The sequence below is a fragment of the Salvelinus fontinalis genome, chromosome 37 (assembly GCF_029448725.1).
Source record: "Salvelinus fontinalis isolate EN_2023a chromosome 37, ASM2944872v1, whole genome shotgun sequence".
Lineage (NCBI taxonomy): Eukaryota > Metazoa > Chordata > Actinopteri > Salmoniformes > Salmonidae > Salvelinus > Salvelinus fontinalis.
The window spans coordinates 6,798,973-6,871,061 of record NC_074701.1 but is presented as its reverse complement, the minus strand read 5'-3'; the positions used below and the strand labels follow the sequence as shown (position 1 = coordinate 6,871,061).

Genomic DNA, 72,089 nt, shown 5'->3' with positions numbered 1-72,089 from the left:
CCACACACCTAGGCCTAGGCAATTGATTTATTCAAGATAAGGTCGTTTTTAATGATCTCACATTCTCAGTTTGTCAGTGTCAAAGTAGCCTGACATTTCAATCATTTGTGCTGTATTAAACAAGGTTCTGCAAAAGTCTCCAGTCATTAAAATTACATAGAATTGCATTAAATGCATTTATAAAAGGTACAATTTTCCCCGGACCCTAGGCTACAAAGAAAATTCAACAAGGGCCTCTATTCTAGTGCTCTAGTCTAGACCAGGAACGTGCAAATGCAATGATATGCATGCAATGCTTTGTTATAAAGGTGATTTTCTGGTACCTCAGAGCTCCCCTGGTCACCTCCCAAAATCAAGCGCTGGCCACAAGAGCATTAGTGAGGTCGGGCACTGATGTTGGGCGATTAGGCCTGGCTTTCAGTCGGCGTTCCAATTAATCCCAAAGGTGTTCGATTGGGTTGAGGTCAGGGCTCTGTGCAGGCCATTCAAGTTCTTCAACATCGATCTCAACAAACCATTTCTGTATGGACCTCGCTTTGTGCATTGGGGCATTGTCATGCTGAAACAGGAAAGGGCCTTCCCCAAACTGTTGCCACAAAGTTGAAAGCACAGAATTGTCTAGAATATAACTGTATGCTGTAGCGTAAACATCACTGGAACTAAGGGGCCTAGCCCGAACCATGAAAAACAGCCCCAGACAATTATTCTCCAGACCCACAAAACTTTACAGTTGGCACTATGCATTGGGGCAGGTAGCGTTCTCCTGGCATCCGCCAAACCCAAATTTGTCCGTCAGGACTGCCAGATGGTGAAAAGTGATTCATCACTCCAGAAAACGTATTTCTACTGCTCCAGAATCCAATGGCTGCTAGCTTTACACTACACTGCGCGTGGGGATCTTAGACTTGTGTGCAGCTGCTCGGCCATGGAAACCCATTTCATGAAGCTCACAACGAACAGCTAGAAAGAAAAGTGTCTCTAACCACATCATCATGATGCAAAATTAATCATCATGATGGTGTGGCTGGAGACACTTTTCTTCTTAAATGTCCAATATCTCGACAACTTGACTGCTGACATGCAGTGTCGGTTTGGCCGTGGGGAGCACAGGGACATTTCCCGGTGGCTGAGGGTTGTTTTGGCCTGCCGTGAATAGTCAACTTGACCAGCGATAATATAGCAAGCAGGAATGAGTTGACGGAGAATCCACACATCAGGCGCAACTCTCTCTCGCTGCAGTGTCCCCGCGCCAAAAATAACGTCAGGTCGCTCCGCGATGCACATAGCAACCGTCTACCTGCTTCTCTACCGATAACATTTTAGACTAGGCACACAGCGAAATGGATGGTCAGAAAAGGAAAGGTGGAGCAGAGAGGGAGAGAATAAAAAAGAGAAAAGCCCTGGCCACAGACGCAGCTAAATGCTGCAAAAAAAGCGTTCGCCAGTAAGGGACCAGGTCAGTCAAAAACACTCGCTAAAACACACACTGACACACACCACACCGAGCATGGCTAGCTGAGTAGCCTAGCTAATAACAGCGACACAGCGGCCGGTAGGCTAAACAGTTTTCACATCTTACGTCTTCGTGGAGGAATTATATCATAGCAATGAGTGCAACATAGCGATCATAATATGACATTGAAGGCAATGTGTTTCAACTAGTAAAAAATAGTAAACCTAGATTATGGACTTGCCAGCATTCGGTCATGACTCATGCCACATAAGCTGGGGAAACAGGCTACAGTAACGTAACTTAATACATTCATGAATGTAACACAGTAGGCTATGTGACACAGCACAGGCAATGACAATGATCATTAGCGCGATTAGTACAAGCATTACAAGTTACTACAATAATATACAGCTCTGGGGAAAATTAAGAGACCACTCTTAATTTTTTTCAGAGCTGTATTAATGTAGCCTACTGATACACTAATCATAGTGAGTGAGTATAATAAAAGAGTATTTTCTTTGTAAAGGTGGAGAAGGAAGCAGCAGCAGCACTAGAGCTTCAGGTGCTCCTGCAGAACTGGAGATGGTGGTCAGTTCAGAGACAGAGTCAGAGCAGGAACCTTCAGGTGCTCCTGCAGAACTGGAGATGGTGGTCAGTTCAGAGTCAGACTCAGAGCAGGAACCATCAGGTGCTCCTGCAGAACTGGAGATGGTGGTCGGTTCAGAGTCAGACTCAGAGTAGTAACCATCAGGTGCTCCTGCAGAACTGGAGATGGTGGTCAGTTCAGAGTCAGACTCAGAGCAGTAACCATCAGGTGCTCCTGCAGAACTGGAGATGGTGGTCAGTTCAGAGTCAGACTCAGAGCAGTAACCATCAGGTGCTCCTGCAGAACTGGAGATGGTGGTCAGTTCAGAGTCAGACTCAGAGCAGTAACCATCAGGTGCTCCTGCAGAACTGGAGATGGTGGTCAGTTCAGAGTCAGACTCAGAGCAGTAACCATCAGGTACAACTTAAGAGCACAAACCTAAACATGTAGGCCATGATTTCAGATTAATATGTGCTTTATTTATGATATTATCAGTAGGACTGTAATCGGGGGGCATACAATCGATGACTGCTCAAGTAATGCAAGTTTAAGTTTAGGTTATTTACTATGTTAATCTCATTCTGCAGAGCAACCAGATGTGCAGAGAGAGAGAGCGAGAGAGTTTCAGAGCCCAGTACAGGGAAATAGAAAGGGACAGCGAAAGCACTGAAAATCCATTTGATTATTTTGCCCATCCTCAGTCCAAGGATTTTGCCTTATTTTTTCATTACCACCCAAAACAAACCCCTCAGAGTTATTCCCAATGTATCCCACTCCAAATATGGAACGAACAGAAAATGGCTGACCTACAATGAAGTGACTTTTTCCTTGTTCTGCTCAGTATGTCTTGCATTTGCAACACATTCAGCGACTGAGTGCATTTGTCAAAGGAGGAATGTAGGCCAGGAAACATGCCCATCAGAGAGTACAGGAACATGAGAGAAGCAAGACCCATAGAGAAAGTGCAGAAGCCTTTTTCCTCAGAGCCAGCAAAGCAGACATTCGTACCCTTTTGGGTGATAAGTAAATGTCAGTTCAACGAGACCAGGTCAGAAAGAGGAGGCAGGTCATGGAACGTGTGATTGATGTAGTTGAAGTTATTGGTAAATGTGGGCTTAGCTACAGAGGACACAGACACAAAGCTGCATATAACTTGGAAAACATGGCTGTCAATCATGGCAAGTTTCTTAAGCTCATATTGTTGCTAAGTAAATATGATGTCTGCCTACAATAGTATGTTAGTGATTGCATTGAGAAGAGCAAGAAGCAGATGGGAAATAAAGGGTCCTTGGTAACTATGATGTCCAAAACAATAGCAAATAAAGTAATTGAAGTCATCAGAATGTTGATTCAGCAGACAATTGCTGTTGAAGTGGGAAAGGTAGGGATGTTCTCAATACAAATGGACACAACACAGGATTTAACATCCAAAGACCAGTGTGCAGTAGTTCTGCGATATGTCACTGATGTTGTCCACCAGAGACTCATTGAGGTCAGTGACTGTGAGTCATCGACTGGACAGTACTTTGTGGACCTTGTGAAACAGACCATTGAGAAGATGGACATAGACATCAAACGATGTGTTGGTAATGCAACAGACGGAGCAGCTAATATGCAGGGACAATACAGGGGCTTCTCTGCATTGCTCACAGGAGAGTCTCCTAACCAAGTACACATATGGTGTTACTCACATGTCCCCAACCTTGTGCTAACTGACACCAGTTGTTGTGGCAAGTGAATCCCTTTTCTCACTACTGAATGACATTGCAGTGTTCGTCCGAGTTTCCTACAAGCGCATGAAGCTAAGATAGGAAACCAGTGAGGACAGGAGACACAGACTTGCTTGATGTAATTGGTGAAACACGCTGGTGGGCCAAAGACGAGGCCTTGAGGAAAGTACTTGGAAGCTTTGCAAAGCCTGACGGTGCACTTTACACGGATGTGGTCATCACTATGGAAAGAATTGAAAAGGATGTGACCATAAAACCTGCCATCTGAAGCAAGGCTCAAGGGTACAAGGATACTCTCCTAAAGTATGAAACCATACCTACAGCTGAGATTTTTCTCAGCATTTTTGAGCAGACGTCCCCTCTCTCTAAATACTTGCAAACAAGTGGCATGGATATCGTAACAGCACAGCACTTGGTGAAGGTGTGCCCGAGACTTTGAGGGTATGAAGAAGGCAGCAGACGACAGTGTCAATGGTATTCTGGAGGAGCAGCAGGACTGTGATGCCGAAGCTCAGACTGCACTCCCAGAGAAGAGAACAAAAAAAAGAAGAGAACCAGGTGAGTTGGCAGAAGACGAGCCCATTGCTAATGCAGACATGGATTTCAAAATCAAGATCCACAATGTGTTACTGGACACTGTTGTTGAAAGTATTCACCGTCGTTATGCAGCAAATGCAGTGCTGTGTGCAGATGTCTCCTGCATGAATCCAAAGCATTTTCCTGAGACCAGCGAAAAGGGCCTTCCAAAGACAGCCATGAAGGAGCTCAGTAAATGCTTACTGGAATTTGATGAACATGCCACTGTTGAGGCATTGCAGGCTGAACTGATCAGCCTTGCACAACAGTGGAAAAGACTGAAACAGTCAGCATTGGAGGAGTACAACACCAGTGCCACCGCCACCAGTGATGAATCAGGAGAAGGCTTTGAGGATCCTAATGAAAGTGTGGAGTTGGTGATCAGAAGTTGTTCCACATGTAAAAACTGCTCGATATGCTGCTTCTGTCTCAGTACAATCTACTAACGGATGCGTATCACATCATTGGTCTGGGCTACAAGTTCCTCCTCACCCTATCCGTCACTCAGGTGGCTTGTGAGAGGACCTTCTCCACCCTGAAATTCGTGAAGAACTGCCTAAGAACCTCCCTCACTCAAGAGAACCTTGAAGCGCTCCTTTTGAATGCAACATAGAAGGAGATTCTTTTGGGACTTGACAAAGATGACATCATTGACAAGATGGCGGAGAGCAGTGAGTTACTGCGCCGTCTACTGGTTTACTAGTGGTAATTACTTCCTGGTTACTCTGAAGTAGCTATGCTATGACTCTTCCTTAACAGGCTGACAAGGGTGAAAGAACATTTGCTGTGAGTTAAAGCTTTTGTACAGAGGCATGTTTTTTGGACTTTCGTATTATACTTGCAGTTATGTAGCCAATGTTCAATTTCATTGACTCAGTGTGTAGATGTGTTTATTGTTGTGCCGTTTGCTTTATGGACACCAGTGAGTGAACATTGTAATCTACATTTTTATGTAGAGGAGTGCTTTTTTGACTTTTGTATTATACTTACTTACATTGTTGTAGCTTATGTTCACGTTCAGTGAATGTGTGAAGTTTTTTAATACTTTTGATATGCTTGATGCTTGAATATAAAGATAATCATTTGAAAATGTGAGCTAACTCTGTGTATCTAATTCTCTTTTTAAACAGTGTAGGCTAATTGTTTTGTGTGTCGAGCCGTGTACATTTGTATGTGCTATGATTGGTGTATTCCTAGTGAGTTTGAGGGTGCACCCATGGCCATAGCATACCTTGAAAACTCAGTGTTCAGATAGGCTACATGTTTGTCAGTCCCAAATGTTTGTATTTTGTAATGTGGATAATTTTCTTCCCAGATGAACATAGTGGCCAAATGTATAACTAGTTTGCTACCCATTACAACAACAAATAGGGTTAACCTACAAAATTAGCTGTCTGGTGGTTTGCGTGAACAGGCTGCCATGGAATAGAGTCCAATTCCCAGCCTGAATTATTGTTTCAGTCCGCCCCTGCTGACTTGCAAAACATTTTGGGACTGTATCAACAGTAAACTAATGAAAAAAATACCAAAGTTCGCTTTTGAGTGATATTTCCCTTCAACACAGTGTCCAAAGAAGGGCCAGATGTATACAGAATGGTGTCGTCTGCGTAGAGGTGGATCAGGGAATCACCCGCAGCAAGAGCGACATCGTTGATTGACAGATGACGGTGATTGACAGAGTCGAAAGCCTTGGCCAGGTCGATGAAGACGGCTGCACAGTTCAGTCTTATATCGATGGCGGCTATGATATCGTTTAGTACCTTGAGCGTTGCTGAGGTGCACCCGTGACCAGCTCGGAAACCGGATTGCAAAGCAGAGAAGGTACGATGGGATTCTAAATGGTCAGTGATCTGTTTATTAACCTGTCTAGGATCAGCGTGCCGCTAGCGGCACACCCCCCCCCCCCCCCACTGAAAAACCAGTGCCGCGAAATTCAAAAAAAATATTTTTTTTAAATATTTAACTTTCACACATTAAAGTCCAATACAGCTAATGAAAGACACAGATCTTGTGAATCCAGTCAACATGTCCGATTTTTAAAATGTTTTACAGGGAAGACACAATATGTAAAGATGTACATCTATTACCTAAAAACACATTAGCATAATCCACCATCTTTTATTTGTCCACCAACACCAGTAGCCATCACCAATTCGGCTAAACTAAGATATTTATAGCCCCTAACCAACAAAAAAACTCATCAGATGACAGTCTGATAACATATTTATGGTATGGGATAGGTTTTGTTAGAAAAAAGTGCATATTTCAGGTAGATGGCATAGGTTACAATTGCACCCACCGTCACAAATGGAATAGAAAAACTACTTAGAGCAACGTGTTTACCTACTTACTAATCATCAAACATTTCGTAAAAATACACAGCATACACGAATCGAAAGACACAGATCCTGTGAATACAGACAATATTTCAGATTTTCTAAGTGTCTTACAGCGAAAACACAATAAATCGTTATATTAGCATAGCACATAGCACATAGCAGCCCAGCATTGATTCTAGCCAAAGTGAGCGATAACGTCAACATCGCCAAAAATATATTAATTTTTTCACTAACCTTCTCAGAATTCTTCAGATGACACTCCTGTAACATCATATTACACAATCCATATAGAGTTTGATCGAAAACGTTTATATTTAGCCACCAAAATCATGGTTAGACAATGTGAAATGTAGCTCAGCTGGTCAGAAAAATGTCCTTGCGCCACTTAGACAGTGATCTACTCTTATACATAAATACTCATAAACGTGACTAAAAAATATAGGGTGGACAGGGATTGATAGACAATTTAATTCTTAATACAATTGCGGAATTACATTTTTTAATTTATCCTTACTTTTCAATACAGTTTGCGCCAAGCGAAGCTACGTCAAAAAACATGGCGTCCTAAGCCACTAAAATGTTTCGACAGAAACACGATTTATCATAATAAAAATGTCCTACTATGAGCTGTTCTTCCATCAGTATCTTGGGCAAAGGATCCTTTCTTGGGAGTAATCGTCTTTTGGTGGAAAGCTGTCCTCTTGCCATGTGGAAATGCCAACTGCGTTCGGGATGAACTGAAAAGCGTGCCCAGCTATTCACATCGTTTCAAAAATAAATGTCCCAAAATCGCACTAAACGGATATAAATTGCTATAAAACGCTTTAAATTAACTACCTTATGATGTTTTTAACTCCTATAACGAGTGAAAAGATGACCGGAGAAATATAACAGGCTAAACTAACGCTTGGAACAGGAGCGGGTCGGTGTCTTCCACGCGCGTTACGCACCAAGAAAAGACTTGCTAGCTACAGGGTTTTTTCATTTGTAGTGCCTGTGAACGCGCAATCGACCCCATTGGAATCGTCATCACGTAAAGGCATCCAGGGGAAGACGCAAGAAGTGTCCGTATAGTCATAGCAATAACAGTGCCCTTTTAACTGACTTCAGAACAGTGACCAACATTTCTGAAATCTGACTCCATGTCAGGGAAATTGCTGTAGAATGGGCTCTGTTCCACTTAGAGACAAAATTTCAACTCCTATAGAAACTATAGACTGTTTTCTATCCAATAATAATAATAATATGCATATTGTACGATCAAGGATTTTGTGGGAAGCCGTTTCAAAAATTACCCAATTAGCATAAATAGTCTCAACAGCGCCCCCATCCTCAACAGGTTAACTTGGCTTTCAAAGACTTTAGAAAGGCAGGGCAGGATGGATATAGGTCTGTAACAGTTTGGGTCTAGAGTGTCACCCCCTTTGAAGCGGGGGATGACCGTGGCAGCTTTCCAATCTTTAGGGATCTCGGACGATACGAAAGAGAGGTTGAACAGACTGGTAATAGGGGTTGCAACAATGGCGGCGGATAATTTTAGAAAGAGAGGGTCCAGATTGTCTAGCCCAGCTGATTTGTACGGGTCCAGGTTTTGCAGCTCTTTCAGAACATCTGCGATCTGAATTTGGGTGAAGGAGAAGCTGGGGAAGCTAGGGCAAGTAGCTGCGAGGGGTGCGGAGCTTTTGGCCGGGGTTGGGGTAGCCAGAAGGAAAGCATGGCCAGCCGTAGAGAAATGCTTATTGAAATGTTCGATTATCATGGATTTATCGGTGGTGACCGTGTTGTCTAGCCTCAGTGCAGTGGGCAGCTGGGAGGAGGTGCTCTTGTTCTCCATGGACTTTACAGTGTCCCAAAACTTTTGGGAGTTAGAGCTACAGGATGCAAATTTCTGTTTGAAAAAGCTAGCCTTTGCTTTCCTGACTGAGTGTATGTATTGGTTCCTGACTTCCCTGAACAGTTGCAAATCTCCTAACGCATTCGATGCTATTGCAGTATGTTTTTGTGCAGGTCAAGGGCGGTCAGGTGTCAGGTCTGGAGTGAACCAAGAGCGATATCTTTTCTTAGTTCTACAGTTACTGTGGTAAAGTCTGCAAAAACACTTAAATATTTGTAGCACATTTTAAGTAAATACCTCCAGTCAACATGTGCAATGCGTTAGGAGATAAAGCAAATTGCGTTCTTCATTTCACCATTTCACCTGTCACATTATTTACATTATGACGCTTACATAGTTCCCCAGAACAGTTGCGCCAGTCAACTGTTTGTTTGTGTGTATTGACAGGGGTCGCATTTTATATTGAAAGTCAACAGTGTATTTTCACGTCAATAGAGTGATCAGGAATATACAGTTTTCCTTCACTGAAAATACATTAGTGCAACACATTCGGCAGAAAATAGCTTCATTTTCATCAGGTGACAACAGAAGGGCAACAGAATTTTTCTAGCAGCCACACACGTAAAAAGGCTTACAATGAAAAAGCACAGCACAAAGTATTTATTTCCAAAAACGATGCATGTATGGTCATCATATATCTAATGATTAGGCCAATAATAGAAACAATGTAGCCAGCTGCATTATCTAATGTTTAGCTTAAAGGTAGTCTTGCATTTTACCTGAGAGAAGTAGGCTGGCAACACCAAGAAAAGTAAAAAGTAGCTACACATCAGTCAGAGCCAAGTATAGAGTCTGATGCCAAGCAGAAATTACAATAATAACCATTTAAGATCTGCGTTTACAAAACGCAACAAGATATTTCTTATGCATAAAAAAAATGCAGAATTCTGCATTAACACAAGCCGTAAGATTAACTTGCTATCTATGTAAGTGGCTGAATGAATAAGGTGGCAGGGCATCATACTGTATTATCTTCCTGCTTTGTTTGAGAAGTCAAAGCCCTTTGGATGAATTAGTTTTTAGTACAGCTCCCACTGCTACCTTGATTTCGTTGCGTTTTTTCACCTCTCCTCCTTTCCTTTCTTGGCCAGTCTGCTCCTCCCCCCTCTTCTCCAAGCAGAGGAGGTAGGCCAGTTACAGACACAGCATGTAGACATGCTGCTGGAGCGCCAGTACTGTTCTTCCTTCAGACAAGAATGTTCAAAACTTAGTTCATTTGCACAATCTCTCTCGTTCACATTCACTTGTAAAATGTCCAAACTCACCAAAAAAATGACATTAGGTACTGTTGAAGTCGGAAGTTTACATACACTTAGCCAAATACATTTAAACTCAGTTTTTCACAATTCCTGACATTTTATCCTAGTAAAAATTATCTGTCTTCCCAGTTAGGATCACCACTTTATTTTAAGAATGTGAAATGTCCAATTTACCAATTAAATGGTCTGACGGTGATGTGGACATACTCGGTATACAAATCCCAAAAGAAAGAAATGATCTCACTCCAATAAATTTTTATAGAAAGTTAGCAAAAATAGATAAGATCTTGCTACCATGGAAAGGAAAATACCTGTCTATTTGTGGGAAAATCACCCTGATTAACTCTTTAATCATATCACAGTTTACCTATTTGCTTATGGTTTTGCCTACACCTAGTGACCTGCTTTTTAAATTATATGAACAAAAAATATTAAATTTTATTTGGAACGGCAAGCCAGATAAAATTAAAAGGGCCTATTTATATAACGAATATGAATTCGGAGGGCAGAAATTATTAAATATTAAAGCATTAGACCTCTCACTAAAGGCATCAGTCATACAAAAGTTATACTTAAATCCAAACTGGTTCTCTAGTAGATTGGTACGAATGTCTCATCCTATGTTCAAGAAGGGCCTTTTTCCCTTTATTCAGATTACACCTGCTCAGTTTCGGTTGCTTGAAAAGGAAATAATCTCCAAAATATCTTCATTTTTAAACAAGCCTTAGAAAGTTGGTTGCAATTTCAGTTTAATCCACCTGAAAGGACGGAACAAATAGTACAACAAATCTTGTGGTTAAATTCAAATATAGTAATTGATAAAAAAACTGTATTTATCGAAGAAATGTTTAAAAAAGGTATAATTTTTGTGAATGATATCATAAATAGGACTGGTGGAGTAATGTCACACATGCAGCTAACACAGACATATGGAAATGTCTGCTCTACCCAAAATTACAACCAATTAATTGCAGCATTACCACAAAAATGGAAGAGGCAGGTGGAAGGGGATAAAAGTAAGGAACTTGTATGTCAGCCTAATATTAAAGAACATAAATGGTTAAAGAAAAGTGTGATAAATAAAAACATATACCAATTTCATTTAAGGACCAAAAAACTTACAGCTGTGCCATATAAATTGCAAAATAGTTGGGAAGAGATTTTCGATGTACCCATTCCATGGCACATGGTTTATGAATTGATATGCAAAACAACGCCGGATTCAAAACTTCGAATTTTTCAATTTAAATTATCGTACAAAATTCTTACAACTAATAGAATGTTATATATATGGGGGATACAGTCTTCCCAGCTCTGTAGATTCTGCTGTAAGGAGGCAGAGTCATTAGACCATTTATTTTGGTATTGTCCGCATGTAGCTCGTTTTTGGTCACAGGTCCAGGAATGGTTGAAGAATTGCAACATTTGCGTAGAACTAACGCTACAGATAGCAATACTGGGGGATTTGAAAAGCCATAGTCAATCAATCAATAATATAATAATTATTTTAGCAAAAATGTTTATTTTTAATTTACAATCCGTGGAAGCTATGAGAATAGGAAGATTCAAATCTTTTGTGAAGCATCACAGCACAGTTGAAAAATATATGGCAAATAAAAATCCGAAATGGATGATGTTGGAAGATAGATGGGAAAGGTTGAGTGGAGCTGAAGGGTGGGACTAATAACAAGATAAACAATGTAGGGCATGCGGGATCTGTGAAATGTGTATAGGTGCGGAGCTATTGTGAAATAGCACAGTTACAAGTGGAAATCAAACTGGATGGACAACAGAAATAGAGGAAGGACTAAGAACAAATAAGAGAGAACTATTATAAAGTAGACTGTGTCTGTAAAATGTGTATAAGATGTATAAATTGAAGGTAAAAACAGAAATGTTTATCAGTTTACTCCAATTGGGGGATCGGTGGTAGGGTTTGCGGGGAATAATAATAAAGGTATACTCTTTAAAAAAAGTATGTATGTCTATGTAGGTATGTGTATGTATATATGTGTATATGTATGCATACGTGAATGGATATATATATTTACCCAAAAAAATATGGGGGATTGGAAATGATGCAGACAATTACATTGGAAGCAACATTCTTTCCGCAATATTAAGCTTATCCACCCCCCCCCCCAAAAAAATATTAAAAAAAAAATAAAAAAATAAGTGAAATGTCAGAATAATAGTAGAGAGAATTATTTATTTCAGCTTTTATTTATTTCATCACATTCCCAGTGGGTCAGAAGTTTACATACACTCAATTAGTATTTGGTTGCATTGCCTTTAAATTGTTTAACTTGGGTCAAACGTTTGGGGTAGCCTTCCACAAGCTTCCCACAATAAGTTGGGTGAATGTTGGCCCATTCCTCCTGACAGAGCTGGTGTAACTGAGTCAGATTTGTAGGCCTCCTTGCTCGCACATGCTTTTTCAGTTCTGCCCACAAATGTTCTATACGATTGAGGTCAGGGCTTTGTGATGGCCACTCCAATACCTTGACTTCGTTGTCCTTAAGCCATTTTGCCACAACTTTGGAAGTATGCTTCTGGTCATCGTACATTTGGAAGACCCATTTGCGACCAAGCTTCAACTTCCTGACTGATGTCTTGAGATGTTGCTTCAATATATGCACATACTTTTCCTACCTCATGATGCCATCTAGTTTGTGAAGTGCACCAGTCCCTCCTGCAGCAAAGCACCCCCACAACATGATGCTGCCACCTCCGTGCTTCATGGTTGGGATGGTGTTCTTCAGCTTGCAAGCCACCCCCTTTTTCCTCCAAACATAACGATGGTCATTATGGCCAAACAGTTATTTTTCTGTTTCTCCAAAAGTACGATCTTTGTCCCCATCTGCAGTTGCAAACCGTAGTCTGGCTTTTATATGGCGTTTTGGAGCAGTGGCTTCTTCCTTGCTGAGCGGCCTTTCACGTTATGTCGATATAGGACTCGTTTTACTGTGGATATAGATACTTTTGTACCTGTTTCCTCCAGCATCTTCACAAGGTCCTTTGCTGTTGTTCAGGGATTGATTTGGACTTTTTGCGCTAAAGTACATTCATCTCTAGGAGACAGAACGTGTTTCCTTCCTGAGCGGTATGACGGCTGCGTGGTCCCATGGTGTTTATACTTGCGTACTATTCTTTGTACAGATGAACGTGGTACCTTCAGGTGTTTGGAAATTGCTTCCAAGGATGAACCAGACTTGTGGAGGTCTACAATTGTTTTCTGAGGTCTTGGCTGATTTCTTTTGATTTTCCCATGATGTCAAGCAAAGAGGCACTGAGTTTGAAGGTAGGCCTTGAAATACATCCACAAGTACACCTCTAATTGACTCAAATGATGTCAATTAGCCGACCAGAAGCTTCTACAGCCATGACATCATTTTCTGGAATTTCCCAAGCTGTTTAACCTGTTTTGGCTGCAGGGGCAGTATTGAGTAGCCAGATCAAAGGTGCCCATTTCAAACGGCCTCGTACTCAATTCTTACTCGTACAATATGCATATTATTATTACTATTGGATAGAAAACACTCTCTAGTTTCTAAAACCGTTTGAATTATATCTGTGAGTAAAACAGAACTCATTTTGCAGCAAACTTCCTGACAGGAGGTGGAAAGTCTGAAATTGAGGCTTAGTTCTAGGGGCTGCCTATTAAAGTCCTTGTTATTTATTAGTTTAGATGCACTTCATACGTCTTCCACTAGATGTCGACAAGGAGTGAGAGAAGAAATGGAGTATGTAACTTGATCTGGACTCGAATTACAGCTCTTGGAATGACGTGTCCCCCATTTCCTGTTTTCAGGAAGGCGCGAAGAGGGACCTGGATTTGCCTTTTGAAAAGCTGTCGTTATAGGCGACTACTATCTCCGGCTTTGATTTTATTTGATACATGTGACCATATCATCGTAAAGTATGTTTTTTCAATATAGTTTAATCAGATTATTGAAATTTTTTCGGGAGTTTTGCCGCGTTCCGTTCTCTTTCGTTTGTTGACATGCAGAGATTCGTGCCACTTGGCTAGTGTGCTTGCTAAATCGAGAGGGAAAGAGGCCGTTCTAAATCCAAACAACGATTGTTCTCTACAAAGGACACCTTGTACAACATTCTGTTGGAAGATCAGCAATAGTAGGAAACATTTTATGATGCTATTTCATATATCTGTCGTACATGTGAACTAGTCGTCGGCGCCCAGCTTTTGGGTACTCTAGCTATACCGAAGCTGTATGTCGAAATGAAGTTATTTTTAGAATTCTAACACGGCGATTGCATTAAGAACTAGTGGATCTATCATTTCCTATACAACATGTATTTTTTAGTTATGTTTATGAATAGCTATTTGGTCAGAATATGTGTGTCAGAAAAAGTGTCAGAAAAAAATCCGGACGTTGTGGGAAAAAGTAGCTAAGTTAGCACAATGTATAACCATTGATTTCAGCTCTAAATATGCACATTTTCGAACAAAACATAAGTGTATGTATAAACTGATGTTATAGGTGTAACGTCAGGTGAATGATGGGTGCAGAGTCAGGCGCAGAGAGAGCAAAAATATTACGGGGACAAAACGCTTTAATGTCCACAGCATGAAACAGGAACAGGTACAAAAGGGTGACGCCAAAACACAGGCGCAAAACAATCCACAGACCACTGTTTAAATAAAGCTGGATAGCGAAAATCCCACAGTCAAATAATCCACTCACGACGTAAAACATGAACACACAAAATAAGCCCGCACAGACACTAGCGGGCGAAACTAACCTAAATAGTACCCCTCCTAAAACCCAAACAAGAAACAGGTGAAAACAATTAGACAGACATAAACGAAAAGGAAAAAGGGATCGGTAGCAGCTAGTAGACCGGCGACGACGACCGCCGAGTGCCACCCGAACGGGAAGGGGAGTCACCTTCGGTAATATTCGTGACAGTACCCCCTTCCTGACGCGTGGCCCCCGCAGAGCGCCGACGCCGGCCTCGGGGACGACCCCGGGGACGAGGCGCAGGGCGATCCGGATGGAGGCGATGGAATTCCCTTAGTAGATTTGGATCCAATATATCCCCCACCGGGACCCAGCACCTCTCCTCCGGCCCGTACCCCTCCCAGTCCACGAGGTACTGCAGGCCCCTCACCAGGCGTCTGGAGTCCAGTATGGACCTTATCGTGTACGCCGGGGACCCCTCTATATCCAGAGGGGGCGGAGGGACCTCCGGAACCTCACCTTCCTGCATGGGACCAGCTACCACCGGCCTGAGGAGAGACACATGAAACGAGGGGTTAATACGATAATACGAAGGAAGTAACAATCGATAACACACCTCGTTTATTCTCCTCAGGACTTTAAATGGCCTTACACACTGCGGACCCAGCTTCCGGCAGGGCAGGCGGAGGGGCAGGTTTCGGGTCGAGAGCCAGACCCTGTCCCCCGGTGCAAACACGGGGGCCTCACTGCGGTGACGGTCAGCGCTCTTCTTCTGCCGTCCACTCGCCTGACGCAAAGACTCCTGGACGGCTCTCCAGGTCTCCTTAGAGCGCTGCACCCACTCCTCCATCGCAGGAGCTTCGGTCTGGCTCTGATGCCATGGTTCCAGAACCGGCTGGTACCCCAACACACACTCAAATGGTGACATGTTGGTAGAGGAGTGACTTAGTGAGTTCTGGGCAATCTCTGCCCAGGGGATGTATCTTGACCACTCCCCTGGCCGGTCCTGGCAATACGACCGCAGAAACCTACCCACCTCCTGGTTCACTCTCTCCACCTGCCCATTACTCTCTGGGTGATACCCCGAGGTCAGGCTGACCGAGACCCCCAGATGTTCCATAAACGCCTTCCATACTCTGGACGTGAACTGGGGACCCCGATCAGAAACGATATCCTCGGGCACCCCGTATATACTGAAGAGAGGATCACTCTCCTCTTCTATACTGAAGAGAGGATTACTACCCTCTTCTATACTGAAGAGAGGATCACTACCCTCTTCTATACTGAAGAGAGGATCACTCTCCTCTTCTATACTGAAGAGAGGATTACTACCCTCTTCTATACTCAAGAGAGGATTACTACCCTCTTCTATACTGAAGAGAGGATTACTACCCTCTTCTATACTCAAGAGAGGATTACTACCCTCTTCTATACTGAAGAGAGGATCACTACCCTCTTCTATACGAAGAGGGTAGTAATCCTCTCTTTAGTTATACTGAAGTGATCAATGTCATCAAGAGGAAATAATGCTACAATTTCCAACTTGATTGGAGAATGTGAAGACAATGATGTTGTCTCCTGACTCAATGAAGGGTTGACTAATCATTTATTAATTATAATCAGTTCATATGTGGCCTAAAAGTGATTATTGATCTATTCTAATGGAAGAATACATGTCTTCTTTATTTCTCGTTCTCTCTCTCTGCTGTATTCCAATCACTTCCATTGATCATTCATCCTTCCAATCACTTCCATTGATCATTCATCCTTCCAATCACTTCCATTGATCATTCATCCTTCCAATCACTTCCATTGATCATTCATCCTTCCAATCACTTCCATTGATCATTCATCCTTCCAATCACTTCCATTGATCATTCATCCTTCCCATCACTTCCATTGATCATTCATCCTTCCAATGACTTTCATTGATTATTCATCCTTCCCATCACTTCCATTGATCATTCATCCTTCCCAGCACTTCAATTGATCATTCATCATTCCAATCACTTCCATTGATCATTCATCCTTCCCATCACTTCCATTGATCATTCGTCCTTTTAATCACTTCCATTGATCATTCATCCTTCCAATCACTTCCATTGATCATTTGTCCTTGTAATCACTTCCATTGATTATTCATCCTTCCCATCACTTCCATTGATCATTCATCCTTTTAATCACTTCCATTAATCGTTCATCCTTTCAATATCTTCCATTGATCATTCATCCTTCCTCTGTTGTGTTGTCTCTTCTTTATGTTGTCCTGTAGAGGCCAGAGTCACACACATTTGTTCCTACTCTGTTCCATTTAATAAAGGGAAAGTATTACTAGTCAATGATGTTGTAGATTTGCATGTTCCAGCTGGGGATTGTATTGTGTGAGAAAGAACAGTTTACATTCATAAAATTGTTCACATTTGTTTTCCTGTTACCAAAAACACAAAAACACTGTCTCTCTCTCTATGTAAGTTCAATGGCATCAACTGTCATCTTTTCACTGAGTGTCTCTACACGTGCACATGCAAACACGTGCTTGTACACACACGCACACACACACACACACACACACACACACACACACACACACACACACACACACACACACACACACACACACACACACACACACACACACACACACACACACACACACACACACACACACACTGATGATTGATGCCAAGCTGTGACAGGGCTCTGGAGATATCTGTCATTATGAGTTATCTTTACATCGTTAGTCTCCATAAAGAGTTCATACATTTGTAGAAAAAAAGGCTTTATATTGAGATGTGAATGGAGGAATCTTGGCTGTCTACCATTTCCTTATTAGACAGAGCTCATTGACACACAGTAATTACCTAATACTGTATATCATTTTTTGTGGATGTGTTCTAAGGAACTCACAGTGGGTCGGAGTCGGGACCTAGATGATGTGTCCCGGAAACTTGGATTAGGACTGAGCGCTAGTAGCTAATACCCTCTGGATTAGGACTGGGTGTGGACATAGGATCCACTCTGATAACCTGATAACCGCTGGATTAGGACTGGGTGTGGACATAGGATCCACTCTGATAACCACTGGATTAGGACTGGGTGTGGACATAGGATCCACTCTGATAACCACTGGATTAGGACTGGGTGTGGACATAGGATCCACTCTGATAACCACTGGATTAGGACTGGGTGTGGACATCGGATCCACTCTGATAACCACTGGATTAGGACTGGGTGTGGACATAGGATCCACTCTGATAACCACTGGATTAGGACTGGGTGTGGACATAGGATCCACTCTGATAACCACTGGATTAGGACTGGGTGTGGACATCGGATCCACTCTGATAACCACTGGATTGGGACTGGGTGTGGACATAGGATCCACTCTGATAACCACTGGATTAGGACTGGGTGTGGACATAGGATCCACTCTGATAACCACTGGATTAGGACTGGGTGTGGACATAGGATCCACTCTGATAACCACTGGATTAGGACTGGGTGTGGACATAGGATCCACTCTGATAACCACTGGATTAGGACTGGGTGTGGACATAGGATCCACTCTGATAACCACTGGATTAGGACTGGGTGTGGACATAGGATCCACTCTGATAACCACTGGATTAGGACTGGGTGTGGACATAGGATCCACTCTGATAACCACTGGATTAGGACTGGGTGTGGACATAGGATCCACTCTGATAACCACTGGATTAGGACTGGGTGTGGACATAGGATCCACTCTGATAACCACTGGATTAGGACTGGGTGTGGACATAGGATCCACTCTGATAACCACTGGATTGGGACTGGGTGTGGACATAGGATCCACTCTGATAACCACTGGATTAGGACTGGGTGTGGACATAGGATCCACTCTGATAACCACTGGATTAGGACTGGGTGTGGACATAGGATCCACTCTGATAACCACTGGATTAGGACTGGGTGTGGACATAGGATCCACTCTGATAACCACTGGATTAGGACTGGGTGTGGACATAGGATCCACTCTGATAACCACTGGATTAGGACTGGGTGTGGACATAGGATCCACTCTGATAACCACTGGATTAGGACTGGGTGTGGACATAGGATCCACTCTGATAACCACTGGATTAGGACTGGGTGTGGACATAGGATCCACTCTGATAACCACTGGATTAGGACTGGGTGTGGACATAGGATCCACTCTGATAACCACTGGATTAGGACTGGGTGTGGACATCGGATCCACTCTGATAACCACTGGATTAGAGAGAGGGCAAGAGGCAGCAGGGGGTATGTTTTGGATTGGCAGGCTGGCACAAGGCAAGAGAGATGGTGGCATTATCTCTCTTTTCTCTTTCTCTCTCTCTCTCTCTCTCTCTCTCTCTCTCTCTCTCTCTCTCTCTCTCTCCCTCTCTCTCTCTCACTCTCTCACCGCCCTTAAGGTTGAGTACTGGAGTGATTTTGTCTGAGGTTTATCACCTCCTAATATATTTGAAGCAGTTTACAGGTAGTTTAACATTATCATCCTGCTGTCTGCGCGTGCAAGGCAAGTGTGTGTGTGTGTGGGTACTCTATAAAGCTTTTTCATAAACTGGACTTCAGTAGTCCATGAGTTGTGAAAACTAAGACAGTGTGTGCTGTGTGGACACTTGTTTACACTACCCTGTCTATCCGTCTGATGATCCTGGCACTGACAGCTCCCTCTACAGTGAGAAACTGATAAAGAGCTTTTCTCCTCCTCTGTCACGTCTTTAAGCGGGTTTTGGCAGGACGTCTGAATGCAGCAGCACTTTGTGATTAGCTCAGACCTTACACTCTTAGGATGAGAGCTCCTCATCTCTAACAAACTCTGTTAGGATGAGAGCTCGTTTCTGACAAGATCTGTTAGGATGAGAGCTCCTCATCTCTGACAAACTCTGTTAGGATGAGAGCTCGTTTCTGACAAGCTCTGTTAGGATGAGAGCTCGTTTCTGACAAGATCTGTTAGGATGAGAGCTCGTTTCTGACAAACTCTGTTAGGATGAGAGCTCGTTTCTGACAAACTCTGTTAGGATGAGAGCTCGTTTCTGACAAGCTCTGTTGGGATGAGAGCTCGTTTCTGACAAACTCTGTTAGGATGAGAGCTCGTCTCTGACAAGATCTGTTAGGATGAGAGCTCGTTTCTGACAAGATCTGTTAGGATGAGAGCTCATCTCTGATAAGCTGGCGGACGGGAAACTTTTGAGAAATGATCATAATCAGACACTCCCTGTGGCATTTAATTATAATCCAGCAATACCAGAGCATTTAGCTTTCTCTCTATGGAACTACGTATCTGTTCAATTTGTATTCCGTGTGCTCCTGCCTACCTGATCTATGTTGTCCCACTTCTACGTTCTGCACCTGTGCTCATTTGATCTGTGTTATTCTATTTGTATGTTCTGCACCTGTGTGCTGCCGCTGCGTTCCAGAGGTACAGAGGTAGCTAGCTATGGCAACGCAACATGTTGTCATGGCAACGTTGGGGAGCATTGCGATGTTTTCGGAGACACTACAGGCGTCTACAGTGAGAATCTGCAAGCCCCTCTCAGATGTGTGTGTGTGTGTGTGTGTGTGTGTGTGTGTGTGTGTGTGTGTGTGTGTGTGTGTGTGTGTGTGTGTGTGTGTGTGTGTGTGTGTGTGTGTGTGTGTGTGTGTGTGTGTGTGTGTGTGTGTGTGTGTGTCTGACATTTATTCCTGATTATTATTTAACCATGCTTGTCATTCATGAACGTTTTAAAAATCTTGGCTCTCTCTAATTTTCTCCTTCTCTCTTTCTTTCTCTCTCTCGGAGGACCTGAGCCCTAGGACCATACGTCAGGACTACCGGGCATGATGACTCCTTGCTGTCCCCAGTCCACCTGGCCTTGCTGCTATTCCAGTTTCAACTGTTCTGCCTGCGGTTATGGAACCGCCACCTGTCCCAGACCTGCTGTTTTCAACTCTTAATGATCTGCTATGAAAAGCCAACTGACATTTATTCATGATTATTATTTGGCCATGCTTGTCACTTATGAACATTTTGAACATCTTGGCATAGTTATGTTATTATCTCCACTCGGCACAGCCAGAAGAGGACTGGCCACCCCTCATAGCCTGGTTCCTCTCTAGGTTTCTTCCTAGGTTTTGGCCTTTCTAGGGAGTTTTTCCTAGCCACCGTGCTTCTACACCTGCATTGCTTGCTGTTTGGGGTTTTAGGCTGGGTTTCTGTACAGCACTTCGAGATATTAGCTGATGTACGAAGGGCTATATAAAATAAACTTGATTGATTGATTGATTGTGTGTGTGTGTTTAATGGAATGAGAGTGTGAATGTTTCCACCAAAAAGATAGAGAGAACATTAAGAAGGCAGAGACTGAGGGTGTGTATAATAGTGTGCGCGCATGTGTGTGTTTTCGTGCACCTGTTTGTGAGAGAGTTTATAGTAGTGTGTGTGATGGTAAGAGAGACAGATTTAGGGAACTGAGGGGAAGCTGGAGACACTATGTCATGCTGCAACAGAGAGGGAACTGAGGGGAAGCTGGAGACACTATGTCATGCTGTAACAGAGGGGGAATGGAAGGGAAGCTAGAGACACTATGTCATGCTGTAACAGAGGGGGAATGGAAGGGAAGCTAGAGACACTATGTCATGCTGTAACAGAGGGGGAACTGAAGGGAAGCTAGAGACACTATGTCATGCTGTAACAGAGGGGGAATGGAAGGGAAGCTAGAGACACTATGCCATGCTGTAACAGAGGGGGAATGGAAGGGAAGCTAGAGACACTATGTCATGCTGTAACAGAGGGGGAATGGAAGGGAAGCTAGAGACACTATGTCAAGCTGCAACAGAGGGGGAATGGAGGGGAAGCTAGAGACACTATGCCATGCTGCAATCATCAAACTCCTTTTCTATCTTACCTCTCTTTCATTATATTGATGAGTTACCTAGCTCCCCTTCTACTATAATGGGCAGCAGGCAGCATTCTATTACTCTCTCTCTCTCTCTCTCTCTCTCTCTCTGTCTCTCTCTCTCTCTCTCTCTCTCTCTCTCTCTCTCTCTCTCTCTCTCTCTCTCTCTCAGCGACATGTTTCTTACCCTTCTCTCTAAGTTCTTTCTCTCCACACAACAGACAACAGTCTCTCTCTCATTCGCCTGCAGCCTGTAGTAACCCTCCAAGCTAGCTGTCGTTCCTCCATCTCTTCAACCGAAAGGTAATGTTATTCTCTCCTTTTCTCTGGCGATTTATCTTCCCTTAGTGCTTTAACTCTCACACTATTTTCATACTTTTGGATTTCCATTACATTCCACCACTATCTTATCTCAAAGTCTTTACTTGGTTTATTATACATATTACACAGTGGTTGGTTGATTAATACACATGCTATTTGTGCAGTTCGGATGTTACAGTAATGATTGCTGTGGGTATGATGTTACAGTAATGATTGCTGTGGTTATGATGTTAATGATGGCTGTGGTTATGATGTTACAGTAATGATGGCTGTGGTTGTGATGTTACAGTAATGATTGCTGTGGTTATGATGTTAATGATTGCTGTGGGTATGATGTTAATGATTGCTGTGGTTGTGATGTTACAGTAATGATTGCTGTGGTTATGATGTTAATGATTGCTGTGGTTATGATGTTAATGATTGCTGTGGTTATGATGTTACAGTAATGATTGCTGTGGTTATGATGTTACAGTAATGATTGCTGTGGTTATGATGTTACAGTAATGATTGCTGTGGTTATGATGTTACAGTAATGATGGCTGTGGTTATGATGTTACAGTAATGATTGCTGTGGTTATGATGTTACAGTAATGATTGCTGTGGTTATGATGTTACAGTAATGACTGCTGTGGTTGTGATGTTACAGTAATGATTGCTGTGGTTATGATGTTAATGATTGCTGTGGTTATGATGTTACAGTAATGATTGCTGTGGTTGTGATGTTACAGTAATGATTGCTGTGGTTATGATGTTACAGTAATGATTGCTGTGGTTATGATGTTACAGTAATGATTGCTGTGGTTGTGATGTTACAGTAATGATTGCTGTGGTTATGATGTTACAGTAATGATTGCTGTGGTTATGATGTTAATGATTGCTGTGGTTGTGATGTTACAGTAATGATTGCTGTGGTTGTGATGTTACAGTAATGATTGCTGTGGTTATGATGTTAATGATTGCTGTGGTTATGATGTTAATGATTGATGTGGTTATGATGTTACAGTAATGATTGCTGTGGTTGTGATGTTACAGTAATGACTGCTGTGGTTATGTTAAGGATTGCGGTGGTTATGATGTTACAGTAAGGATTAATGTGGTTATGATGTTAATGATTGCTGAATGCATAAATGTACGCTACTGAAGAATTTGGAGTTTGACAACAGTTCCTGGCAGCAATACGTAGATTAGACATGTGTAGATGACAATGGATAAAGTCTGACATGTTTTCTCTCTAGATGGAACCTACAGCAAGTAGATGAGCCAGCCGGTTCAGCCTTCAGCCCAGAGGGAGAGAGATTCCAGTGTTTGTTGGCGTCGGTGTGCTATATGTGTGTATATGTGTGTGTGTCTGCCGAGAGAAGAGAGGACTGCCTTCCAGTGTGTGTGTGTGTGTGTCGAAGTGACAGTGTTTCTTTGTTTGAGCGGGTGAGTGAGTGTGCAAGTTTCTTGCTCTGAATAGTAGGAGAACGGCAGCTCACTAGTGTGTGTTCATGTAAATGGATGCATGAGCGTGTGAATGAGAGTGTGTTTTTCCACAGTGTGTGTGTGTCCTCTCTGAGGAGTATTCGGAGGGCAGCTCTCTCCCCCTGGCGGGTGTGTGTGTAGATGGCAGTGTGTGTGTGTTCTGCCCTGTTCTCCCTTCTCCTGCTCCTGTTCCTGAGCTGTGGTGTAGCGGGAGGATACCCCTTCCGAGCCCCCATAGACCTTGATGTCACCCCCAGGATCACTGTGACAACCAGCGGTAAGCACACGCGCACACACACACACACACACACACAATAGATATGTAGAGGGTGTCATGATGTTGGCCTGTTGGGGGAGGTTTATGACCCCCATAAATACCTTTCCCCTTTTCTCTCTTTCTACTTTATAGAGTTGACTCTTGTAAAGCCTTTGTAACATAGAGAGTCTGGTAACATCGAAAGGTGGGAAATGGAACCATATTTCGGTAATCCAACCAGTTGAAAATATGCGTTGGTACTTAATGAATATGATCTCAGATCAGTTGCTGTCTGAGACATTACCACTAATGACAGGATGACATAAACTGTATCTTGGAAAGTCGACACATTCTAGTGTGTGATTCACATGGAATTGATTCACATGGAATTGTTGTTCAATTTAAATGTTTAAATATGAAACTATTTGTGAAAAGATGAAATATAATTTTAGCTTCTTAAATGAGAGAACGGTTTGTCATAGAGAAACTCTGCTCACTCAGAGGCCCTGCCCAAGTGAACAGACTTTGGTTGTAAACTATGAAACACGCCCTTCTTTCACCACTATATAAACCAGTTGACGAAAATTCAACTTTCTGTTCCGAGGACGTGAGGACGACGGTCCTACGTTAAAAGGTTTCAGATAATAACCTAACGAAATTAGCATCGTGTTCATTGTGAAGGTGACGATCGAAAGGATGACTTTCAACTATACCAGCCAGAATATAGCATGAGCTTAAAAGTATGGCAACTTGGTATGAACTTTGAACTCTTATTCACTCCAGAAGTGATACCTCGTAACCGTTGAGTTAGCAGCAGCCACTGTAAACTTGGGCTAGGAAAGGACGGACGACGTATCCCGTCTAACATACACAACGATACTACAACGTATCCAGTTTACCACCAGAGACATTCTTCAGAGGACAAGAGATCCCTGCTGGGCAACCCGGCCTTCCATCTACGACCAACCTATTGAAGCGCAGCTCAGAGTAAATATTCCTTGTATTCCCAAATGGGCGGTCATTTAGAATGCATAAGATTCTATATTTACGATAGCATAGCTTCTCCCTTTGTTACTCAGTTTTCCCGCTCTTTCATTCAAAACCCAACCCCCTTTCTTTGTGTAACCAGCCGTCATATCTCTTCCGTCCGCTAGGGACGTTTTCCTTTATGACATAATTTGTAATCAATGTATCCCCCATTCTGTGTAGATGTATATCTGTGTGATTATTTAGGTATTTAGTAAATAAACAATTAAACCAAATTTTCTATTGATGATTCAACTTGTTAGCCAGGGTTCGTGAAGATAACCAAGAATTTACAACTTTCAGATGAGACTGAATAAAGTGACGATTAAATATTGACTGCTACTGATGTAAAAGATTACTAGGTCTTTAAGAGTTTATTCGGAAGATAACAGCTCTATAAACATTATTTTGTGGTGCCCCGACTTTCTAGTTAATTACATTTACCTGATTAGCTTAATCAGGTAATATAAATTACAGAGAAATGGTTTTATAGAATAGCATGTCATCACACTTAATCCGGCATAGCCAAAGACACGACAAGGCCAGGAGAAAACTATTGTTTTGGAAACCCTCTCCTCTCCATCCCTCTCCCTATTTCTCTCTCTCTCTTTCTGTCTCTCTGACTCGATAATCTGCTGTGTAAAGTGACATTAACTCTGGGAGGCCATAATGTCACAGGACCTGAGGCCTGTGTTTGAGTTTAAAACAGAGCAAGAGAGAGGGAGACAGAGAAAGGAGAGCTGTACTCTCACACCTGTGTGTGTGTGTGTGTGTGTGTGTGTGTGTGTGTGTGTGTGTGTGTGTGTGTGTGTGTGTGTGTGTGTGTGTGTGTGTGTGTGTGTGTGTGTGTGTGTGTGTGTGTGTGTGTGTGTGTGTGTGTGTGTGTGTGTGTGTGTGTGTGTGTGTGTGTGTGTGTCTTTGGAATTTCCCAGAGTGAATACAAATCTGCCTGTGGTTTTATGCGATCACATCTGGAAGTCTTTTTGGTCAATGGTCCTCCTCTTCTACCCCTCCTCTCCTCCCTTCTCTACTCCTCTTCTCTTATCTCACTCATTCTAAATCAACAATGTATCTCTCCTCCTTCTTTCTTGTCCACCTACACACTATTGTACCACTCATCTCCTTTCCCATGTCCTTTCCCAACTCCTTTCCCATGTCCTTTCCCAACTCCTTTCTCATGTCTTTTCTCATTCCTCTCCTTTTCCTCCATTACTTGCTTGCCGCACCAATCCCTCCTCCCTCTTACACCCGGCTCCCTCTCTCTTTCTACCTTCAAGTCTTTATTCTCTCCTCCTTCTCTTTCTTAAGTCTGTATTTTGTCCTGCCATCACTGTGGCTTTTATCTGCACACTTTGACTAATCTCTTTCATCTAAACGTTACCATGGCAACACTCCAAGCCCACCACGGGGTGGTTAAAATACACACCTAACCTGAAAGGTAGACTCGGCGAAATGATGTTGCCACGAGCAGCACCGCAGATATTGAGAATCAGCGAGATGCAAGACTTCGCTCTCACACAGTCATACACAGTATCTGCACATGTGCACGGGTTCCCTTCACTTTGCTCACAGCGTGGAGGCCAGGGCACCAAAATATCGGAGAAGTTGAGCATTGCGCTTCAACCCTCTTAATTGTTAAGGAAATTTACCTACTATGCTGTTTACTTTCTGGATCTACATCATAGCCAATCGCTGAGTCTGATTGATGCTTGGGAGGTGATGACTTTCACTGTAAACATTACGTAGTGTGAAAGATCTCGTGTGGCTCAGTTGGTAGAACATGGTGCTTGCAATGCCAGGGTTGTGGGTTCAATCCCCACAGGTGGCCAGTAAGAAAATACAAAAAAGTATGAATGTATGTACTTGTAAGTCGCTCTGGATAAGAGCGTCTGCTAAATGACTTAAATGTAAATGTAAATGTAAAATACATGCTAAATGAATGCATTGCTAAATGAATAAAATGTGACATGAAAGAGAAGCAGAAAGGTTAAGAGTGGAGTCGGGCATGTAGACAATAACGTGTGTGAAGTTGAAGTTACATTCCTGGGTGTCCAATATGAAGATGTTGTGCTGTGATACAGTCGGTATGGGAAAGAAGTCTTGTGTGTTGATTGGCTGATGCACACAATTCTATGCTTAATGTGTATCAGCATAAAACACTTGTGAGTGTTATACAGTTCAAGTTGGAAGTTTACATACACTTATGTTGGAGTCATTAAAACTCTTCTTTTTTTTCAACCACTCCACAAATTTCTTGTTCTCAAACTATAGTTTTGGCAAGTCGTTTAGGACAAATACTTTGTGCATTACACAAGTCATTTTTCCAACAATTGTTTACAGACAGATTATTTCACTTATAATTCACTGTATCACAATTCCAGTGGGTCAGAAGTTTACATACACTGAGTTGACTGTGCCATTAAACAGCTTGGAAAATTCCAGAAAATGATGTCATGGCTTTATAAGCTTCTGATAGGCTAATTGACATCATTTGAGTCAATTGGAGGTGTACCTGTGTATGTATTTCAAGGCCTACCTCAAACGCAGTGCCTGTTTGCTTGAAATCATGGGAAAATCAAAAGAAATCAGCCAAGACCTCATAAAAAAATTGTTGACCTCCACAAGTCTGGTTCATCCTTGGGAGCAATTTCAAAACGCCTGAAGGTACCACGTTCATCTGTACAAACAATAGTACGCAAGTATAAACACCATGGGACCATGCAGCCGTCATACCGCTCAGGAATGAGACACGTTCTGTCTCCTAGAGATGAACATACTTTGGTACGAAAGGTGCAAATCAATCCCAGAACAACAGCAAAGGACCTTGTGAAGATGCTGGAGGAAACAGGTACAAAAGCATCTATATCCACAGTAAAACGAGTCCTATATCGACATAACCTGAAAGGCCCCTCAGCAAGGAAGAAGCCACTGCTCCAAAACCGCCATGAAAAAGCCAGACTATGGTTTGCAATTGCAAATTACAATGGGGACGAAGATCGCACTTTTTAGAGAAATGTCCTCTGGTCTGATGAAACAAAAATAGAACTGTTTGGCCGTAATGACCATCGTTATGTTTGGAGGAAAAGGGGGGAGGCTTGCAAGCCGAAGAACACCATCCCAACCGTGAAGAACAGGGTTGGCAGCATCATGTTGTGGAGGTGCTTTGCTGCAAGAGGGACTGGTGCACTTCACAAAATAGATGGCATCATGAGGACAGAAAATGATGTGGATATATTGAAGCAACATCTCAAGACATCAGTCAGGAAGTTAAAGCTTGGTCGCAAATGGGTCTTCCAAATGGACAATGACCCCAAGCATACTTCCAAAGTTGTGGCAAAATGGCTTAAGGACAACAAAGTCAAGGTATTGAAGTGGCCATCACAAAGCCCTGACCTCAATCCTATCAAAAATGTGTGGACAGAACTGAAAAAGCATGTGCGAGCAAGGAGGCCTACAAACCTGACTCAGTTACACCAGCTCTGTCAGGAGGAATGCCAAAATTCCCCCAACTTATTGTGGGAACCTTGTGGAAGGTTACCTGAAACGTTTGACCCAAGTTAAACAATTTAAAGGCAATGCTACCAAATACTAATTGAGTTTATGTAGACTTCTGACCCACTAGGAATGTGATGAAAGAAACAAAAGCTGAAATAAATCATTCTCTCTACTATTATTCTGACATTTCACATTCTTAAAATAAAGTAGTAATCCTAACTGACCTAAAACAGAGCATTTTTACTAGGATTAAATGACAGGAATTGTGAACAACTGAGTTTAAATGTATTTGGCTAAGTTGTATGTAAACTTCTGACTTTAACTGACTCTGAAAACTGTGTTCTGGAGTTCTGACCTGATCAGATGAGGCCCCTTCAAAATATTTACTCAGTAAATAAAGTCCACGGGATCTCTCCCTCTCTCATAAACACAAACACACTATAATTAAAGGTGACAAACAGAATCGCTCATGAATGAGTTGAATAGCAGAGACGGTATGTGAGAATCCAGTATGTGTATTCCCAGTCAAGTTTAGCCGTAGCTGGTCAAACTAAGGTCCATGAATAATTCTCACCATGTACAGTTAGACTTTCAGGTCAATCCTGATGGGATTAAACCCCAGCCTGAGGCGGAGTTGAACTCTGACCTTTAGTAATCCCTGACCCACCAGTGACCTCTGGATCCTCTCTCTCCCTCTACCACACTTGGATTGGGTGTGTGGGAGAGGAAGGGTGATGTTGTCGTTCCTCTTAGGTGTGTGTGTGTGCGTTCATGTGTTCGCCTATTTGTGTGTTGGGTGTGTGTATCCTGTCCTCTCACCTGTCGAAGTGAGATACAATGCTGGGATTACAGGCATTGTCTCTGCAACACACTAATTGTCTCTGCAACACACTCATTGTCTCTGCAACACACTCATTGTCTTTGCAACACACTCATTGTCTCTGCAACACACTCATTGTCTCTGCAACACACTCATTGTCTCTGCAACACACCCCTTGTCTCTGCAACACACTCATTGTCTCTGCAACACACTCATTGTCTCTGCAACACACTCATTGTCTCTGCAACACACTCATTGTCTCTGCAACACACCCCTTGTCTCTGCAACACACTCATTGTCTCTGCAACACACTCCTTGTCTCTGCAACACACTCATTGTCTCTGCAACACACTCATTGTCTCTGCAACACACTCATTGTCTCTGCAACACACTACTTGTCTCTGCAACACACTACTTGTCTCTGCAACACACTCATTGTCTCTGCAACACACTCCTTGTCTCTGCAACACACTACTTGTCTCTGCAACACACTCATTGTCTCTGCAACACACTCCTTGTCTCTGCAACACACTCATTGTCTCTGCAACACACTACTTGTCTCTGCAACACACTCATTGTCTCTGCAACACACTACTTGTCTCTGCAACACACTCATTGTCTCTGCAACACACTCCTTGTCTCTGCAACACACTCCTTGTCTCTGCAACACACTCATTGTCTCTGCAACACACTCATTGTCTCTACAACACACTCCTTGTCTCTGCAACACACTACTTGTCTCTGCAACACACTCATTGTCTCTGCAACACACTCATTGTCTCTGCAACACACTCATTGTCTCTGCAACACACTCATTGTCTCTACAACACACTCCTTGTCTCTGCAACACACTACTTGTCTCTGCAACACACTCCTTGTCTCTGCAAAACACTCATTGTCTCTACAACACACTCCTTGTCTCTGCAACACACTCCTTGTCTCTGCAACACACTCATTGTCTCTGCAACACACTACTTGTCTCTGCAACACACTCATTGTCTCTGCAACACACTCATTGTCTCTGCAACACACTCATTGTCTCTACAACACACTCCTTGTATCTGCAACACACTACTTGTCTTTGCAACACACTCCTTGTCTCTGCAACACACTCATTGTCTCTGCAACACACTCCTTGTCTCTACAACACACTCATTGTCTCTGCAACACATTTATTGTCTCTGCAACACACTCATTGTCTCTACAACACACTCCTTGTCTCTGCAACACACTCATTGTCTCTGCAACACACCCCTTGTCTCTGCAACACACTAATTGTCTCTGCAACACACTCCTTGTCTCTGCAACACACTCATTGTCTCTGCAACACACTCATTGTCTCTGCAACACACTACTTGTCTCTGCAACACACTACTTGTCTCTGCAACACACTACTTGTCTCTGCAACACACTCATTGTCTCTGCAACACACTCCTTGTCTCTGCAACACACTACTTGTCTCTGCAACACACTCATTGTCTCTGCAACACACTCATTGTCTCTGCAACACACTCATTGTCTCTGCAACACACTCATTGTCTCTGCAACACACTCATTGTCTCTGCAACACACTCCTTGTCTCTGCAACACACTCATTGTCTCTGCAACACACTACTTGTCTCTGTAACACACTCATTGTCTCTGCAACACACTCATTGTCTCTGCAACACACTCCTTGTCTCTGCAACACACTCATTGTCTCTGCAACACACTACTTGTCTCTGCAACACACTCATTGTCTCTGCAACACACTACTTGTCTCTGCAACACACTCATTGTCTCTGCAACACACTCCTTGTCTCTGCAACACATTCCTTGTCTCTGCAACACACTCATTGTCTCTGCAACACACTCATTGTCTACAACACACTCCTTGTCTCTGCAAAACACTACTTGTCTCTGCAACACACTCATTGTCTCTGCAACACACTCATTGTCTCTGCAACACACTCATTGTCTCTGCAACACACTCATTGTCTCTACAACACACTCCTTGTCTCTGCAACACACTACTTGTCTCTGCAACACACTCCTTGTCTCTGCAAAACACTCATTGTCTCTACAACACACTCCTTGTCTCTGCAACACACTACTTGTCTCTGCAACACACTCATTGTCTCTGCAACACACTCATTGTCTCTACAACACACTCCTTGTCTTTGCAACACACACATTGTCTCTGCAACACACTCATTGTCTCTGCAACACACTCCTTGTCTCTACAACACACTCATTGTCTCTGCAACACATTTATTGTCTCTGCAACACACTCATTGTCTCTACAACACACTCATTGTCTCTGCAACACACTATTTGTCTCTGCAACACACTCATTGTCTCTGCAACACACTACTTGTCTCTGCAACACACTAATTGTCTCTGCAACACACTCATTGTCTCTGCAACACACTCATTGTCTCTGCAACACACTCAGTGTCTCTGCAACACACTCAGTGTCTCTGCAACACACTCATTGTCTCTGCAACACACTCAGTGTCTCTGCAACACACTCAGTGTCTCTGCAACACACTTCTTGTCTCTGCAACACACTCATTGTCTCTGCAACACACTCATTGTCTCTGCAACACACTACTTGTCTCTGCAACACACTCATTGTCTCTGCAACACACTCATTGTCTCTGCAACACACTCATTGTCTCTGCAACACACTCAGTGTCTCTGCAACACACTCATTGTCTCTGCAACACACTCATTGTCTCTGCAACACACTCCTTGTCTCTGCAACACACTCATTGTCTCTGCAACACACCCCTTGTCTCTGCAACACACTCATTGTCTCTGCAACACACTACTTGTCATTGCAACACACTCATTGTCTCTGCAACACACTCATTGTCTCTGCAATACACTCATTGTCTCTGCAACACACTCATTGTCTCTGCAACACACTCATTGTCTCTGCAATACACTCCTTGTCTCTGCAACACACTCATTGTCTCTGCAACACACTCATTGTCTCTGCTCCCATTGACAGGCACATTGTGTATACTGTGTGTGGGTGTGTGAGTGTGGTGTGTGCGTGGATGCACATGCATCAGTCTGTGTGAATGGCCTTGTCACATGATTCCAGGGGAGAGAATAGAATAGGCTGGTTATACAATCACCAAGAAGGAATGTAATATGGCCGCTGTGCTTTGTGTCCGATTAATCCCAATGGGAAGTCAAAAACATGAAGAAAGATGGGATTTCAAACCTAGTTTAAGAAATGAAACACAAATGTACCAGTTAGGCTGGACATTCACATGAGTCTATTTCTAAACTAAAACACAGTAGAGGTTGTCCCTTGGAGGTGCTTCTTAGTCCAGGGAGATCGGCCCATAGAGAAGCACCTGTTTTCCAGAGAAATCAGCCCATAGAGAAGCAATTGTTAGTTCAGGGAAATCAGCCAATAGAGAAGCAATTGTTAGTCCAAGGAAATAGTCCCATAGAGAAGCACTTGTCAGTCCAGGGAAATCAGCCCATAGAGAAGCACTTGTCAGTCCAGGGAAATCAGCCCATAGAGAAGCACTTGTCAGTCCAGGGAAATCGGCCCATAGAGAAGCACTTGTCAGTCCAGGGAAATCGGCCCATAGAGAAGCACTTGTCAGTCCAGGGAAATCACCCCATAGAGAAGCACTTGTCAGTCCAGGGAAATCAGCCCATAGAGAAGCACTTGTCAGTCCAGGGAAATCGGCCCATAGAGAAGCACTTGTCAGTCCAGGGAAATCGGCCTATAGAGAAGCACTTGTCAGTCCAGGGAAATCACCCCATATAGAAGCACTTGTCAGTCCAGGGAAATCAGCTCATAGAGAAGCACTTATCAGTCCAGGGAAATCAGCCTATAGAGAAGCACTTGTCAGTCCAGGGAAATCAGCCTATAGAGAAGCACTTATCAGTCCAGGGAAATCACCCCATAGAGCAGCACTTGTCAGTCCAGGGAAATCAGCCTATAGAGAAGCACTTATCAGTCCAGGGAAATCGGCCCATAGAGAAGCACTTGTCAGTCCAGGGAAATCAGCCCATAGAGAAGCACTTGTCAGTCCAGGGAAATCAGCCCATAGAGAAGCACTTGTCAGTCCAGGGAAATCAGCCCATAGAGAAGCACTTGTCAGTCCAGGGAAATCAGCCCATAAAGAAAGGAGCTACACAGTACACTCGTTGTAAAATATTTTTTATAAAAAAAGGTGCTATCTAGAACCTAAAAGGGTTCTTTGGTTGTCCCCATAGGAGAACCCTTTGAAGAGCCCTTTTTCTTTCCAGAAATAACCCTTTCCACAGAGGATCCTACAAGGAACCAAAAAGGGTTCTCCTACGGGGATAACTGAAGAACCCTTTGGAACTCTTTTTAATTATTTGTGAAATGTGTGACCACTCAGCCATGGCTACTAGCTTACTAGTACCTTCACAGAGCTCAGATAAGTATCTTCTTAATTAAGGATGAGGCCCTTCTTTTCAATTTCCGCCTGAAATGACATACCCAAATCTAAATGCCTGTAGCTCAGGACCGGAAGTAAGGATATGCATATTCTTGATATCATTTGAAAGGAAACAATTTGAAGTTTATGGAAATGTGAAATGAATGTGGGAGAACATAACACAACATATCTGGTAAAAGATAATACAAAGGAAAAAACATACGTTTTCTATTTTTATTGCATCATCTGTGACATGAAAAAGAACAGCCACACATTCAGCTAGGAAGCTGGAGGTAATTTAGATGGTGTCCACAAGAGGGCAACAGTGTATATGCAAAGTTTCAGACTGATATTTCAAGAATGAGCAAGCTACATGACAATTTAGTATGAGGTCACCCAGGTGTCCCTCACGATTTTCCCAAATGTACCCAAGTGGCCTCCAAGTAGCCGAATTGGTAAATTGATACATTTACTATAGAAAACATACAAAAATGCTATACTAATAAAAAATACAAGTTTACACACTCCCAGGAATGTCATACATGATGGATCATTAGCTTCCCTACATAAAATGTACTAACAGGAGACGCAACAGGAATACCGATCCAATGTCTCCAAACACAGAAGTGAAATATTTAAGATAAGGGCCAAGTTAGCAGCCTAAACTGATCTAATGTCATAAGTGAACACACCACAAACTACACACAAAGTAAAAGATTTAAAAAATCTAATTTACACACTATATACAATTACAGTATTTAGAACACCCTCTACACAACATTGTGCTGCTGGTTCCAAGTCTCTTTCTGCTGTAAAGCACTTACCATCCTCTACTTGTAGGCTGGCTGGCTATTCACACCTCTAGATGGCTGGGCATGGGTTTGTTGTGGAGCCAGAGAGAGCAGCAGTCAGACTAAGTGGGGGATGGAGGACGTGAATCTGGTCTCTTTGAAGTCAGTCTTTACCACTATTATTAACCTGCCCAGGGACTGCGGTTGAAAATTAGCCGGCTGGCTAAAACCGGCACTTTTACTGAAACGTTGATTAATGTGCACTGTCCCTGTAAAAATAAACTCAAACTCAACTCAACTATTGAAGATCTTTTTATAAATCAGTAAGAACTCAAGTTTATTACTTATTTTATTGAACCTTTATTTTAGCAATGCGTCAAATAAACAACATATATACATATATTATATAGAGTAGGAGGAACACTGTGTGAAGTGTGTGTGTATCAATTATTTGTTTATTTTGATTAATTAACCTTTATTTAAAGGATGTGATGCAGCCTGGATTCGAATCAGGTATTGCAGTGTGTTAGACCACTGCGCCAGTCGGGAGCCCAATGTGTATTCTATGTTGACTTTGACATTTTGTGGCTTTCGAGTGCCTTGTTTGCTATTCATACACATATTTAATTAGGGATTATATGTATCTTTTTTTTTTCTTTGATTGCTATATATATATAAATAGCAATCAAAGAAAATATTTCAAAAATCGCTCAAATGAATACTATGCAACCATTCAAACAACTGCATTGGCTTAGATTTACAATATAAAATAATATAAATTTAAAGACGGGTATTTCACTTACCAGTCTAAGCGTCCTCTCCTTTAGCTGTTGTCTAAAGTCTGTTGTCTAAAGTCCCGGTAGATTTCTGCCAGAATATCGTCCAAAATCTGTATACCTGGACATTGATTTAGCTTTTCCAGTATTAGTAGCCATATTGTAAGTAAAAAATGAACAAAACACTTAGTTTTCATAACACACAGATATGTGTAACGCACTTCGACATGGTCTTGCATAAATGTCCAAACGCCACTCGACTCATCGGGAGCTAGCTGGTTAGCTGAAATATTTGTCTTCATACAAAGGGTTTCCACCTACTCACGTAAAGCACGGTTTCAAAACGATAGGTGGTCATTGGACAAAGATACAGTCAATCAAGTGAACACCGCTCGTGTCATCGGCGCACAATGATGTCGTGCCTTCCTGGCTAAAATTGGCTTTCCAGTGGATATTCTGAATGCAGAATGATATAGCAAAGGCTGGTTACTTTTTAGAGTGTCTGAGGAATACATACAAATGTAATTTTTTTATTATACATTTTTTCTCCCCAATTTTGTGGTATCCAATTGGTAGTAGTTACAGTCTTGTCTTATCGCTGCAACTCCCGCATGGACTCGGGAGAGGTGAAGGTCGAGAGCCATGCGTCCTCCGAAACACAACCCAACCAAGCCGCACTGCTTCTTGACACAATGCCCATCCAACCCGGAAGCCAGCCGCACCAATGTGTCGGAGGAAACACCATACACCTGGCGACCATGTCAGCGTGCACTGCGCCCGGCCCGCCACAGGAGTCGCTAGTGCGTGATGAGACAAGGATATCCCTGCCGGCCAAACTCTCCCTAACCCGGACGAACACAAACGTAATATGACTGGTTGAAACAACGTTTAGCGTTCGATTTTCACAGATTTCTTTCTTTGCAAGATGAACGAGTGGAAATACAAAATTTATCGTGAATACTATATGGACCTTTTTAGGATATGAAAAGGATTTTATCAAACAAAACTACACTACATTTTATCTCTGGGACCTTTAGGATGACAAATCAAAGCAAGATTTCAGAATGTAAGTAAATGATTTACCTTCAGATGTGAATGTATCAAACCTGTCGCCGTGATAAAAGTGTTTTGTGGTTGTGCAGTCTCCTCAAACAATAGCATGGTATTTTTTCGCTGTAATAGCTACTGTAAATTGGACAATGCAGTTAGACTAACAATAATTTAAGCTTTCTGCCCATATAAGACACTTATATGTACCACATTTGTTGTTGTTGTTGTTTAAAACAACGTTTTAGTCACATTATGCATATTGAGCAACAACTGTCCCGTGGACGGGACACCAATCCATATTTAGCAGTCTTATGGCTTGAGGGTAGCAGCTGTTCAGGGTCCTGTTGGTTCTAGACTTGGTGCATCGGTACCGCTTGCCGTGCCGTAGCAGAGAACAGTCTATGACTTGGGTGGCTGGAGTCTTTTACATTTTGTAGGGCCTTTGTCTGACAGCCTGGTATCAGCACTTCTCTGAGAAACTTGATACATACGGCTCCAGATCTTGTTCCATTTCAATGTGACTTTGTTTTATGGGAGTGGGGGCCGGGGCAGGCTGTGTGTAGTCCCTTCAGACAGACGGGTTGACTCCCACAATGTACCAATGTTGTAACATACACGTCTGTACTTAGACGTCAGTTTGGCATAAAGGAGAGGGCACTGCCTTATCCGCTGGCTGCCCTAGCGTAAACATCCCCTGGACACAAAATAGTAGCTAGCTAGATGGAGATCAATGAGGTTATTTTTAATGAGTGCATTTCACAAGTGACTAGTTTGCTGCAACTGCCTTCACTAAAACTACTTCAAAGGTTTTGCCTGCAAACTTTGGTTTAGAATCATGACCTTCTGGCATGTCTGCCTCCAGCCTATCGTAAGAGTTTTTCATGAGCACAATTCCTGCCTGCATTTTTATCTCCACATAGACAAACTGGTGATTTGTTGGGAGAGTTGACTGTCTGAAGAGGACCCTCACTGATTTTTTTACTCTCTTTTTCAAAGTTACCAAGACAGTCCCTCATGATTCCCAGACCCTAGTCACTGCTGTAGCCTACACTCTCAGAAAAAAAGGTGCTATCTAGAACCTAAAAAGGTTCTTCGGCTGTGCCCATAGGAGACCCATTCGAATAGCCCCTATTAGTTCCAGGTAGAACCCTTTGGGTTTCATGTAGAACCTTTTCCACATAGGATTCTACCTGGAACCAAAAAGCTTTCTATTGAGGAACCAAAAAGGGTTCTCTTATGGGGACAGCTGCAGTGTAGGGTCCGGTTTCCGAGACTAAGCCCAGCTCAGCCTTCACTGTCTTTATCATTGGATGAGTCTGTGCCTCTGCAATATTGTTTTAGTACTATAATTTCCTCCACAAGGCTAGATCAACATCATATTGTATAATCTGTATCTCCTCACATTTTGTAGGCGATTGGTTGCATTCAAGACTAGGTCGTTTTGAATTCTCAGTTTGTTAGTGTCAAAGTAAATTGTCATTTTGTGCATTTTTGTGGTATTAAAAAATATTATAAATGTCTCCAGTCCTTGTCTCCAGTCCTCTCCAGCTGAAATCTTTAATGGTGAAATTGCCACTTCTGCTTGTGATATTACAACAACAAAGATGTTAGTGCAAACAACAAACAGTTTTTTCCCCCTCTGAAATTGATAGTACAGCATTTTGCTTTACCCCGATGCGCAACGCTTCCCTAGCGCTCCCGCAGCGCTCCCCCAACGCTCCCCCAACGCTTCCCCAACGCTCCCCCAACGCTTCCCCAGCGCTCCCCAACTCTGCTTCGTCAACGAGACAAAAACAAAACAATATGGACATTGGCGCTGTTTCCCCCATACCTAGGATTCCTTATTTATACCCCGATGCGCAACGCTCCCCCAGCGCTTCCCCAGCGCTCCCCCAACGCTTCCCCAGCGCTCCCCCAACGCTTCCCCAACGCTCCCCCAACTCTTCCCCAACGCTTCCCCAACGCTCCCCCAGCGCTTCCCTAGCGCTTCCCCAACGCTCCCCCAGTGCTTCGCTAACGCTCCCCCAACGCTCCCCCAGCGCTCCCCCAACGCTTCCCCAGCGCTCCCCTAACGCTTCCCCAGCGCTCCCCAACTCTGCTTCGTCAACGAGACAAAAACAAAACAATATAACAATATGGACATGGTGCTGTTTCCCCCATACCTAGGATTCCTTATTTAAAATGACGTCGAAATTGCATGTAATGTGTTTCTAAAAGGCCAACATTCTTCCGGAACTCCTTGCAGGTAGCCTAGTGGTTAGACCCTGGTGGTTAGAGCCTAGTGGTTAGAGCCTGGTGGTTAGAGCCTAGTTAGAGCATTGGGTTAGATGAAATCCATGAGCTGACAAGGTAAAAATCTGTCATTCTTCCCCTGAACAAGGCAGTTAACCCACTGTTCCTAGGCCGTTGCTGTAAATAAGAATTTGTACGTAACTGACTTGCCTAGTTAAATAAAGGTTCAATGAAAAAAATTAAGCAAATACATTTCAAAAATAATAATAATAATTGACCCCTGGGGCTGAGCCTGGAATGTGCGATCTGTTCAGAACTGTCTTTTTTTGCCAACAGTCGTGAGTTAAATGAACGTATTAGGCTGCAGTGACTAGTCCTACTGTTACCGAATGTAGACCTAGGCCTATTCATCACATTAGGAATGATCTTTTACTGTTAGTCTGCAAATGCGATGATTATTGTAAAGGTGAATTTTGATCCCCTCTAGATGGATCTGGGGACATACTTGGAGACTGGGGAGAGAATCACACTGTGACAAGTGGTTAGGGGGATGGACTGTGGATAATTGGGTACATTGTTGCTACATGCTATTCCCTAATACATTTGAGAACGCAATGATAATGACTTTGATTACTGTTACGGCACTAAACATTGTACATATACAGTAATGTAAATACTCTAAGATGGTCACAGAGATTGACGACTCCTGTATTACAGACACAGATAGACTGACATGAGAATGTATTGCAGTATACACTGATCACATCCAGATGAATGTCTGAGGCACCCACATAGTCTTCAGTGGAGTTGACTGAGTATTGAGGTTGAATTGTAAGTATAACAGGAAGGATTTTCATCTCATTGTATTATACATAGCCTTGGCGCCGATCTGGCTGCCACACTGGACAGCTTGAATGTAAATGATTTCTGGCATCCTGTCCTTTGTGCAATGGGTATTTATCCTCCTACAAAATGTTTTTTTCATCTTTCTATCTCTAAAATACTAAAGACATGTACGTAAAATTAATTTTGGGCACATTTCTCAAAGAAAAATGTTATTTAGAATGAAAAAATTTCCAACATATCAACAATTCCCTCTGGGCAAGTTTGGAGAATCTAAGGATCACCGCACATAAGCTGAAGAAAATTAGTTGGCAAAAGTCTAACTTTGGGGAAATGGCATTTGAAGACAAGTACACTTAATTTAGACTACCAAACACCAAACATCAAACCTAGACTACCAAACACCAAACACCAAACCTAGACTACCAAACACCAAACACCAAACCTAGACTACCAAACACCAAACCTAGACTACCAAACACCAAACACCAAACCTAGACTACCAAACACCAAACCTAGACTACCAAACACCAAACACCAAACCTAGACTACCAAACACCAAACCTGGATTACCAAACACCAAACACCAAACCTAGACTACCAAACACCAAACCTAGACTACCAAACACCAAACACCAAACCTAGACTACCAAACACCAAACACCAAACCCTATTTAGACCTGATCACCATCTCTTCAAAGTAACTTACTACATACAGCTCTGGAAAACATTATAGACCACTGCAAATGTATCAGTTTCTCTGGTTTGACTATTTATAGGTATGTGTTTGGGTAAAATTACAATTTTTGTTTTATTCTATAAACTCCTGACAACATTTCTCCCAAATTCCAAATAAAAATATTGTCATTTAGAGCATTTATTTGCAGAAAATGACAACTGGTCACACACACACACACACACACACACACACACACACACACACACACACACACACACACACACACACACACACACACACACACACACACACACACACACACACACACACACACACACACACACACACACACACACACACACTAGTACCCCCTCTGTGTCTGGTCATTACTATCTCACAGCCTCTCAACTGGAGAACTAATTAGAGCAGATACTAGGCTGCTGAGTCAGGTTCACACACACACACACAGAGAGGGAGAGAGAGTGGCAGTGTCAATGGGGTCAGGGTGTACATGTTAGAGGTCACTTTAATAAATGATTTCCTCCATCTCCTCCTCCTTTTCTCTCTCTCTCTCTCTCTCCATCTCATCTCCCCTTCTCTCTCTCACCCTCTCTCTCTCTCCATCTCCTCTCCCCTTCTCTCTCTCACCCTCTCTCTCTCTCCATCTCCTCTCCCCTTCTCTCTCTCTCCATCTCCTCTCCCCTTCTCTCTCTCTCTCTCTCTCTCTCTCTCTCTCTCTCTCTCTCTCTCTCTCTCTCTCTCTCTCTCTCTCTCTCACACACACACACACACACCTTCACACACACTCTCCCTTTCCTCTCTCTCTGTCCCTCTCTCTCTCTCTCTCCCTCTCTCACACACCTTCACACACACTCTCCCTTTGCTCTCTCTCTCTCTCTCACACACACACACACCTTCACACACACTCTCCCTTTCCTCTCTCTCTGTCCCTCTCTCTCTCTCTCTCTCTCCCTCTCTCACACACCTTCACACACACTCTCCCTTTCCTCTCTCTCTCTCCCTCTCACACACCTTTACACAAACTCTACCTTTCCTCTCTCTCTCTCTCTCTCTCTCTCTCTCTCTCTCTCTCTCTCTCTCTCTCTCTCTCTCTCTCTCTCTCTCTCTCTCTCTCTCTCTCTCTCTCTCTCTCTCTCTCTCTCTCTCTCTCTCACACACACACACCTTCACACACACTCTCTCTTTCCTCTCTCTCTCTCTCTCTCGCATCCTCTCTCCCTCTCCTCTCCCATTCTGTCTGTCTCCTTCTCTCTCTCTCCCTCTCCTCTCCCCTTCTCTCTCTCCCCTTCTCTCTCTCACCCTCCCTCTCTTCTCCTCTCCTCTCCCCTTCTCTCTCTCTCATCCCTCCTCTATCTCCCCTCAGGTCTGTTGGGCTGCAGGCATTTCCAGTCCTCAGTAGTGAACTACAGTACTCTGCTACTAGAGGAGGACAGGGCTCTTCTCTACGTGGGGGCCCGAGGGGCCGTGTTCGCTCTCAACGCCACAGACATCTCAGACAGCACAGCTCGCACTGTAAGAGAGAGAGAGTGTGCGTGTGTGATATCAGGGAACTTACAGTAGATGATTTAGGATCCTACCACTCCCAATTCTTTTACACTGAACACCTCTATTTCTAGGTTAATAAACCCACCTTGTACCATTTAGTGCTGGCACGATTACCGGGTCATCGTTTAACCTACCAGTATGGATGAAGACCGTCATGAAAATGAAATAACCGTCATAACCTTTACATTTTTGGGTGGAACTTACAGCTGACTGAAGACAGCGGAGCATCCGTGCAGTCGAGTTCATTTCCGTGGTAACATGGACTCTTTACAACGTGATGAGACTGTGTTGCTCCTTGCTGAAACAGGCAAGGTGTTGTAGCAAACGAGTCAAATGTTTGCCAAGGCTCCTTCACTGGAGCAGCAGCACATGCAGTCAGGAGCGGAGGAGAATTTATTTTATTGTTTTGATATTGAAATGATTATAACCGTCATCCAAAATCCTATGACCGTCACAGCTCTAGCTAAGTCCCAAAGTGTGAAGTTCTTCAAATAAATTCAAATCTAATTTTATTTTGCACATGCTTCATAAACAACAGGTGTAGACTAACAGTGAAATGAGTAACAATAACTTGTCTATATACAAAGAGTACCAGTACTGAGTAATGATAACTTGGCTATATACAAGGAGTACCAGTACTGAGTAGTGATAACTTGGCTATATACAAGGAGTACCAGTACTGAGTGGATGATAACTTGGCTATATACAAGGAGTACCAGTACTGAGTAATGATAACTTGGCTATATACAAGGAGTACCAGTACTGAGTAATGATAACTTGGCTATATACAAGGAGTACCAGTACTGAGTAATGATAACTTGGCTATATACAAGGAGTACCAGTACTGAGTGGATGATAACTTGGCTATATACAAGGAGTACCCGTACTGAGTAATGATACTCAAGGAGTATATACAAGGAGTACCAGTACTGAGTAATGATAACCTGGCTATATACAAGGAGTACCAGTACTGAGTAATGATAACCTGGCTATATACAAGGAGTACCAGTACTGAGTAATGATAACGTGGCTATATACAAGGAGTACCAGTACTGAGTAATGATAACTTGGCTATATACAAGGAGTACCAGTACTGAGTGTGATGTGGTTGAACTCCTTCTAGCCAGATTTGTGGGAAGTAGTGAACGAGTGTACACTTCAAGAGAAAGGAGATATTATTGGGACGCAGTGACTGTTTCTCCAGGAGCATTAGCCTACTGTATAGTTGTACTTTATGTAACATAATAATGGAGATCTGTCACTGTATCTAGCCACACTAGGACAGAAACTCAACACCCTGTTTCACCTGACACCCTGCCATAAAACTGTTGGAAACCTAGTTAGCCAAGAACACTTGTTAATGTTCTGGTCTCTCTCTCTCTCTTTGTCTCTCCCTCTATCTATGTCTGTCTCTCTCTCTCTGTGTGTCTTTCTCTGTCTCCATCTCTGTATCTGTCTCTCTCTCTCTCTCTCTCTCTCTTTATATATATATTCTATCAGATTGAATGGGAAGCCTCGAAGGAGCAGAAGCAGCAGTGTCTGAACAAAGGGAAAGACGATAAGGTATGTCTTTCTCTCTTTTTTCTCATCCATCTTCTCCACTGCATCTTTCTCTCTTTCTGTTTCTCTGTGATGTAATCACCTCCAGAGGTTTACTCTCTCTTTCTGTCTCCCTCCTTCTCTCCCTCCCTCTATCTCTCATCCTCTCTCCTAGGGAGGTTTACATCTACTCATCTCAATATGTGTGGGATTTCTATCTCATGTATCATCCATCATAAACAGTTTAACTCTCTATCTCTCCCTTATTCTCTCTTTCTCTCTCCCTCTCTATCTATCTCTCCCTCTCTCTCCCTTGGTCTCTATCTCTCCCTCTCTTGCTCTCTATATCTCCCTCTGTCTCTCTCTCTATATCTCTATCTCTTCCTCTATCTTCCCCCTCTCTCTCCATCTTTCTCTCTTTCTTTCTTTCTTTCTTTCTTTCTTTCTTTCTTTCTTTCTTTCTTTCTTTCTTTCTCTCTCTCTCTCTCTCTCTCTCTCTCTCTCTCTCTCTCTCTCTCTCTCTCTCTCTCTCTCTCTCTCTCTCTCTCTCTCTCTCTCTCTCTCTCTCCCTCTCTCTATCTATCTCTCCCCCTCTCTATCTCTCTCGCTTTCTCTCTCGCTCACTCTCTCTAGTTCTCCCGCTCTCTCACTTTCTCTCTCTCTCTGCCTCTCTCCCTCAATCTCTCTCTCCCTCACTGCCTCTCTCCCTCGATCTCTCTATCCCTCACTCTCTATCTATCTTTCTCTCTCTTGTTGATATATTATCTCTCTCTCAACAGACAGAGTGTTATAACCACATCAGGTTTCTCCAGAGATTTAATTCCACTCATCTCTACATGTGTGGGACTCACGCCTTCAGACCTCTTTGTGCGTACATAGTAAGTAACCTGCAGTACAGTACACAACCTACACACACTCATAGAATGAACATGCATAAAATATATATTTTTAATGTAATTTCATGTTCTAGCTAACTAACTCCTTCAAGGTATTGTGTGGGTCGACTGTCTCCCTCTTTCCACAGTAATTGACACAATATGAACCATATTATGCTCTACCACTGTGTTGCTAGCCTCCATAACCTCCTGTTCTCCTGTGTAGGATGAGGAGAGGTTTAAAGTGTCGTCTGAGTTTGAGGAGGGTAGAGAGAAGTGTCCGTATGGACCTGCAACAGGCTACACTGGCTTCATCGTGGGTAAAACAACCCTTCTTAGACCCTGTATATATGACTAGTGTATATCCTTTATTGAGATGTGTTCTGTCCCCAAACATGGGACCAATATTTCTGGCCAGGTGTAGATGCAAAAAAGTACAACAACAAAAAAGAACACACATTTTAACACACATTTTGGGGGGGCATATTATTCACAATTTAAGTTTATGCTCAATGCAAATGTGGCATACTTATTCTGCAATGTAAACTTCCCAATAACCATTGCTGTTCCTGTATTGGTCCAGACCAGCAGATGTACACAGCGTCTCAGTATGAGTTCCGGTGCTCTCCGGACATCCGACGTAACGACCCCTATCCCATGGTGAAGACAGAGGAGGCACCCACACGCTGGTTTCATGGTGAGTTCCCCGGGGCTAAAACGGCTCCTCTCAAAGAACCTATACCCATAGCCTCTTCCCTCTGATTGGTTCTTTGGCCAGTATGGTCCTTCCAATGTTAATTTTCCTGCTCAAGTCACCTGGTCTTCAAGTCACCTGGTCTTCAAGTCACCTGGTCTTCAAGTCACCTGGTCTTGACTATAGCAACGCTTTCTGTTCTGCCTCTTATTAAAGGGATATGTTCTATTTCCGTGAAAAGTAATGTTTTAGAGTGGATCATTACTGACTCTCAGTTTGTTTCTGTGTTCCCCAGAGGCTGACTTTGTGGGCAGTGCCCTGGTGAGGGAGAGTGAGGGCAGTACTACCGGAGATGACGATAAAATCTACTACTTCTTTACCGAGAAGAGCCAGGAGCAGACACCATACTACAGCCACATTAGAGTGCCACGGGTTGGACGAGTCTGTAAGGTGAGGAGAGGGTGAGGGTGAGAAGGGAGAGAGATGTGAAGGAGAAAGGGGAGAGGGGTGAGGGAGAGAGGGGTGAGGAGAGAGAGAAAGGGGTGAGGAGAGAGAGAGAAAGGGGTGAGGAGAGAGAGAGAGAGAGCTGAGGAGGGAGAGAGAGGTGAGGAGGGAGAGAGAGGTGAGGAGGGAGAGAGGAGTGAGGAGGGAAAGAGGGGTGAGGAGGGAGAGAGGGGTGAGGGAGATAGAGCTGAAGGGAGAGAGAGCTGAAGGGAGAGAGGGAGAGGTGAGGAGGGAGAGAGGGGTGAGGGAGAGAGAGAGTGATGAGGAGGGAGAGAGAGGTGAAGGAAGAGAGGGGTGAGGAGGGAGAGAGAGGTGAAGGAAGAGAGGGGTGAGGAGGGAGAAAGAGGTGAAGGAAGAGAGGGGTGAGGAGGGAGAGAGAGGTGAAGGAAGAGAGGGGTGAGGAGGGAGAGAGAGCTACAGGAAGAGAGGGGTGAGGAGGGAGAGAGAGGTGAAGGAAGAGAGGGGTGAGGAGGGAGAGAGAGGTGAAGGAAGAGAGGGGTGAGGAGGGAGAAAGAGGTGAAGGAAGAGAGGGGTGAGGGGGGAGAAAGAGCTACAGGAAGAGAGGGGTGAGGAGGGAGAAAGAGCTACAGGAAGAGAGGGGTGAGGAGGGAGAGAGGTGAAGGAAGAGAGGGGTGAGGCTGGATGGGGTGAGAGGCTGTGAGCAATGGGAATTGACTTACTGTAGCAGGGAGAACTTTTAAGAACAGAACAAAAAGTGAGATATCTGTTGAGGACACGTATCAAAGGATCTGATAGCACCAGGGGTGTGTGTGTGTGTGTGTGTGTGTGTGTGTGTGTGTGTGTGTGTGTGTGTGTGTGTGTGTGTGTGTGTGTGTGTGTGTGTGTGTGTGTGTGTGTGTGTGTGTGTGTGTGTGTGTGTGTGTGTGTGTGTGTGTGTGTGTGTGTGCGTGCGTGCGTGCGCGTGCTTCTCAGCAGCAGATAACGCTCTCAACCACAGAGGGAAGACGAGTGTCTATCACCACTCTCAACAGGGTTGCTAATGAGCTGTCACAGGGCAATGGTGTTGCTAGGCACATTCCTATAGCTATCCTCTCGTCTCACATCTTCACAGAGCTACAGATTAGGAAATGAAACAACCTTGGAGACATGATAATCTCCCTTGACCTCCTTTAAATTGTGCCCAAGAAAGGCATGTTTTCCAGACTCAGTTTGTTGTCCATGTCGGAGCGCTAACTTTAATTCTCCTCCTTTGTCCATTTTAACATCCTCATCTTCTCCCCTGTTCTATCATCCTCCTCTTCATAACCTACGCTCCTTCCTCCTACTCCCCTCCCATCATCCTCCCCTCTTCTCCCTCTCTCGTAGGGAGATAGAGGAGGTCTGTTGACCCTCCAGAAGAGGTGGACATCATTCCTAAAGGCCACACTGGTGTGTTCGCTGCCAGAATACAACTTACACTTCAACGTGTTGAGGAGTATTTACACGCTGCCGGGACACACACCTCATGACACACTCTTCTACGGCGTCTTCGGTCCCGAGTGGTGAGTAGTAGTAGTGGTAGTAGTACTAGAACTTTATATTGAGAGGAGAGGGCTATTTTAAGGAATCTAGTGTTCGTGTGTGTGTGGCGCTTGGCGCTTGCAACACCAAGGATTGTGAGTTTGATTCCTGCTGGGGCCATCCATACGAAAAGTGTATGCACGCACGACTGTAGGACGCTTGGATAAAAGTGTCTGCACACACGACTGTAGGACGCTTGGATAAAAGTGTCTGCACACACGACTGTAGGGCGCTTTGGATAAAAGTGTATGCACGCACGACTGTAGGACGCTTGGATAAAAGTGTATGCACGCACGACTGTAGGACGCTTGGATAAAAGTGTATGCACGCACGACTGTAGGACGCTTGGATAAAAGTGTATGCACGCACGACTGTAGGACGCTTGGATAAAAGTGTATGCACGCACGACTGTAGGACGCTTGGATAAAAGTGTATGCACGCACGACTGTAGGACGCTTTGGATAAAAGTGTCTGCACGCACGACTGTAGGACGCTTTGGATAAAAGTGTATGCACGCACGACTGTAGGACGCTTTGGATAAAAGTGTCTGCACTCACGACTGTAGGACGCTTTGGATAAAAGTGTCTGCACTCACGACTGTAGGACGCTTTGGATAAAAGTGTCTGCACTCACGACTGTAGGACGCTCTGGATAAAAGTGTATGCACGCACGACTGTAGGACGCTTTGGATAAAAGTGTCTGAACGCACGACTGTAGAACGCTTTGGATAAAAGTGTATGCACGCACACTGTAGGACGCTTTGGATAAAAGTGTATGCACGCATGACTGTAGGACGCTTTGGATAAAAGTGTATGCACGCACGACTGTAGGACGCTTTGGATAAAAGTGTATGCACGCACGACTGTAGGACGCTTTGGATAAAAGTGTCTGCACTCATGACTGTAGGACGCTTTGGATAAAAGTGTATGCACACACGACTGTAGGACGCTTTGGATAAAAGTGTCTGCACTCACGACTGTAGGACGCTTTGGATAAAAGTGTCTACTCAATAAAATATTTGAAGGGGAAAATAGTGGTAGAAACAGGCAGACAGGGAGAGAGAGAGAAGTGAGAGAGAAGAGATAGGATGTGTTAGCTGGGTCCAAGGGAAAGGTGTGACAAATGCAGAGATGGATGGAGAGAGATAGAAGGAGAAACAATCTGCAAGGGAAGAGAGGGGTATGAGGAAAAAGGAGGAAGTGGGGGACAGGAGAGAGATCAAGACAGAGAGGGAGGGAGAATATGCCCAGATTTGTAGTTACAGTGCAAAGTATTCAGATCCCTTGACTTTTTCCACATTTTGTTACGTTACAGCCCTATACTAAAACGGATTAAATTGATTTTAAAATCTATTACTTGACAGATCATACATGTAACGTTAGCTAGCAAACCAGCCAGCCAGCTAACGTGAGCTAACTAACAGTATGCTTTAACTTGCATTGCAATGAAAATAACTTTCTGACTAAATTAGAAACGTTTAATATCTTGCTAGACTCTCTTACCCGTCCGTATACATGGATGGACGCTTCTCCCTCTCTGTCATGGAGGCCATGGTTGCCCTTAGTTTGAAGATGGAATCTGGAGACGGGTGTTTTTGCAGTTATTTGTGATATCTTTCAAAAAAGCAACATTAGAAAGGATTACCTACACATGCTGAGCAGCTTATGTTATAGACAGAAGCGTGCTAAATGGACGACCAATCCAAAGTCATCTCTCGGCATGTCCCTCCCACTCATTATCTCAGCCAATCATGTCTAGCGGGAAGGTTCCTGTCTTTTTGTATTCATATTTGCAGATTGCATTCAAGTTTGTTATTAAGGAACATGAAAGTTCACATGTTCTAGAAGGCATTTCTGCCCAAAAACGCATTTTTATATAAACAATAAACGTTCAAATGACTCTCCTGTGTGTAGAGTCATGTGTCGCTAGAGTCATCACTGTTGCTGGAGGCTCCGGACTAACGGCCTTCGTTGGAGGCCTCATGCCATAACTCCTCACTGGAGGTTTTGTGCCATGGATCCTCACTGGAGGCTTCGTGCCCTGGAACATCACTGGAGGCTTCGTGCCATGGATCATCACTGGAGGCTTCGTGCCCTGGATCATCACTGGAGGCTTCGTGCCATGGATCATCACTGGAGGCTTCGTGCCATGGTTCATCACTGGAGGCTTCGTGCCATGGATCATCACTGGAGGCTTCGTGCCATGGTTCATCACTGGAGACTTCGTGCCATGGATCATCACTGGAGGCTTCTTGCCATGGATCATCACTGGAGGCTTCGTGCCATGGATCATCACTGGAGGCTTCTTGCCATGGATCATCACTGGAGGCTTCGTCCCATGGATCATCACTGGAGGCTTCATGCCATGGATCAGCACTGGAGGCTTCTTGCCATGGATCAGCGCTGGAGGCTTCGTGCCATGGATCATCACTGGAGGCTTCGTGCCATGGATCATCACTGGAGGCTTCGTGCCATGGATCATCACTGGAGGCTTCATGCCATGCATCATCACTAAGGGCTTCGTGCCATGGATCATCACTGGAGTGCAGAGACACACAGGAGGCCTGGCTCTTATCACAGGCACAGGACTCACCAGGCTGGGGAGACATGCAGGAGGCCTCTTCCTTAGCCGAGGCACCGGATACACTGGGCCGTGGAGGCGCACTGGCGGTCTCGAGTGCAGAGCTAGCACAACTCGTCCTGGCTGGATCCCCCCTGTAGCCCGGCATGTGCGGGGAGTTGGAACAGGCCGCACTGGGCTGTGCTGTCGAACTGGAGACACCGTGCGTAGGGCTGGTGCAGTATAACCCGGGCCGAGGAGACGCACTGGAAGCCAGATGCGCTGAGCCGGCATCATCCCTCCTGGCTCCGATGCGCACTCTAGCCCGGCCGATGCGAGGAGCTGCAATGTAGTGCACTGGGCTATGAGTACGCACTGGGGACATCGTGCGCTTATCCTCATAGCACGGTGCCTGCCCGGTCACTCTCTCGCCACGGTAAGCACGGGGAGTTCAGGTCTCCTAGGTCTCCTACCTAACTCCGCCAATCTCCTCGTGTGCCACCCCCCAATTCTGGGGCTGCCTCTCGTGCACTTTTCCTCGAGCCAACTCCTCATAGCGTCGCTGCTCCGCTTTAGCTGCCTCCAGCTCCTCTTTCGGACGGCGATACTCTCCCGGCTATGCCCATGGTCCTTTGCCGTCCAAGATTTCCTCCCATGTCCACTCCACCACGCTGCTTGGTCCTTTGGTGGTGGGTAGTTCTGAAACGACTGTTGGTGGAAGAAGGTGAGGACCAAGGTGCAGCGTGGTAAGTGTCCATGTAAATATTTATTTTAACTCAGAACACTAAGACAAAATAACAAAAATAGACCAACACGAAACAGTTCTGTCTGGTGCAGACACAGAGACAGAAAACAACTACCCACAAACACAGGTGGGAACAGGCTACCTAAGTATGGTTCTCAATCAGAGACAATGATAGACAGCTGCCTCTGATTGAGAACCACACACGGCCAAACACAAAGAAATAGACAACATAGAACACCAGACATAGAATGCCCACCCAAACTCACGCCCTGACCAACCAAAATAGAGACATAAAAAGGATCTCCAAGGTCAGGGCGTGACACTGTGAAATAGTTACGTACGACATATGCATAGTTTCCTGAGTCACATTTGGTGTTTTGTTGATGTTGGTGGAAAACGCTGTGTCAGGCGTCGCTCCTGAATCTTCCATAAATGTTTAGTTGGGTTGAGACCCCTCTTTCAAAGTCACTGAGATCTCTCCTTCTAGCCATCGTAGCCAAAATAATGGGCAACTGCGCATTTTTATACATGATCTTAAGCATTCTCTGATTTTTATTGCTTAATTAACTCAGGAACCGCACCTGCTTTCAATATACGTTGTATCCCTCGTTTACTCCAGTGTTTCCTTTATTTTGGTAGTTACCTGTAGTAGCTCAGCTCTGGTCACCAACTCTCCCTCCCCCTCTCTATTTTTTCCATTCCCTCAAGGGGCCCCATTCCTTCTTTTGTTTACCTCTCCTGCTATTCTCTCCCACTCATACCTTCTCTTGTCCTTCACGCCTACACTCTTCTCATTTTCCCTCCCTCTCTCTCCACCTCTCTCTCTCTCTCCTCTCTCCACCTCTCTCTCACACACTCCTCCTCTCTCTCTCTCTCCACTTCTCTCTCTCTCACTCTCTTTCTCTCCACCTCTCTCTCATTCTCCCTCCCGCTCTCTCCACCTCTCTCTCTCAACCTCTCTCGCTCCTCCTCTCTCTCTCTCTCTCTCTCTCTCACTCCCTCCATTTTTACTTGTCAGAGGATACGTACAACTTCTCTTAATTAGCTTTGAACATTTCTCTTTGTCACCCACACCCCCTGCTCTCTCTCTCTCTCTCTCTCTCTCTCTCTCTCTCTCTCTCTCTCTCTCTCTCTCTCTCTCTCTCTCTCTCTCTCTCTCTCTCTCTCTCTCTCTCTCTCTCTCTCTCTTTCTCACTCTCCCCTCTCTCTCTCCTCTCTCTCTCTATCATTCCTTTCAACTCTGCTACATGAGTTTCTGATCTATTTTAGCTGTCGCTATGGTAACATTTAAGGTTTACTGCTGCTGTTCTGGCTGACGTGTGCTTGTGCGTGTGCGTGTGCGTGCGAGACCCAGGTCAATGAATAAATCCAGATGGACAGAGAGGTGTTTTATATTGTATCAGTGTGACATGTTGTTCTCTTCTCTTGAGTTCTTTAGTGTTTACAGACCATGTCCCTGGAGAAAACTAGCTAGTTACTCTCCTGGATGGGAACCGTCACTGTTACCTCTTCACCAGACCTGGGTTCAAATATTCATTAGTTTTCTCTCCAATATTTTAGTTTCTTTTGATTTAGTGACTTAGACCAAAAAGTGAAAAACCATTGTTTTTATGTGGGGTATCCTAAACCGTTTAAGGCAGTGTAACTGTTAATCATATCAACATCTTTGTGTGTGTGTGTGTGTGTGTGTGTGTGTGTGTGTGTGTGTGTGTGTGTGTGTGTGTGTGTGTGTGTGTGTGTGTGTGTGTGTGTGTGTGTGTGTGTGTGTGTGTGTGTGTGTACTATAGGAAGAACGTGAAGATATCAGCAGTGTGCCGGTTCTCTCTGTCTGAGGTCCAACGGGTCTTTGACGGGCCCTACATGGAGAATCAGGACTCTGGAGCCAAGTGGAGCGAGTACACTGGAAAGGTCCCTGACCCACGACCTGGATCAGTGAGTATCACGCACACAAACACACATACACTTGGTCTTTTGCTGTCCAAAACTCCTGTATAACAGGCCCAGTCAGTTCTTCTGAGTTGCTGATTTAAAGTTTCCCCTAATCTCTCTATCCCCTTTATCCTCAGCATCCCAACATCCAATATATTGAGTCTGAGAGAGGGAGAGAGAGAGAGGGAGAGATGAAGAGAGAGGGAGAGATGAAGAGAGAGGGAGAGAGAGAGATGGAGAGAGAGAGAGGAAGAGAGAGGGAGAGAGAGAGATTTATAAAAGCAGAGTGAAAAACAGAGGTAAACTGGGAAGGAGAGATGGAAAGAGATTATAGAACTGCAGCTTCTTGGATTAGGCTCAAACGGAACGAGTTTATGTCATTGAAAGCCATTTCTATGGTGATTACGCCGGGCCAAGACTTGGCAACGGTTATGATGACTTATTATGGGCTACAAAGCCGTGACTTCATTAAGGAGAGGAGTCGTGATCTGCAGTAGTGTTGTTACAACATTGAAAATCTTTATTCCCACTCTCCGGGTCTAGCTGTAAAATGAGGGAGAGAGGACGTGACGGTTCCGGTGTCAATGCATCTTATCAGAGTTGGGAAAGTCTCACAGAGGACAAAGTTAGAGAAGTTGTAGCCTTAGTCAGGTGGAGAGAGATAAGCAGCCTACACGGATAGACACACTGAATTCAACTCATAGTGGCCTACTGTAAACTATGAACTATAAACTCAATGTGGGTTTGCCTTGTATACTGTAAACTCTGAACTCACCTGCTATACTGTAAGGGAGGGCCATATCGCCCACTCATCTCTCTTTATCCATCTATCCATCTATCTATCCATCTGTCCACCCACCCATAATATATAATATAATGATCAAATATATACTGAGCCTTCAGAAAGTATTCACCCCCTTTACTTATTCTTTACCATTCGGACATCAGATTTGCCACCAATGCTCCTTATAGGACACATCACTGCACTCTATACTCCTCTGTAAACTGGTCATCTCTGTATACCCGTCGCAAGACCCACTGGTTGATGCTTATTTATAAAACCCTCTTAGGCCTCATTCCCCCCTATCTGAGATATCTACTGCAGCCCTCATCCTCCACATACAACAACCGTTCTGCCAGTCACATTCTGTTAAAGGTCCCCAAAGCACACACATCCCTTTCCAGTTCGCTGCAGCTAGCGACTGGAACGAGCTGCAACAAACACTCAAACTGGACAGTTTTATCTCAATCTCTTCATTCAAAGACTCAATCATGGACACTCTTACTGACAGTTGTGGCTGCTTTGCGTGATGTATTGTTTTTTCTACCTTCTTGCCCTTTGTCCTGTTGTCTGTGCCCAATAATGTTTGTACCCTGTTTTGTGCTGATACCATGTTGTGCTGCTGCCATGTTGTGTTGCTACCATGTTGTGTTGCTATCATGTTGCTGTCATGTTGTGTTGCTACCATGTTGTTGTCATGTCGTGTTGCTACCATGTTGTTGTTACGTTGTGTTGCTACCATGTTGTTGTCATGTCGTGTTGCTACCATGTTGTTGTCATGTTGTGTTGCTACCATGTTGTTGTTACGTTGTGTTGCTACCATGTTGTTGTCATGTCGTGTTGCTACCATGTTGTTGTCATGTTGTGTTGCTACCATGTTGTTGTCATGTCGTGTTGCTACCATGTTGTTGTTACGTTGTGTTGCTACCATGTTGTTGTCATGTCGTGTTGCTACCATGTTGTTGTTACGTTGTGTTGCTACCATGTTGTTGTCATGTTGTGTTGCTACCATGTTGTTGTCATGTCGTGTTGCTACCATGTTGTTGTCATGTCGTGTTGCTACCATGTTGTTGTTACGTTGTGTTGCTACCATGTTGTTGTCATGTTGTGTTGCTACCATGTTGTTGTTACGTTGTGTTGCTACCATGTTGTTGTCATGTCGTGTTGCTACCATGTTGTTGTCATGTTGTGTTGCTACCATGTTGTTGTTACGTTGTGTTGCTACCATGTTGTTGTCATGTCGTGTTGCTACCATGTTGTTGTTACGTTGTGTTGCTACCATGTTGTCATGTCGTGTTGCCACCATGTTGTTGTCATGTTGTGTTGCTACCATGTTGTTGTTACGTTGTGTTGCTACCATGTTGTTGTCATGTCGTGTTGCTACCATGTTGTTGTTACGTTGTGTTGCTACCATGTTGTTGTTACGTTGTGTTGCTACCATGTTGTTGTCATGTCGTGTTGCTACCATGTTGTTGTTACGTTGTGTTGCTACCATGTTGTTGTTACGTTGTGTTGCTACCATGTTGTTGTTACGTTGTGTTGCTACCATGTTGTTGTTACGTTGTGTTGCTACCATGTTGTTGTTACGTTGTGTTGCTACCATGTTGTTGTTACGTTGTGTTGCTACCATGTTGTTGTCATGTCGTGTTGCTACCATGTTGTTGTTACGTTGTGTTGCTACCATGTTGTTGTCATGTTGTGTTGCTACCATGTTGTTGTCATGTCGTGTTGCTACCATGTTGTTGTTACGTTGTGTTGCTACCATGTTGTTGTCATGTCGTGTTGCTACCATGTTGTTGTCATGTTGTGTTGCTACCATGTTGTTGTTACGTTGTGTTGCTACCATGTTGTTGTCATGTCGTGTTGCTACCATGTTGTTGTTACCTTGTGTTGCTACCATGTTGTTGTTACGTTGTGTTGCTACCATGTTGTTGTCATGTTGTGTTGCTACCATGCTGTGTTGTCATGTGTTGCTGCCTTGTTATGTTGTCCTCTTAGGTCTCTCTATATGTAGTGTTGTGTTGTTTCTCTTGTCGTGATGTGTGTTTTGTTCTATATTTATATTTTATTTATTTTTAATCACAACCCCTGTCCCCGCAGGAAGCCTTTTGCCTTTTGGTAGGCCGACATTGTAAATAAGAATTTGTTCTTAATTGACTTGCCTAGTTAAATAAAGGTTAAATAAAGAAATAAGAAAACATTATGTTGTTTTACAGCCTAAATTCAATATGGATTAAATGTATGTTTTTTGTCACCCATCTACACACAATACCCCATAATTACAAAGTGAACGCATGTTTTTAGACATTTTTGCAGATTCTTTTGAAAAGAAAACAAATAAATATCTAATTTACATAAGTACAACTCTGAGTCAATACATGTTAGAATCACCTTTGGCAGTGGTTACAGTGGTTACAGCACTTCAGTGGTTACAGTGGTTACAGCAGAGTCCTTCTAGGTAAGTCTCTAAGAGCTTTGTTCACCTGGATTGTGCAATATTTCCCCTGTAAAGTTGGTTGTTGATCATTGCTAGACAGACATTTCCAAGTCTTGCCATAGATTTTCACGCCGATTTAAGTCAAAACTGTAACTGAGCTACTCAGGAACATTCAATGTTGTCTTGGTAAGCAATTGCAGTATATATTGGACTTGTGTTTTAGGCTATTGTCCTGCTGAAAGGTGAATTTGTCTCCCAGTGTCTGTTGGAAAGCAGACTGAACCATGTTTTCCTCTAGGATTTGCCTGTGCTTAGCTCTATTCTGTTTTCTTTTTATCCTACAAATCTCCCTAGTCCTTGCAAATGATAAGCATACCCAGAACATGATGCAGCCACCACCATGCTTGAAAATATGAAGAGTGGTACTCAGTGATGTGTTGTGTTGGATTTGCACCAAACATAACTCGTTGTTTTCAGGACATTAAGTTAATTTCTTTGCCACATCTTTTGCAGTTTTACTTTAGTGCCTTATTTCAAACAGGATGAATCCTTCTCACCCCTCTTCCCTCATGTCTCCAGTGTATTACAGACCAGTTGAGATCCAGAGGTATAAACTTCTCCACCTCCCTGCCAGACGACGTGTTGAACTTTGTAAGGAGACACCCTTTGATGTCCCAGCAGGTCATGTCTACAGAGCAGCGCCCCCTGTTGTTCAGGAGGACAACAGACTACACCCAGGTGGTGGCTCACAGGGTGGAGGGGTTGGACAGGCAGAACTACCATTTACTGTTCATGGGCACAGGTTGGTATAGGGGGTTATGGGGGGGTGTCTCGTGGGGTGGCTGTACATGCGTTAAGCTGTGTGTTTACATACATGGGATTTGTTTTTGTCATCCCAGTAAAGTAATGGAACAGACTTCAAACCGCATGTGCATCCCATTGTATGTGTGGGTGTGTTGTGACCCTGTATCTGTCTCCTGTTTCAGACGATGGCTGGCTGCACAGAGCTGTAGAGGTCAATGGTCATCTACACATTATAGAGGAGCTACAGCTGTTTGACCAACCACAGCGTGTGGATAGCCTGGTTATTTCACATACACAGGTACACACTCACAAACGGACATGCAGGCACATGCACGGACTCTCTCTCTCTGTCTCTCTGTCTCTGTCTCTCTTTCTGTCTCTCACAAACAATAATATCAAGGTTTTTTTTGTTTAGTGATCTTCTAATTCAAGGATATTTTCAATAACACAGGCCTCAACATACCCTCCCTCCCTCCCTCCATCCTCTAGATGAGTGTGTATGTAGGTTCTCCCTCTGGTGTGGTCCAGCTACCCCTCTCCACCTGTAATAGGTACAATTCCTGTTACGACTGTATCTTCTCCCGGGACCCTTACTGTGGCTGGGATGGACAGGACTGTTTGGATATCACAGCACAGATTGACAGGTGAGAGTGTGGGTGGGTGGGGGGGGTTAATGCACTGTGTGTGGTGGGGGGAACAGGGTAATGCAGTGTGTTTGCGTGTGGGGGGTTATGCAGTATGTGTGGGGGGTAATGCAGTGTGGGGATAATGCAGTGGGTGAGGGGAGGGCTAATGCGGTGGTGGGGATAATGCTGAGTGTGTGTGGGGTGGGGGGGGTAATGCAGCATGTGTGTGTGGGGTAAAGCATCATGTGTTGGGGGTAATGCAGCATGTGTGTGTGGGGTAATGTAGCATGTGTGGAGGGTAATGCAGCATGTGTGTGTGGGTTAATGCAGCATGTGGGGGGGGTAATGCAGTGTGTGGGGGATAATGCAGCGGGGAGCAATGCAGTGAGGGGTAATGCAGTGTGTGGGGGTAATTAAGTATGCGTGGGGCGGTAATCCAGTGTGGGGGGGGAGATGCAGTGTGTGTTGGGGTAATGCAGTGTGTGGGGGGGTAATGCAGTGTGTGTTGGGGTAATGCAGTGTGTGTTGGGGTAATGTGGTGTGTGGGGGGGGTAATGCAGTGTGTGGGGGGGTAATGCAGTGTGTGTTGGGGTAATGCGGTGTGTGGGGGGGTAATGTAGTGTGTGGGGGGGTAATGCAGTGTGTGTTAGGGTAATGCAGTGTGTGGGGGGGTAATGCAGTGTGTGTTGGGGTAATGCAGTGTGTGGGGGGGTAATGCAGTGTGTGTGTGCGCAATTGATGACAGGCTAACAGTGTCTCCTCCTCTCCTCAGGTCTAACCTGACCCAGGACGTCCTGTATGGGAACAGAGGATGTGACAACGGTACACAGCCACACAGACAGACTCACAGACCCACAGACAGAGACACAGACAGACAGACAGTAATGATAGGAGTTGCGTTAGGACCAGACACTGGTCTCACTATAGTAGTAATAACACATGGATTTTATATGGTTAGCAAAGATGACATTGTTTATAGTTTAGTCAAGTCCTTCCCACCTTGAAGATAAAGTAGAATGGTTTCAAGGTGATTCTGCACACTGAATGATGAAAGGAAATCTGAAGTTAGAATATGCAGAAATACCATCAAATTGTTAGAATAAATATTTACAGGTTGATTATGCAGCATCCTCATTTCCATAGCATCTATAATCAAATTTACTTTACATTATACTTCACATACTAAGAAGTTATAAAATACGTTTTAGCATTTATTTTCTTATGAGAGAATGTAACATATTGGGTTTTTTATGCACCAATGATTTTAGAGTCATATATGCAGTTTGGGACCCAATATTTGCATTGCGAAAAACATCACCAAAATACAAATCAGGAAACATGTTTTATGCTATATTGATAGCAAATGTAGCAATTACAGTATATGACAAGGTATCAACATTTCCACCTCTTTCATTGTCAATAATTACATTTTGCCCATATTCTTGATTAAAACCTGTTTGGGCTGCAAGCTGAATATTGAAAAAACTGGAAAATGTGTGCACATTTTCAAACGGCCTCCTAAGAAACTTTTTATTTTCCAATATGCATATATTTACTACTGTTGGATAGATAACAGTCTATAGTTTCTAAAAAGGTTTGAATTGTTTCTCTAAGTCGAACAGAAATATTTTTACAGCCATTTTCCCAGCCGAATTGAGATTTCCAAAATGCGATGTGTCTCTTTAAGACCTTCTCTATAAAAGGCCCTTTGACTTGGGACCATATAAACACGTCACACGCGTTCGTCAGGCTGTAATGCGGAAGTGAGAATTGAAAGGAGTCGAATATCTCGTCCATGGACTGAATAACACACCTTCTTGTGAGACCTGCGCAGTTAAAAAAAAATTCCGGAGGCGAAGTATAATTTGGTCTCGGCTTCTGGAACAAGGTAGATAACGTTGAATTTGATGTCTGACTACGATATTATTTGATACATGTCACAAAATCATCCTAAAGTATGTTTTTTCAATATACTTTAATTATATTATTGCAATTTATTCTGGACTTTAGATGTGATACGACGGAAGAATTTTTTGAAGAAACGCTGTGTAGCGCCGCAATGCTATTGTGCTAGCTAACCAAAGAGGGAAATAATTCGTTCTGGAACCCAACTAAAGACTCTACTGGACATTGGACCCCGTTACAACATTCTGATGGAATATCAAGAAAGATAAGACCCAATTTGGGATGCTTTTTCATATATCTGTTGAGCTGTGTTGTGCTAAGTGGGCTAACTGTGCTAGGCTAGCGCTTGACCAATGCTAGTGGTGACTTATGCTAGCTTATGTTGTTAGCTAATATAACGATATATTGTGTTTTCGCTGTAAAACACTTCAAAAATCGGAAATGTTGGCTTTATTCACACGATATCTGTCTTTCATTAGTTATCCACCATATGTTTTTCTGAAATGTTTTATGAGGTGTAATTAGTAGCCGACGTTGGTGTATGTATTTTCTCTGGCTACTCCCGTCTGGATTCAGACTCTAGCTATGTGTTAGCATTTTTGGGTAGCATCAATGTAAAACTGATTTATAGCTAAAATATGCACTTTTTATGAACAAAACATAGATTTATTGTGTAACATGTTATATGACTGTCATCTGAGGTAGTTTTTTCTGGGCTCTTTAGGTTGGTTTTAGTTTATTTCGGTTGGCTTGTGCATGCTACTTCAATCATAATTCATACTTCATAATCATATCCATACGTGTCTGTCCACTTTTGTATTTGGTGGTGAGCTAACATAAATATATGTGGTGTTTTCTCTGTAAAACATTTAAAAAATCGGACATGTTGGCTGGATTGACAAGATGTTTATCTTTCAAATGCTGTATTGGACTTGTTAATGTGTAAAAGTTAAATATTTTTAAAAAATAGATTTTGAATTTCGCGCCCTGCAGCTGTTGTCATTTTTGTCCGAATTCGGGCTTGCAGCCCAAACAGGTTAAGAATGTTAATAAACTCACTTGTTTGAGACCACAAAATTAACCAACAAAGTGCTGCTAATAGCTTTATATTGAAGATACTGTGATTGAAGAAAAACCTTTCAGAGTTGAACTGATATGAAAAGATCTAATTTCATTATCATCATAGGGCAGCGCACAATTGGCCCAGCGTCGTCCGGGTTTGGCCGGGGTAGGTTGTCATTGTAAATAATAATTAGTTCTTAATTGACTTGCCTAGTTAACTAAAGGTCAAATAAATTAAAAAAATACAAATAATGTCTACAAACTGTCTACCTGGTTTAAGTCGTTGAAGTTCAGACTGGAGTATTTTGTTTTTTACTCAGACATCCGCGACCCACACAAAACCGCACGTCACGACCCACCAGTTGAGAATCGCTGGTCTAGGGGCCTTTAGTGTCTGTTCTGAGGTCTATAACAGTACATCAGTCTTATTAACTGTTCTGAGGTCTATAACAGTATATCAGTCTTATTAACTGTTCTGAGGTCCATTACAGTATATCACAGTCTTATTGGGGCAAGATATTCATTTTGTATGTGGGTTGCCATTCTTTCAGAGACGATCCAGCACCGGAGCCGGTCTGTAATGGTGGGAGATGACGTGCTGCTCCAGTGTGAAATTAGCTCCAATCTGGCAACCCCAGTGTGGACTCTGGACGGGTTAGAGCTGCAGGGCTACGGCCTGGACTTTGGTTTCAGGGTGGGCACCGATGGCCTCCTGGTCATCGAGTCCCAACCAGAGCAGAGTGGCGAGTACACCTGCCACGCCCTCGAGAACGGCGTCCGGGTTGCTGTGGTTAAGTACTCTGTGACGGTACGTCTAGACATGCCACACCCGCATCCCCCACCCGTCGACCCATCCCAAGAACATCCCTACTACCCACCTCCTCCACCCCTCACCCCGCTCTTCCACCCCTTGCCCCCCTCCTCTGAGAGGCCCCTGCCACCCTCTGCCTCAGCCCCTCTCCCCCCCACCTCAGAGCTGTCACCCTCTGCCCCGGCCCCTCTCCCACCCACCTCGGAGCTGCTCTCCCCCAGGAGCATGGAGGCTATGTACCTGTCTCTGATCACCATCCTAGGAGGTCTGTGTCTGGTTCTCACCGTGGTCCTCCTCTACCTGGGCTTCTGTCTGCGGGGCAGCCACAGGGGAAAGTACAATCTCCGCGCTGCCGCTGCCGCAGCCGCCTCTGCCAATCACACGGACAGGAAGAAGAAACACAGGAAGCAGCAGCAGAAACACCACAGTAGCTCCGCCCACCTGGATCTCAAGACCATCTCCAGCCACTGTAATGGGAACGGGATCTGTAACGGTAACGGCGTCTCCAAACAACCGGGGAACGGTGACACGCACAAAGGGGGCTTCCTCCAGATCGTCCCGAGAGAGGGCCAGATGTCCCCCAACCAGGACCCCCCTCCCCCTGCCCCTCCTCTCCCCCCCCTGCCCCCTCAGACCCCCCATACCCCCCTCAACCAATCAGAGTGTGACTTGCAAGACTTCCCCAGCCCCAACGGCCTATCGGCGACGTTACCCAGCGTCTTGCGGAGGATGCATGGTAACAGCTACATGTTGTTAAGACAGAGTGAGGCGGAGAGCAGCTCCCCTCTCTGCCGCTCCTTCACTGAGGAACTCAACACGATCCTGGAGAAGAGGAAGCACACGCAGCTGCTGCCAAAACCGAATGAGAGCTCTCTGTAGTAGAGGGAACACCTCTCTGTGTCAGGGAGGTAGCTCCCCTGTGGTGGGAGGACTGAACTGGACCCATTAATATTGTCCATTTAGCAGACGCTTTTATCCAAAGCGACGTACATCAGTGAGTGGCCATTGGTGGCCCAAAACAGAGTGCAGTAGCGATATTTTGTGGATGACCCATGCTGCTCACAGAGTAGAATGTTTTTAAACTAGCCTGGACTGAATTATGAGAGAAGGAGATATCCTGCTTACGTTTTTTGGATGTAAAAAAGGGACACACGTCTGGTTGAAGTATTCCAAAGAAACTATTTCTGCACACTATTCGGCCCCCCTATCGCTATCCCCTGTTTGACACCAAAAGCCATGGGTTACAGTGAGTACACACATAAGAACCTACCCCAGCTCAGCAAAGCTCAGCAGGCTAGACCTAACCCAGCTCCAGTCAATACACCTCCGTCTGGATCAATAAAAGATGAGGCCTGGAAGGGGTGATTCAAGGGGCAGGCCTCAAATCTCAGCCCCATATTAAAGGCACCCCAATGGTGGAACAAACTCCCTCACGACGCCAGGACAGCGGAGTCAATCACCACCTTCCGGAGACACCTGAAACCCCACCTCTTCAAGGAATACCTAGGATAGGATAAAGCAATCCTTCTGCCCCCCCCCCCCCCCCCCCCACTTAAAAGATTTAGATGCACTATTGTAAAGTGGCTGTCCCACTGGATGTCATTAGGTGAATGCACCAATTTGTTAGTCGCTCTGGATAAGAGCGTCTGCTAAATGACTTAAATGTAAATGTAAATGTAAAGGCTCCTCGCTGGGCAGGACACGAGGGGCGGGGACCCTGGATGTCTCAACACAGCCCATGATAACAAGGAAGAAGAGGAGGAAGAAGAAGAGTCTCATGGGATTATGAGTTCTTGTGAAGTGTGACAATGACTTGACTTGTGCTTTTAAATGGAGGCAGCTGTCCAAAGGAGAGACCAGACGTGTTTAAGATGTTGTGCTCTACACCTTTTCAGCTGGTTTCATATTGGACATTGAAGGCAAAATGTGTTTTTATTCTTAGAAGTTTGTAAATTATGTGAATATTAATTACAATGGTAACACAAAATGTAATAACCAAATTCGAGTAATATTATTAACACATATCAACTCTTAACCCCAGACAGAGAGAGTAATCCAATGAAAATACCCTCTGTACATTATTTTGGTGTAATAGGAAATTGGACAGTATTAATCGTTTTGATGAAATGTAAATGCCGTTTCCTTCAGACATTCCCTGGTTATTATGTACTCAACTCAACGGACACTACAAACACATCAGGACTATGAGAGATTCAACCCCATCTGAGTAGGAGCCAATGGATTACCAGAATCCATACACTGCTGTCTCTCTCTCTCTCCTATCCAACCCCAACCTAATGGGTCTGAACTATGGTTGGAAAATAGGTCTGAACTCTACCACGACATCACAGCTCGGCCACAGAGGACCAGACATCATGTACACCTGAGGTAACCAGGCTAAGTTTTGTTTTCTGGCAGTTGGTTGGTTCTACAGACAGGCAGACAGGCAGACAAACAGGCAGACAGACAGATATCGTGGCCAGATAGTGACGTCCAGGGGAACTCTGTCTAGTATGTTTTCCTCTTTTCTTTGAGTGTTGGTTGTGAGGAGTAGAGTAGAGTAAAGTAGAGAGGGTAGAGTAGAGTAAAGTAGAGAGGGTAGAGTAGAGTAGAGTAGAGAGGGTAGAGTAGAGAGGGTAGAGTAGAGTAGAGTAGAGTAGAGAGGGTAGAGTAGAGAGGGTAGAGTAGAGTAGAGTAGAGTAGAGAGGGTAGAGTAGAGTAGAGTAGAGATGGTAGAGTAGAGAGGGTAGAGTAGAGTAGAGTAGAGTAGAGAGAGGGTAGAGTAGAGTAAAGTAGGGAGGGTAGAGTAGAGTAGAGAGGGTAGAGTAGAGAGGGTAGAGTAGAGTAGAGAGGGTAGAGTAGAGAGGGTAGAGTAGAGAGGGTAGAGTAGAGTAGAGAGGGTAGAGTAGAGTAGAGTAGAGAGGGTAGAGTAGAGGGGGTAGAGTAGAGTAGAGAGGGTAGAGTAGAGAGGGTAGAGTAGAGAGGGTAGAGTAGAGTAGAGAGGGTAGAGTAGAGTAGAGAGGGTAGAGTAGAGTAGAGAGGGTAGAGTAGAGTAGAGAGGGTAGAGTAGAGTAGAGAGGGTAGAGTAGAGTAGAGAGGGTAGAGTAGAGAGGGTAGAGTAGAGTAGAGAGGGTAGAGTAGAGTAGAGAGGGTAGAGTAGAGAGGGTAGAGTAGAGTAGAGAGGGTAGAGTAGAGTAGAGAGGGTAGAGTAGAGTAGAGAGGGTAGAGTAGAGAGGGTAGAGTAGAGTAGAGAGGATAGAGTAGAGAGGGTAGAGTAGAGTAGAGAGGGTAGAGTAGAGTAGAGAGGGTAGAGTAGAGTAGAGAGGGTAGAGTAGAGTAGAGTAGAGAGGGTAGAGTAGAGAGGGTAGAGTAGAGTAGAGTAGAGAGAGGGTAGAGTAGGGGGTAGATTTCAGTGAAGCAGAATTAAAACATCAAAAGGCTGTAGGTACAGGGAACGGAGAGGAGATGAGACTAATGTGCACCATTCTCTGAATCTGATGCTCTTTCTCCATTTCTCTCTCTTTCTCACTCTCTGCCGTCTTTTCTCATAATTACACATTTTATTTTTCTGCATCTTTTCTTCCTCCTCCCTCGTCTCCTGCCTTCCTCATTTCTTGTCCTGCCTCCCTGCTCTCTCCTCCCTCATCTTGTGTCCTGCCTCCTTCCTCCCTCTCCCTCATCTTGTGTCCTTCCTCCCTCATCTTGTGTCCTGCCTCCTTCCTCCCTCTCCCTCATCTTGTGTCCTTCCTCCACCATCTCGTGTCCTGCCTCCTTCCTCCCTCTCCCTCATCTCTTGTCTTTCCTCCCCTTGCGTTCACTAGCTATGTTTCCATGAACTTGTCCAGTGATTTTTTTTTTGTCGACATTTAGAAAGTTGGCATAGAAAATAGATGTGATAATTGCCTGCTAAGGTGAATTTCCATTGAACTATTTTGTGTGGATAAAAGCAGCTAGATGTAATGACGTCACAGCGAAAAAAACGAGTGTTGAAAAAAAATGCAGTGGTTGAAGTGTTTCCATTACCCATTTAGGTAAATTGTGCATTAATACATTGGCCACAGCCTGTATGCCCTCCCACCTACACTATATACAAAAGCATGTGGACACCCCTTCAAAATAGTGGATTCAGCTATGTCAGCCACACCTGTTGCTGACAGGTGTATAAAATCGAGTACACAGCCATGCAATCTCCATAGACAAACAGTGGCAGTAGAATGGCCTTACTGAAGAGCTCAGTGACTTCCAACGTGGCACAGTCATAGAACATTTCATAGTTTTGACGTCTCCACTATCATTCTACAACATAGAAAATAGTAAAAATTAAGAAAAACCCTTTGATGAGTAGGAGTGTCCAAACTTTTGACTGGTACTGTACATACAGTCACAGTGGGGACGACGTCGTTGATGCGCTCATTGATGAAGCCAGTGACTGAGGTGTTATACTACTCAATGCCATTGGATGAATCCCGGAACATATTCCAGTCTGTGCTAGCAAAACAGTCCTGTAGCGTAGCATCCGCGTCATCTGACCACCTCCGTATTGAGCGAGTCACTGGTAATTCCTGTTTTAGTTTTAGCTTGTAAGCAGGAATCAGGAGGACATAATTATGGTCAGATTTGCCAAATGGAGGGTGAGGGAGAGCTTTGTATGCGTCTATGTGTGTGAAGTAAAGGCAGTCTATTTGTTTTCCTCTGTTTGCACATGTGAGATGCTGGTAGAAAATTTGGGCCTGGTGTCACGACTTCCGCCAAAGTTGGTCACTCTCTTTGTTTGGGCAGTGTTCGGCGGTCGACGTCACCGAACCTCTAGCCATCGCTGATCCATTTCTAATTTTCCATTGGTTTTGTCTTGTCTTCCATCACACCTGGTTCCAATCCCATCAATTACATGTTGCGTATTTAACCCTCTGTTTCCCCTCATGTCTTTGTCGGTGATTGTTGTATGTTTTGTGCAAGCCATGTTCTGGTGTCATGTTCTGGTGTGGGACGGGTTTTGTACCCTTGTATGTTATTTTTGTATATATTGGTTTCCTGAGTTTTTCAGCATTTATTAAACTGCTCCGTTTATACCAAGTTCACTCTCCTGCGCCTGACTTCCCTGCCACCAGCACGCCCTCAATACACCTGGTCTTGAGAATGCAGTATATCCTTCGTGTCTGACTCAATAAAAGTACAACTCTTTGTCTAGTTCATGGTGAGTAATCGCTTCTGATGTCCAGAAGCTCCTTTCGGTCATAAGAGACGGTAGCAGCACCATTATGTACAAAATAAGTTACAAACAATGCGAAAAAACTAACAAAATAGCACAGTTGGTTAAAAAGGCAGCCATACCCTCCAGCGCCATTCTTAACATACTAAAGAACGGTCGCTAAGTGCATTGTTGGAGCAGGTGGACACTGATAGGATGGAATGAAAGGCAGCGCTGCGATCAGCTTTCTCCATTTAAATATTTCCTTTACATTATAGTTATTCCACAATACTGACGACGGATCAGCTCCTGGAGAGATATTATCACCTACGGCTGCAAATATTGAGGCGGCTTATTCTAATGCTTACCCAATAAAAATGCACAAAATCATCAATTTGGCACATTAGTGCGCACATGTAAGGCTGCACATCATGGCATATATGGAGACAAATTATAGACAGTAGCCTACAAGCAGCAAAATAGAACTCAATATGATTGAAAACACCTGTAGCCTTTTTTTATGCATTCATCTCAGTTTTCATTTGAAGCATATTTTTATACGTTGCTTGTTTGTATCAATTGCAAAGACATTGGCAAATTGATATTTGTAGTCAACTTTTGATCTGAAGTTATCAGCCTCACAGAGAAAACCGCTGGACTATTTAACGATGCTCCTAAGGATGTTCTAACAATGAACTTAGCCTTAAGATGCTTTTGGTAAACCAGGCCCTGGACAGGTCTGTGATTTAGGTCTGTGATTTAGGTCTGTGATGTGGGCTGGAGAAGCAGTGAATTGAATGTTGCAGCAAATTCTAAAAGGCTATAGATGGTTGGAGACCAAACCTCACCCCACTGGGCAAAAACTGGTTGAATCTATGTTGTTTCCACGTCATTTCATGTGATGACATTGAATCAACATGGAAAACAGTTTGGATTTGCAAAAATCCGTCTTTTTTTCTTTTAACCTAAATTCAATCACATGTTCAGTTTTTTGTTGATTTCACATTAAATTCACATTAATTGACAACTCAACCACATGTAAATCAAAAGTAGATGTTGGACTGATGTCTGTGGGACCATGGCTTTACTAGAGGAGATGAAGGAGAGACAAACCAACACAAGCCATTAGAGAAGCCTTCATTAAGCCCTATCCAGCTAGTCTCTAAATGTAGTGAGTGATGAGACAAGATTATAGTTAGTTATTTACTTAGGTAGGTAGGCTATACCCCCAAGGGGAACTTGTGAAATTAGGGTTTGGGATTTACAAATGATTGGAGGATATGTTTGAAGAGCTACGGCCAGCTTTACACACACACACACACACACACACACACACACACACACACACACACACACACACAGGGACAGCTCTGATGCTATCTATAGCACTGTGCTAGCGTTCATCTATTTTAGTTTTCTTACATTTTTTAAATCTCTTTATGCAAGTTATTTCTGTTTCCCATACCTACTGGTGACACATCCAAACAACACCAGGAAGTGAACACAGTGTAGATCTCTGTTTCTGACTCACTGATGTCTTGTTCTTCCACAGGCCTGAGAGATGCTGTCTAGTTTGGGGACTGTCTGTTTGAAACAGATCTTGCTAACTTCAACTCCAGACATCCTCAGATATGGTGTGATGTCTGGTACCGTGACACTAATATCTTGCCCACCGGGAATAGCTTCAAAATGTCTGAATAACTTTGAAGAGTCACTGTTTGGAATCAAACACAGTTCAAGTACCATTGAAAGACCAATTATAATCCAGAGCGACTGAGGAAACAGTCAAATCATCCATTCTACAACAACCAGTATGCTCTATCCCATGTTTTTTTTGTGTTTTTTTTAGTCATTTAGCAGACGCTCTTATCCAGAGCGACTTACAGTAGAGTGCATACATTTTATTACATTTTTTACATTTCATTACATTTTTACATACTGAGACAAGGATATTCCTACCGGCCGAACCCTCCCTAACCCGGACGACGCTATGCCAATTGTGCGTCGCCCCACGGACCTCCCGGTTGCGGCTGGCTGCGACAGAGCCTGGGCGCGAACCCAGCCCAGCCTGGGCGCGAACCCAGAGACTCTGGTGGCGCAGCTAGCACTGCGATGCAGTGCCCTAGACCATTGTGCCACCCGGGAGGCATGTTAACCTGAGAACTGGATACCTCAGGAAGTAATATAGGCCAGGGTACAGTACAGCTACTCTCTGTGACTGGCATACTCCTGTGCGGTTCATCACAAGAGCAAACTGGGGAAAGGGGCATTTAATGGTTCTGGTCTTCACATCAAACAACTCTGCCCTCTCTGTTGTCCTCTCTGTAAGGATGACAAACTATGACAAAATGGATGCTTACTATTCATGATCCCCATCCTAACTGTTGCCAGGTTTTAAAATGAATGCACTATTAGTGCCACTATGTTCTTTTTAAGTCAAAAATAAAGAAATGTATTGTAATTTTGTTCTATGTTGCTATTCTATTGCCAGTGTTGTTGTTTTGGTTCCATGTGTAAGAGGCATTGATGTGGGTGTGTAGTCCATTAGTGTTGCACTAGTAATCTAATAACATGGTAGAACAACAGGGGTCTCCAACTCTGGTCCTGGAGACCTACGCGCGGTGCAGGATTTCTTCCAACCCGGCACTACCACAGCTGATCCAACTTATCATGGTTCAGAGTCAGACTGAAGACTGTGATCAATTGAGTGTGTTTAGTAGGTATGTTCGTGATTGGTTGGAGCAAAACCCTGCACATGCAGTCACTCTCCAGGGCCGGAGTTGGAGAACCTGTTGTTGAAGCATGGTATCTTAGCTAACAACATGATGAACAGAATACACCACCACAACCATAATGTGACAGATAAGACTCTTCGTCTGGCCCATTCATCTGGGTTTGCTTAGATAAAGTTCCCCACAGCTCGTTAAGCAACTTCCACAGCATTCATCATTCTGTCTTTCGTTCTCGCTCTCCCTATTGCTCGCTCTGTCTATCTCCGTCTCTCTCTCTCTCTCTCTCTCTCTCTCTGTAATATTATGATAATTAAGTCCAATGCAGACACAAGATGTAATCCTGCTTTACTAACAGTAAAACATTGAGTAGCAGCTCACCAGTGAAGGCTGCTGAGGGGAGAACGGCTCATAATAATGTCTGGAACAGAGCAAATGGAATGGCATCAAACACATGGAAACCATTTTTTTGATGTTGTTGATACCTTTCCACTGATTCCGCTCCAGCCATTACTACAAGCCCGTCCTCTCCAATTAAGGTGCCAGCAACCTCCTGTGCAGCTTACTGACTTCTGGTTCATTTAAATGTAATTGATCTGAGTTGAAATTCTAATAAACAATATGTTTCAAACTCTTCTGTGGTTTATCATTGCTTATAACTAACACTGTGCTCTGGTCAACCCATATCCATCTGTCTTAATATTGCAGTGTATCAGTTAATCAGTGAACCTCGAGGTAGTGAAGCATTAAGGAAGGAAGGAAGGGTGCGTTTTCAGTATTGGAACATGGCCCTAGGTTTTACATCAGCCAGGCTCAACAAACCAGCCAGTTAACATTGACAAACACTCAGTATGAGAGAGGATTACATGAGTAAAGTATTGGAGGCCCAGGTCTCTAGAGAGTTGCCTGCCTGGGGTAGACAGACACTGACAGCTGTATAGAGAGTGATACTGAAGAGGCAGTCATCTGGGCCCGTTTCCTAGGAAACGACTTGGTTAGCATCCAGCCTCTACTCCCACAAATCACTGGCTACACAGTGACACACACACACACACACACACGACCACAAACACACATAGTCTAGCTTGCAGGGCTGCTGTCTCAAGGTAGTTCTGTTTGTGTTCTTGGAAACATAAACATCTCGGTATAAAGCATTATAAATAACTGTGTCTTGTTTAGTTGACGTTTGGGGACTCAGTAAACAGTGTGTTTCTGTCACAGTTTAGTGTTCTAGAGACATTGTGTTTCTGTCACAGTTTGCTGTTCTAGAGACATTGTGTTTCTGTCACAGTTTAGTGTTCTAGAGACACTGTTTCTGTCACAGTTTAGTGTTCTAGAGACACTGTTTCTGTCACAGTTTACTGTTCTAGAGACATTGTGTTTCTGTCACAGTTTGCTTTCTAGAGACATTGTGTTTCTGTCACAGTTTAGTGTTCTAGAGACATTGTGTTTCTGTCACAGTTTAGTGTTCTAGAGATATTGTGTTTCTGTCACAGTTTAGTGTTCTAGAGACACTGTTTCTGTCACAGTTTGCTGTTCTAGAGACATTGTGTTTCTGTCACAGTTTAGTGTTCTAGAGACACTGTTTCTGTCACAGTTTACTGTTCTAGAGACATTGTGTTTCTGTCACAGTTTGCTGTTCTAGAGACATTGTGTTTCTGTCACAGTTTAGTGTTCTAGAGATATTGTGTTTCTGTCACAGTTTAGTGTTCTAGAGACACAGTTTCTGTCACAGTTTAGTGTTCTAGAGACATTGTGTTTCTGTCACAGTTTGCTGTTCTAGAGACATTGTGTTTCTGTCACAGTTTAGTGTTCTAGAGACATTGTGTTTCTGTCACAGTTTACTGTTCTAGAGACATTGTTTCAACAACATCCGGTGAAATTGCAGAGCGCGAAATTCAAAATAAATTATTAGAAATATTTAACTTTCATACAATCACAAGTGCAATACACCAAAATACAGATTAACATCTTGTTAATCCAACCACCGTGTCATATTTCAAAAAGGCTTTACGGCGAAAGCAAACCATGCTATTATCTGAGGACAGCACCCCGTCGAACAAACACATGACAATCATATTTCAACCCGCCAGGCGCAACACAAAACTCAGATATAATTATATAATTCATGCCTTACCTTTGAAGATCTTCTTCTGTTGGCACTCCAATATGTCCTATAAACATCACAAATTGTCCTTTTGTTCGATTAATTCCGTCGTTATATCCCCAAAATGTAAATTTATTTGGCGCATTTGATTCAGAAAAACACCGGTTCCAACTCGCCCAACATGACTACACATTATCTAATAAGTTACCTGTAATCTTGGTCCAAACATTTCAAACAACTTTCCTAATACAACTTTAGGTATTTTATACCGTAAATAATCAATAAAATTTAAGACGGAATAAACCGTGTTCAATAGCGGATAAAATGAAAGTGGAGCGAGCGATAGGTCACGCGCCCCAAACACAACAGTTCACTATACTTCTTCATTACTCAAAAGAAAAACATCAACCAATTTCTAAAGACTGTTTACATCTAGTGGAAGCCCTGGGAACTGCAACCAGATCCCTCAGAAATCTAGATTCCCATAGAAATCCAATTGAAAACATGGTCACATCAAAAGATTATTTTCCTGGATGGTTTGTCCTCAGGGTTTCGCCTGTCAAATAAGTTCTGTTATACTCACAGACATAATTTTAACAGTTTTAGAAACTTTAGAGTGTTTTCTATCCAAGTCTATCACTTTTATGCATATCCTAGCTTCTGGGCCTGAGTAGCAGGCAGTTTACTTTGGGCACGCTTTTCATCCGGACGTGAAAATACCGCTCCCTATCCCAAACAGGTTTTAAGTTAAATGCATTCACAGTGTTGGACCTGGCTCGAACTCATGTGGAAAACCAAGAAGTTCAACTGTTACTGTACCTAGTAAAACTCACCGTTTCAGGTGGCTCCCCAGACTGAGAGCCAGCAGCCCGTATTGGTTAGAGAGAAGCTGTATAGACACTTAGCTCACCCTGATGTTGCTCAAAACTCTGAGACACAAGGGGTGTGTTCGTTATGGCACACCATAGAAACATATTTAGCAAAAAAAACTAAAACGAGCATTTCCTACTGGATATGTTCAGACGGTACCTTCTCGTTTCAGACCATTTTCTTCTGTTTCATGCCTTCTGAACATGACTCAGGACTTTGAGGGCCATGAGGCTTTCAGACAAAGAATGGTTGAAACTGAAAGATGGTGATGGACAGATGATGCATAGTTACCTTCTAATCAGGGTTTCTTCACCTCCAGGTTTCAAGGACAACATTCCACCTGCAGGTTTGATAAGATCATTACCAGAAGCACAGTCCATGTTTCAGAGAAGTGGGAAAATACCATTCTTACTTCATGTAAACCTGTTGGGCTACAACACATTTATTCACTAAGTTTAGGGTTGCAAAATTCTAGGAACGTTCAATAAATTCCCTGGTTTTCCAAAAATCCTGATTGGAGGTTTCTGAATTTCCCGCTTATTCCCTCCTGATTCCGGGACAACCTCCAACCGGGAACCGGAATTTATTGAATGTTCCAGAAATGTTTTCAGAAACATTTGACTGATAACAGATGCCTAGTTCTGAGGGATTTGGCATCAGTTCTATTGAGCACTAGTCTGAAAGATCTGAAAGGTTTGATCCGACCCACAACAGCTGATTCCGCTAAATCAAGATCTTGGCAATTAGTTGATAGTTGAATTAGGTGTGTAAGTGCTAGGCTAGAACGAAACTGTGCAACACCTGGGGATCCCTGAGGAATGTGCACCACCTGGGGATTCGTAAGGAATGTGCACCACCTGGGGATTCGTAAGGAATGTGCACCACCTGGGGATTCGTAAGGAATGTGCACCACCTGGGGATTCGTAAGGAATGTGCACCACCTGGGGATTCGTAAGGAATGTACACCACCTGGGGATCCCTAAGGAATGTGCACCACCTGGGGATTCGTAAGGAATGTGCACCACCTGGGGATCCCTAAGGAATGTGCACCACCTGGGGATTCGTAAGAAATGTGCACCACCTGGGGATTCGTAAGGAATGTGCACCACCTGGGGATTCGTAAGGAATGTGCACCACCTGGGGATCCCTCAGGAATGTGCACCACCTGAGGATCCCTCAGGAATGTGCACCACCTGGGGATTCGTAAGGAATGTGCACCACCTGGGG

The 72,089-nt window shown here is 43.7% G+C and overlaps 1 protein-coding gene and 1 long non-coding RNA gene across 2 annotated transcripts; both read left to right on the top strand.

Annotated features, from left to right (window-relative positions):
- The first annotated feature begins 20,242 nt into the window (after positions 1-20,242).
- LOC129836024 (semaphorin-4G-like) lies at positions 20,243-61,372 on the top strand. The gene is made up of 15 exons (XM_055901762.1): positions 20,243-21,745; positions 22,999-23,504; positions 40,995-41,143; positions 42,677-42,739; positions 43,495-43,593; positions 43,817-43,910; positions 44,174-44,287; positions 44,580-44,734; positions 46,115-46,290; positions 51,401-51,545; positions 55,340-55,562; positions 55,747-55,862; positions 56,054-56,208; positions 56,963-57,012; positions 59,709-61,372. The coding sequence occupies exons 2-15, from the start codon at positions 23,369-23,371 to the stop codon at positions 60,845-60,847; spliced, it is 2,814 nt and encodes a 937-aa protein (XP_055757737.1). The 5' UTR covers positions 20,243-21,745; positions 22,999-23,368; the 3' UTR covers positions 60,848-61,372.
- Positions 61,373-61,650: 278 nt separating this feature from the next.
- LOC129836025 (uncharacterized) lies at positions 61,651-68,519 on the top strand. Its single transcript, XR_008756597.1, has 2 exons — positions 61,651-62,356; positions 66,709-68,519. It is a non-coding gene; the product is annotated as an uncharacterized LOC129836025 (long non-coding RNA).
- The last annotated feature ends 3,570 nt before the right edge of the window (positions 68,520-72,089 follow it).

Excerpts from the sequence above, each read along its gene's own strand:
- LOC129836024 (XM_055901762.1), top strand. The coding sequence starts at position 23,369 with ATGGCAGTGTGTGTGTGTTCTGCCCTGTTCTCCCTTCTCCTGCTCCTG. Across the intron at positions 46,291-51,400 it reads GGCGTCTTCGGTCCCGAGTG|GAAGAACGTGAAGATATCAG; the intron begins GTGAGTAGTAGT and ends TGTGTACTATAG. Across the intron at positions 57,013-59,708 it reads GAACAGAGGATGTGACAACG|AGACGATCCAGCACCGGAGC; the intron begins GTACACAGCCAC and ends CCATTCTTTCAG.